The 71,820-nt window shown below is 41.7% G+C and overlaps 4 protein-coding genes across 5 annotated transcripts in view; 3 read left to right on the forward strand and 1 right to left on the reverse strand.

The window, feature by feature from the left end:
• Positions 1-2,372: 2,372 nt before the first annotated feature.
• On the forward strand, positions 2,373-31,381 carry ppl (periplakin). The gene is made up of 22 exons (XM_072693803.1): positions 2,373-2,581; positions 11,574-11,670; positions 13,096-13,250; positions 13,833-13,953; positions 14,544-14,669; positions 14,905-14,946; positions 16,100-16,261; positions 17,129-17,236; positions 18,218-18,313; positions 19,148-19,270; positions 19,532-19,678; positions 20,994-21,145; positions 21,800-21,903; positions 23,739-23,896; positions 24,366-24,544; positions 25,324-25,462; positions 25,584-25,777; positions 26,812-26,962; positions 27,069-27,152; positions 27,267-27,383; positions 28,098-28,190; positions 28,280-31,381. Exons 1-22 carry the CDS (start codon positions 2,541-2,543, stop codon positions 30,947-30,949), a joined length of 5,259 nt encoding a protein of 1,752 aa, XP_072549904.1. The 5' UTR covers positions 2,373-2,540; the 3' UTR covers positions 30,950-31,381.
• A 3,055-nt stretch (positions 31,382-34,436) lies between these two features.
• On the forward strand, positions 34,437-53,351 carry glyr1 (glyoxylate reductase 1 homolog (Arabidopsis)). 2 transcript variants are annotated; one of them, XM_072693804.1, is made up of 16 exons: positions 34,437-34,509; positions 35,097-35,133; positions 35,254-35,333; positions 35,450-35,588; positions 38,263-38,379; positions 38,689-38,772; positions 42,942-42,995; positions 47,012-47,062; positions 47,143-47,216; positions 47,697-47,796; positions 48,810-48,920; positions 49,118-49,219; positions 50,153-50,315; positions 50,540-50,719; positions 51,075-51,199; positions 51,641-53,351. In XM_072693804.1, exons 1-16 carry the CDS (start codon positions 34,472-34,474, stop codon positions 51,713-51,715), a joined length of 1,530 nt encoding a protein of 509 aa, XP_072549905.1. In that variant the 5' UTR covers positions 34,437-34,471; the 3' UTR covers positions 51,716-53,351. The 2 variants fall into 2 exon arrangements, with proteins under 2 accessions (XP_072549905.1, XP_072549906.1); XM_072693805.1 differs by lacking the exons at positions 38,689-38,772; positions 42,942-42,995.
• Positions 53,352-55,249: 1,898 nt separating this feature from the next.
• Positions 55,250-66,660, forward strand: rogdi (rogdi atypical leucine zipper). Its single transcript, XM_072693807.1, has 11 exons — positions 55,250-55,478; positions 57,447-57,518; positions 57,603-57,685; positions 59,078-59,132; positions 59,444-59,524; positions 60,913-61,008; positions 62,196-62,294; positions 62,396-62,509; positions 63,788-63,837; positions 63,936-64,062; positions 64,918-66,660. Exons 1-11 carry the CDS (start codon positions 55,401-55,403, stop codon positions 64,957-64,959), a joined length of 897 nt encoding a protein of 298 aa, XP_072549908.1. The 5' UTR covers positions 55,250-55,400; the 3' UTR covers positions 64,960-66,660.
• A 69-nt stretch (positions 66,661-66,729) lies between these two features.
• smim22 (small integral membrane protein 22) overlaps positions 66,730-71,820 on the reverse strand; it is a 5,473-nt gene continuing 382 nt past the window's right edge. The window contains exons 2-4 of the mRNA XM_072693808.1: positions 69,841-69,981; positions 68,935-69,002; positions 66,730-68,840 (exon numbers count right to left, since the gene is read on the reverse strand). Of these exons, the coding sequence (XP_072549909.1) occupies positions 68,793-68,840; positions 68,935-69,002; positions 69,841-69,973 (249 nt within the window). The 5' untranslated portion in view covers positions 69,974-69,981 and the 3' untranslated portion in view covers positions 66,730-68,792. The remainder of the gene's footprint in view (positions 68,841-68,934; positions 69,003-69,840; positions 69,982-71,820) is intronic.

The following is a 71,820-nucleotide window of genomic DNA, read 5'->3' on the forward strand; positions in this document are numbered from 1 at the left end:
CCATCATCCCAGAGAACACAGTTCCTCCACTGCTCCACAGCTCCTCAATGCTGGGGGGCTTTATACCCCTCTAGCCCACGCCCAGTGCCAAAAGGGTCATGTTTACTATCTGCTCCAGAGAGTCCTATTCTATTGGCAGTACTTCTCTACAGGGACTAGACAAGCATGCATTTATTAGAAGGGCTGTCCACAAACATTTGACACATGAATAAATGAAATCGAGAGCTGTTTAAGCCTGAGGGCTCTCCGTGGCTTGCCTCACAGCTCCAGGGTAAAACTACAGAAATGTCAGATGCTGAACATGTCTTGGCTGATCGTCAGTGTTGGGGGGCGGGGGCGGGGGGGATTTAGATTTTGGGCTGAGCTGATGCTTTAATAGAGTGCAGTCAGGCTGAACAGTACGGGCTGAGGTAAACACCGAGTCCTGAACTTCAGACAGTAATATGTTCCATACGTCCTGCACTGGATCGAGCCGTGTGAGCTCAGGCTTATTCAGGGCTTGGAGGACACGTTGCGTGCTGTCTTGAACACGCTGGTTTGACTGGTTACTGTAATCACCCTGCAAACAGCACTCCCCCTGAAACTGCAGCTTTCAGCAGACAGTGTGATCTTCTGTAGTCTGTAGTCTTCTGTAGGAATTCCGTCAGTAAGCCTCTGCAGAGGAACGTCGACCGACACACACTGAGAATCTACAGCACAGGTACAAGACTGTACATGACTTACAGTCCCAGCTGGCCTCCCTGTTCATTCCCAGTCATTCAAAAAATCGTACATTCACCAATCAGCCATAACATTAAAACCCCCGAAAGCCTTTTATATTACGCTAGCAGCAGAGCCTTAAGTCCTGCAAGCTGTGAGGCGGTTGGGACCTCCATTAGCATCGGGGAGAGCCTCGGGTGCCCATGCTCCTTGGTCGTGCTTCCTTGAAGCACTATTGGTAGGTTCTGACTCAGTCATTATCTAGAACATCACAGTTCGGTTCTTGTCAAAGTGTCTTAGATTCTTACGCTTGTCCCTTTTTCATCACCTTCAAGAACTGACCGTTCACTCACTGCCTGATATGTAGGTCCACCCCCTAACAGGAGCCACTGGACCCAGATCATCAGTCTTATTCACTTTGCCTGGTTTTAATGTTATGGCTGACTGCCAATAGTGACCTATAGTGACCAATAGTGACCTATAGTGACCTGTCACCTGTCATCTCTCTGAAGGTTCTAGCAAACAAGGCCATGAATGCTGTTTCAGAGAACCCTGATTACCCCAGTCTTTAGAAAAGCAGCTCAGTGATGTGATACAAGCCAGAACCCACACATCCCTGTCAGGAGTGCAGATGTGCCTGAAAATATGAACAGCTGGACTGAAGCGATAGACATGAAAACAAGCTAGTCTAAACACTTGCCAGGTGGTTGCCAGGGTGTTGCTAGGTGGTTGCTATGCTGTTCCATTCGCCTAAAATTTGAACAGCTGGACTGAAGAGATGAACCCGGAGATGAGTGTGATCTTCAGTGCTTATGCAATTGTATGCAGCACATTTGCCAGGTGGTTGCTAGGGTGTTGATAGCCGGTTGCCATGCTACGTTACATTTGCATAAAATGTAAAAAGGTTGGATTGAACTGATACATAGAAAAGACAGAAGTGAATTTTCTTCGGTGGTTGTGCAGTATAACCTGGTGGTTGCTAGGGTGTTGCTGTTGGTGCTATTTGCTTGTGCTGTTCATAAGTGGATCAATAGAAATGGTCCAAAACACCTCCATAATATATATATATATATATATATATATATATATATATATATATATATATATATATATATATATATATATATATATATTTAATAAGAAGAATAATGTATAATATATATAAAGAAAATATATACATATAAAGAAAAAAACATGGACACATGCAAATCAGCTCAGCTGTGAGCAGAGGCTCAGTACACTGCCCTAAAGCAGGTCTGATGGATTCGTACCTGCAAACAAACAGTAGTCTAGTTCATATGCATACAATATTCATATTGATATATGATGTAATCATATACATATATAATTACATAATTATGAATATTGTATGCATATGAACTAGAAATATATATAATGTTTTTTTCTTTTATTGCTTCATTGTTTGTTTGTTTTTCTTTCTAAGCAAACAGTAAATCTATAAGTGCAGGTACGAATCCATCAGACCTGCTTTAGGGCAGTGTACTGAGCCTCTGCTCACAGCTGAGCTGATTTGCATGTGTCCATGCACTAATTATGCTGCTGAGCCTTGAACTGATTGGGCTTTACAAGCCCCGCCCACATGGGGGCGCGGTCCGTGCAGCAATGAAACTGGGCTTGTCCGGCAGGCAGAGTGACAGATAGTTGGAGGTGAGAGTGAGAGAGAGAGCGCGCGCGAGAGAGTGAGAGTGTGTGTGTGAGAGAGAGAGAGAGAGAGAGAGAGAGAGACAGAGACCTACCTGTGGAGAACCGCAGCTGAAGGTGAAAACCTCAACCCCTGAAGATTAACCCTCCCCGGATTCTACCGAGCAGAGTCGAGCACCATGTTCAAGAAGAAAACCACGAAGACCATCACGCCCAAGAAGTGAGTCCAGCACAGCCTGACCAGCACAGCCTGACCAGCACAGCCTGACCAGCACAGCCTCCAGCCTTCTCAGCTTCAGCACTGAGATTACACAGGCTAGAGGCTAGAGTGCTGCTGCATGTCTGTTAGGCTGTGTGTGTGTGTGTGTGTGTGTGTGTGTGTGTGTGTGTGTGAAGGGTGACTGGGCTATGGATAGATCTTTCCTCTGTGTGTCAGAGTGTGTTAGCCTTACCCACAGCTCTGTACACTCATACAGTGTTAAATTAACTCTTATGGTCGAATTAACTTTTAAAGTCGTGCAGAATTAGACCTGCAGTCTTAACCTGCTGCTGTTATTCTTACTGAGCTGAATTAACTAATAGAATTTACTCTTTACAACTCTGACAAATCCTCCTGTAGTTATAACACTATTGCTTAACCTCTCACAGTGTGGAGTACTGTCTCAAAGTACTGTGTTTACTCTTGTAGTGTTACATTAACCCCAAAAATATTCAGTTATTGTGGAATTTACTAAAAAAGTAGTGCAGAATGCCACCTTCAGTCTTAACCTGTTGCAGTTATTCTCGCTGAGCAGAATTAACCCTGACTGTGCTGAATTAACTCTTAAAACCTGTAGCTTTTGCTCTGTAGACACTAAAAACTGACACTGATAGTCGTGACCTATTGCATATCCACTAACAGTGTGGAGTACAGCCTGCATTTACTTAGAATAGTGAATTAACTCTTAGAATAGTGAATTAACTCTTAAAGATTGTTGAATTAACTATCAAAATAGTGTAGAATTACACCTACAGTCATAACACTATTGCATAACCTCTCACAGTGTGGAGTACAGTCTCAAAGTACTGTGTTTACTCTTGTAGTGTTACATTAACCCCTAAAATATTGAATTAACTCTTCATTAGAATGTAGATTTAACTCTTAAATATTGTAGAATTACTTCTTAAAGTAGTGCAGAATGCCACCTACAGTCTTAACCTGTTGCATAACCTCTCACAGTGTGGAGTACAGTCATCAAGTACTGTATTTACTCTTATAGTGTTAAATTAAACCTCAGAATAGTGAATTAACTCTTAAAGATTGTAAAATTAACTATCAAAATAGTGTAGAATTACACCTACAGTCATAACACTATTGCATAACCTCTCACAGTGTGGAGTACAGTCTCAAAGTACTGTGTTTACTGTATTTATAGTGTTACATTAACCCTGAAAATATTGAATTAACTCTTAATTAGAATGTAGATTTAACTCTTAAATATTGTAGAATTACCTCTTAAAGTAGTGCAGAATGCCACCTACAGTCTTAACCTGTTGCAGTTATTCTCACTGAGCAGAATTAACCCTGACTGTGCTGAATTAACTCTTAAAAACTGTAGCTTTTGCTCTGTAGACACTAAAAACTGACACCAATGGTCGTGACTAGAGCTGGGTGATATGACGATGTTTTATCGAATCGTGATAAATTTTGTTATGGTGATAACAATTTGCTTTTCTAAGCATATGGAGGATATTATTAGTGCTTCATAAACACTGATAAACTATAAACAGTGTAATTAGACTGGGTTAATTAGATGCATTAATTAGATGTTGAATAAAAATCTCTGTATTCAGTTCAGGAGATGAGTGGTTTATAAGAATCTGTCGGTACTGATGTCTTTGATTACAGGTACTGTGATGAATATCGTGTATTAAACAATTTAAATATTGTGATATAGTATTTTTACCATATCGCCCAGCCCTAGTCTTAACCTATTGCATTTCCACTTACATTTACTCTTATAGTGTTAAATTTACACTTAGAAATTCGACTTTTTTGTGTTTATTTAATTCCTTATCCATTAAAATACTTTGGAATAACTCTTAATATTTTGAATTAACTCTTAAAATTCAGTCACATCCCTGAAATGCTGTAAAATATGGTATTTGTACTCAAGCCGAGTCAGTGCAATCCCTCTAAAGCTGTTTAAATTTGTGTATTTTCAGGTTATATTGGATATAAATGAACATTAGAGTGTTTAAATCATTTGGGCCGGCTGTTTCCTAAAGCCAGGTTGAGGTTAATCCTGTAGACTATACGAGATCCCTGTGGAGATTCACCGCTGCAGTTTAGTCTAAGACTAGGCTTGATCAAAGTCTTTCAGTGTTTATTACACAGCTAAACCCAGTTAACCTGTTGATTCAGTGCTGTAGGTGCTTGGCGAGCCCTTCATGTCAGGCATTTCAGCTCTTCTTCAGCGATGTAGTCAGTGATCCTCGCAGCTCGTGTGTCAGTTTGCAGGGCGTGGAGGGTGGGGCTGGCTCTCTGACAGGTCGGATCACTTCACTGCTCTCTGTACGCAGATTCTAATCTGAGTCTTCCTTCACTTTCTACTCACTTTTCCTGCTCTGTCTCCACCACTGGACCATCAGAAACCCAGATAAACCCAACATGTGTGTTTGTTGTGGGTCAGGATGTGGTCCGTCCTGGGATCAGGACGTTTTCAGTCAATGAAAAATTTGATCTGTCCTGTATCATCTGTAATCAGGACAAACACTCAGGAGCTAATGCTGATAGCCATCTTTATCCTTCAGTGCCTGTCTGTGTACTGTGGTGAAGTTAAACCCGGCAGATTCAGTGTCCTGTAGTAAACTATAGTGGTGTATAATACTGGTGTAGTGTCCTGTAGTAAACTATAGTGGTGTATAATACAGGTGTAGTGTCCTGTTGTAAACTATAGTGGTGTATAATACTGGTGTAGTGTCCTGTAGTAAACTATAGTGATGTATAATACTGGTGTAGTGTCCTGTAGGAAACTATAGTAATCTATAATACTGGTGTAGTGTCCTGTAGTAAACTATAGTGATCTATAATACTGGTGTAGTGTCCTGTAGTAAACTATAGTGGTGTATAATACTGGTGTAGTGTCCTGTAGTAAACTATAGTGGTGTATAATACTGGTGTAGTGTCCTGTAGGAAACTATAGTAATCTATAATACTGGTGTAGTGTCCTGTAGTAAACTATAGTGATCTATAATACTGGTGTAGTGTCCTGTAGTAAACTATAGTGGTGTATAATACTGGTGTAGTGTCCTGTAGTAATCTATAGTGGTGTATAATACAGGTGTAGTGTCCTGTAGTAAACTATAGTGGTGTATAATACTGATGTAGTGTCCTGTAGTAAACTATAGTGGTGTATAATACTGATGTAGTGTCCTGTAGTAATCTATAGTGGTGTATAATACAGGTGTAGTGTCCTGTAGTAAACTATAGTGATGTATAATACTGATGTAGTGTCCTGTAGTAAACTATAGTGATGTATAATACAGGTGTTGTGTCCTGTTGTAAACTATAGTGGTGTATAATACTGATGTAGTGTCCTGTAGTAAACTATAGTGGTGTATAATACTGATGTAGTGTCCTGTAGTAATCTATAGTGGTGTATAATACAGGTGTAGTGTCCTGTAGTAAACTATAGTGATGTATAATACTGGTGTAGTGTCCTGTAGTAAACTATAGTGATGTATAATACAGGTGTAGTGTCCTGTTGTAAACTATAGTGGTGTATAATACTAGTGTAGTGTCCTGTAGTAAACTATAGTGATGTATAATACTGATGTAGTGTCCTGTAGTAAACTATAGTGGTGTATAATACTGGTGTAGTGTCCTGTAGTAATCTATAGTGGTGTATAATACAGGTGTAGTGTCCTGTAGTAAACTATAGTGGTGTATAATACAGGTGTAGTGTCCTGTAGTAAACTATAGTGGTGTATAATACTGGTGTAGTGTCCTGTAGTAATCTATAGTGGTGTATAATACAGGTGTAGTGTCCTGTAGTAAACTATAGTGGTGTATAATACTGGTGTAGTGTCCTGTAGTAATCTATAGTGGTGTATAATACTGGTGTAGTGTCCTGTAGTAATCTATAGTGGTGTATAATACTGATGTAGTGTCCTGTAGTAAACTATAGTGGTGTATAATACTGATGTAGTGTCCTGTAGTAAACTATAGTAATGTATAATACTGGTGTAGTGTCCTGTAGTAAACTATAGTGATGTATAATACTGGACATGAGACTGGACAGTCGGGTCTTCTGCAGAAGCATGTATTATTTATTGATTATTAATTATTGGACAGCGAAGTTGATTATAGTGATGCTTTTTATGCCGCTTGCTGTTTTGTGTTAGCTAGAGGTTCAGAACAGGACAGTTCTGTTGGTTCTGGCTCATGTAGCTGTAATTCATTAATCCATTAATCCATTAGTTCATTGATTACAGTGTCATAAAATGAATGGCATTTGTACAAGTGTGGATGTTTAACTAGGTGGGAAGGGAAATGGAATCTGAACAATGTGTGTGTGTGTGTGTGTGTGTTCCCCGCCCTGGCCATTGTACCTTACCCATGTTGCGTTTCTCGTTTGGGACGGTGAGGTTCCTAAAGAGCCTGATTTTCTGGTCTCACTGAGCTCTCAGAAAGCATTCAAGTTCAGACACGAGCCGGATCGGACGTGCTGGCCTTCGGATCAGTGTCTGGCCTGAAGCACTTGTACAGATATTCACACACAAGAACACACACCTACTGTATACACACACACACACACACACACACACACACACACACACATACACACACTGGATTCAAACATCACAGAGGATTTGAAGAACAGCACCCAAACCGGTGTTCTAACTAGCTCACAATAGACAGACACATATGTGTATATATACATAGACTATATACTGTGTGTATTACCATATATATATGCACATACACACACACACACACACACACCTTTCATTCTGAATAGACCAATAAAAATGACCCACAAATCAGAAGTCAATGTGTCAAAAGTATTGGGACACCTGCTGATTCATTGTTTCTTTGGAAATCAAGGCTATTAAAAAGAGCTGATCCTGCTTTTGTTGGAGTAACTGTCTCTACTGTCCAGAGAAGAATGCTGTGAGCATTGCTGTGAAAATTTGATTGCATTCAGTGACAAAAGTGAGGTCAAGATGTTGGATAATCCCCAAATCCCCAACTCATCCCAAAAGCACTGGATGGAGCTCCACCACCATCATTCCAGAGAACACAGTTCCTCCACTGCTCCACAGCTCCTCAATGCTGGGGGGCTTTATACCCCTCTAGCCCACGCCTGGCATTATTAGGCAGCATGGAGCCAATAGGGTCATGATGTTGATTGGACTCCAGAGAGTCCTATTCTATTGGCAGTACTTCTTCTCTACAGGGACTAGACAAGCTTTGTGTGTGCAATAGTACCTGAATGCTGTCATTAGAAGGGGTGTCCACAAATATTTGGACATTAGGAATCTGCTCTGTAGTGACTCTTAAGGATAGGATGTTAGCAGTACTTTAGAAACAGGCTGCCATGGTTGTGTAACGCGTGTTAGTGAGTCAGTCGGTATGAATTCTGAACGGGAATCGTCTGTACTGTTCCGTGTTGGTTGAGTTTAGTGGGTGTGTTTATCTGTCAGCGCAGGTCCCGCCCCAGTCCCACACGTGAAGGAGCGTAGCTGAACATTGGACCCGCTCCGCTTTACAAAACACACAACAAAGGCCTGGACTGCCATGAGTCATTATTTAGTCCTACGACTAACCATGAGCCCAGACCTCCGGCCGGGCCGCCCTGCTCGGAGTGGGCATGGTTTCACTTTTGTTGAAATGATCTTATTTGAACCAGATGTCAGAGCAACATCGAGCCCTAAATACATAGCTTTGAGTTTAGATCATCAGTGGGATGTTGTTGGGTTGTTTTTTCGGCTGCAGGACTGTGACGATGGTTCGCTCACAGGAAAGCACAGTAAGCCTCTAGAGAACTTCAGAAACACTGATGACCGCTAACACTGATATTACAGCACAGCCTGACCCTGACCTGACCTCTCCTCGGCACAGCTGCTCTCTTACAGATTTGTGTAGAAAGTTGAGGTTTTGCTGGAGGTGACGCCCACCAAACATGGATGTGGGCAACCAGCAGAGAACCAAGGACTCAATTCAGCAGCCAGTACATCTCATTAACCCGTTCACGGTGCTGGAGGGACGGGTTCCAAGTGAAATTTTGCACAGTAGACAGTTCGGCTGTTTATTTTACATGATATTTTCATACTTTTATTGACAATTGAACTTGGATTTTCTGTTAATTTATATGAAACACATTATAAAACAGTCTAAAGCCCTAAAAACTAAATGATACAATATTATATTATATTATATTATATTATATACAATAATAATAAAAAATAATTTAAAAAAATCTGATTATCCAGCTCTATAGTCAGATTTGCTCAAATTACCCCTCACTATAGACTTTATCAATCAGCCTCAAGGCATGCTGGATGTCCTTGCTGTGTTTCTATAGGTTAGCACTGCAGCTACGAAACACAGGAAGCCAATAGGAAGTTATTTCTGTAAATACGAGCCCGTACACTTTTCTCAACCTACTCAAATTACATCCAGCTCATCCCTAGCAGATAGTGCAGACTCTTGATCTTGTGGTTTAGGACACTGTGTGATTTCCTGTGAACTACAAACCAATGAACTACAACACACCAGTGTTTTTGGCTAAACTGGCTGCTCCCAGCCTTCACCTGCATAGTTCAAAGTCATAATGTGAGGTAAACCACACTGACAAGCCTGTGTGATGGTAATTAGGTCCTGAATGCAGTTTGAGTGGGTCGAGAGAGGTGTGGCGGCGCATACTTGCACAAAACATTTGGGTGACTATTGACTTCTAGTGTATGTTAGCTACGTTAGCCTCGTGTGTAAAACCACGGAAGCACAATTCGGACACTGTTCATTTCTCGGCTGATTGACTGCATGTGAGAGACGAGGAGAAACTGCACATTTGATTCTTCACCGAACTTCTCCTTTAAAGCAGCGCCCCTCATTTCTTCATTTCTCTCACAGCAGCTACCCTGCAGGCCTCCTTCTGAGGAAAAGCTGTCGGCAGCCCAGTTCCCACACAGTCCAGCAGCTCCGTGGTGTGTGTGTGTGTGTGTGTGTGTGTGTGTTTATATATAAATGAGTCACGCTGCCATTATTAAATGAGAGTACTAGGAGGCAGCGCTGAGGGAGAGTGAGAGTAGAACCTGCTCGGCCCGTTTGAGCGTCAAATACCTGTGATAACCACCGACACACTGATCTCACACACTTTCCTCTGAACTCCAGAGCTCCAGCATGTTCAGATATTTATAATATGACCTCAGTGTTAGGGAGGCAGTGTGTAGTGTAGTGTAACGGAGGCCGGGCTGTCAGCCGCAGGTGCAGGTGGATGGGAGCAGGTTTTGCCCTGCAGGCTGGATTCTGATCAAGTCCAGTCACGCAGATTGTGCGGAACAGAGCTTCCTCAGAATTGTATTACATCACTCAACACCCTCCTGCACTGCACCATCACATTTAATCAATAATCAATACAATTGATTATTGATTAAAGGGCAGTCATGACAGAAGCAGTCTCAGAGTCAGCCATATCATTAACACCACCTGCCTAAAATTGTGTAGGTCCTCCTCATGCCACCAAAACAGTTCTGACCCGTGAAGGCATGGACTCCACAAGGCCTCTGAAGATGTCCTGTGGTATGTGGCCAGCTTCAGATGAGCCTTGAGTGCCCATGGCCCTGTTGCTCTGTCCTGGAGCACTTTTGCTAGCTTCTGACCACTGCATACCGGACTGAACACCCCAACAAGACCTGATGCCTGATGTTCTGGAGATGTTCTGACCCAGTCATTGTCTAGAACCTTCAAGATTTGCCTATTATGTAGATCCACTGCTTGACAGGAGCCACTGGACCCAGATCATCAGTCTTATTCACTTCAGCTGGCGGTGGTTTTAATGTTATGGCTGATTGATGCAAGCTGTAACGCTGGGATCTGCAGATGAAGGTGTGCCGTCCAGCTGGATCCACGTGCTGGTGGTGCTGTGCTGGGTGTTTGTGTGTGCAGCAGGATTCCCTTTAAACACACTGGAGCTCGGTGTGAGGGAGGCGGGTGTGGGCGTGCAGGGTGTGGTAGCAGTGTGGTGCTTCTGAGAAGACGACTCTGAAGATGTGCTTGGATTTTATTTAAGGGGTTAAAAAGTGGGTCAGTCCCAGTATCTGCAGTTCTGTCCCGACCTCTATTAGAATATGAGCCACCAGCATCATTTCATCTAATATTCAGGTGATTTTGGTTGTAATTGTGTTTACTGTAAATAATCCTGTACAGTATAAACCTGTTGCTTATAGAAATATGATAGTAATACGATACAGCACCACTGTAGGAGCTTTACTTTTCAGCTTCACGATTACTATTTAAATACTTTCAGCTACACAAGTACTTTTAAATACTTTTAAATACTTAAAGTACTTTGAAATTCTGGGGTTTTATAATTCAGCATTTTTAAAAATTACTGCTTCAAGCGAGAGTCGTTTTTCTTATCAACAGGCATTTTTTCAGTCATTTGTCCAAGAAAAAGCATCTTATGCCGCTAACTTGGACTTGTACTGTTCCAAACTTGGCTGGTGCGCCCCCTAGTGGCTGAAGATGAAGTTCTGTTCCAGTTAATATCTCCTACTTGAAACTCTAAGAGATCTGACATCCCAGTTTAAATGAACCACAGCAACTGTCCAGTGCTATGCTCCCAAGCAGAACAGACTCAGATTGGCTGCTTTTTGCCCTGCCCACTCTTCACTAAGCCCTGCCCATTGAATGCTCACATTTTTTTAAATGTGCTGAGAGGGTGATATATCTAATCTTTAAGATAAAAAGAATTTAAATACTGTAACAAGCTGCCGACCAATCAGCTGCTTGTTGCTATGCAGGTTATGCTGCATAGGTTGCTGGATGTTGTTGTTTACAGGCTTGTCTTGGTTATGTTCCATGCGGGTGTTCAGTGTTGTAGCATCACTATACACTGTTTTATCAGGTTACCGATGACATGTCACCCAATCGCTCACCTGCGCTCTGAATTATGTGGACTGTTAATCTGGGAAATCTCATAAATCCATATTTCTGACTCCCGCAGGACCCCCACGGATCTGACCGCTCTGATCGAGAAGCTGCAGAGAAATGCTGACAAAGTGGAAAAGCACATTGTGGAAACGGAGCAGAACCTCAACAAGGCATGTTCACACATCACAGCACTGTTTACTGCAAACTCAGCCACACACACACACACACACAAATACACACACACACACCAATACACACACACACACAAATATACACACAGCCTGTTTACCTTCCTAGTTTTACTATTTGTAGTGTTTAAGAGGCGCTCAGGCTGTCTGGACGTCCAGAAAAGGCCTAGGTAGAACCAGCCAAGCTCTTGTATTGTTATTGGGGATGCACGATACCACTTTTTCCTTTACGATACCAATACCTGATTTTCAAATATCTGCCGATACTGAGTAACGATACTGATACTGAAATTCATATTTCATTACAAGAACACGTCTCTGTGTAAAAAGATACTAAACTTCAGCGTGTGCCCAAAGTTTCAAAGTTAAAAGTCTGTTTAATGATGATAACTCTATAAGACTGTCTGTTTACTGGTTGCTTAAACGTTTGGTTTTATAAAATCTGCAAACCAACATTTAAAATGTAAAAAAAAATCAGTGAGCTTTATGGTATCGGTGCTCTCTATTGCCGATACTGTGTGTAAGTGCCAGTATCGGCGCCGATACCGATCCGGTATCAGTATCAGTGCAACACTAGCTAGTTGTTATTAGTGGCAGCAGCTCCGTCTGTAGTTTTACAGCAGGAGTCCCTGTAAAAGTGCTACACGCAAGCTCACATATGTACTAATGTCTGTTATTAGCTTCAGACACAGCATAAGGAACAACTTTAGAAGCTTCCACAAGCTTTAGGCGTCTTTAGCATTAGCTTTGTGCTAACATATTATAAGAAATTAGTGTTTTCTTCTGTTTTTTTGTTCTTCATGGCTTAAGCTGAAGATTTAGCTCTAAATTGAACTATTCACCTCTGGTACTGATACATAAATAAACTCTTAAATGTATGTTTTTGTGATTAAAAAAAAGCTGTTTTGTTATCCTTAGCGCTGTTATCACACTGTTTTTCTGTGTGCTAGCTTTTAGCTATACCAGAGACTCGCCTTCTGTTGATGTATGTTATAATAATAATAATAATAATAATAATAATACAAAGAACAAAACAAAGAATTTAATCTATTTGAATTAGTTGTATTTGAGATATATAAGCTTTCATATATATATATATATATATATATATATATATATATATATATATGTATATGTATGTATGGTATGTATATGGTACATTAGGTATGGTACAGCAACAGAGTGTTTAACTGTAAGGGATATAGATATTAAATTATAAAATCATTTTAAAAAATAATAATTCTGTAGGAATTATTAATGATGTTTTGGCTTTGTAGAGACACACACGCACTATACCTGAAGCTCAGAGGAGCCCCTTAAACAAGTTCTTTTACAATAAGGGAATATGAGGTTATGATTTATTCCACTCACATGATATATTTAATTTTTCTTTTTTTTTTTAATCAGGATGTCACTAAGATTAATGAGGGAAAGCCCCCGTTGTATCAGGACGCCACCAACAAGTCCATCCTGAGTGCTCTGGAGCTCCTCAACAGCCTGGATGAGGAGGCAGCCGACGCCAGGCGCCTGCAGCACCCGCAGGCCGAGATGATCCAGCAGGAGTGAGTGCACACCTCCACTGACCTGTGTTTAAAGCGAGGGTTCGAAAATGTATCTAATGGGCTCAGAGTGGTCCAGCAGACTGCAGTGCTGCAACTCTGACCTGGCTTGTGTCCCGGGTCCTTCTGCCTGCCATCAGCAGCTGGAGCCAGAGAGAGCACAATTGGCCTTGCTCTCTCCGGGTGGGTGGATGTCTCTGTGTGATGCTGGCCGACACGGACGTCTGCTAGCCAATCAGCGGCAAAGCACTAACAAGTGTGTCAGGGAATTGGCTGTCTAAAATTGGGAAAACAAATGTGCAATAATATGCAAAAAGCTTGTGTCTCCAATACGGCAGCTTTACAGGAGGTAGAATAAGCCTACTTTCAATAGAAGTAATTTTGAAGCATTTCTATTGGCCCATTCATCATAAAATTCTGATACAGAATAAAAAATGTCAGATTTACATTATGTCAAAAATTGAAAAACAGCAAAAATGGATATACATGTTTTTTGCAGGACAGTGATGATGTATAGTTTAAGCTTTTGCGATTGAGGTGAATGAAAGACTGAAACCCACTGATTGGTCGGTTGTTTGTCCTCAGTATGAAGCAGCTACGCGATCGTGTGATGAAACTCCGGGACGAACACAATCACATTTACAACCTGACCCGCTCTGAGGGGCTGCCCAGCGTCAACTGGGGCAGGATGATTGACGAGAAACTTGTAAGTATACACACACAATATGGACAGAAGTATTGGGACACACCAATCCCGCTGCCACAGGTGTATAAATCCAGCCTCTAGTCTGTCTTTCCTCCACACATCAGTGAAAGAACAGGAGGTTCTGAAGAGCTCACTGAACTCCAGCGTGGTTCTGTATGTAATAGGAGACACCGCTGCACCAACAACAACAAGTCAGCTGGTGAAATCTCCTCCCTCCTAGATCTTCCTCCATCAGCTGTGAGTGGTGTTATTATTGAACAGTGGAAGAGTTTAGGAGGAACAGCTCACAGAGAGCAGCTCAGCCACCGAGTGTCTGTCCGTAAAGTTACAGAGCGGGGTCAGGGCCGAGTGCTGAGCTCAGAGCAGAGTGCAGAAAAGCCTCAAACTGACTTAGTAACTGCAGAGCTGCTGGACCTGCTGCTGCTGGTAGAGGTGTCCCAATACTTTTGTCAGTGATTCAGTGGGTTTCTCTGAGCTTAGAACTGAAAACAGTGCATGCTTGTAATGGAAACCAGGCAAGTTTTTTTTTCTGAAACTTATATGTAACTGTGTGTGTGTGTGTGTGTGTGTGTGTGTGTGTGTTTACACAGGCAAATCTGAACAACAAAGGGTTTGGCCAAGACCTGCCCACCATTGAGAATGATGTTGAAGAGCACAATATCTTTCACAGTGAAGTGGAGGCACTAGCTCCCTACATCACTGATGGGGGTGACAAGGTAAGCTGAGGAATGTCACACTTTGGAAACACAGAAGTGTCTCGTATTTTAAAGATGGGTCAAAACAAACTTAGAATGTTGAGATTACTTTTCTAATTTTTGTATTCTTTATTTTTAAGTTAATTCTACTTGTAATTTTGAACAATATATAATATGTAATAATGATGAACATTTCCAGCCTTTCCAGACCTTTGAGCAGTGGTGTGTGTTGATTATTGGGATTTTTGTGTTGCAGGACTATGCGGGCACTCAGCAGCAGAAATACAACAAACTCCTGGTAAAACTCAGCTCTTCTCTCTTTAGCTCTTCTCTCTTTGGCTCTTCTCTCTTTGGCTCTTCTCTCTTTAGCTCTCTGGCTGTGGGTTCCATTAGAGTGTGTTTAGAGAAGGTTTCTGACACATGGCTAACCCGCCCGGTCAGCTGCTCTCAGATAAGAGAAGCGATGAATTTGAATAAGTCGTTAATCTGTGTCTCAGGATCCGTCCCACATGTAAACATTTACTTTTCATATTTACCCATTTAAAACACCCTGACAGCTCTAACTCACCGGAGAACACTGTTTTAATTCTCAGACTGTTGTTTCCTGCTATACGTTAGCTTTAACACTTAGTAATCTAGTGATTATTGTTATTTTGCTATACGTTTATTTATATATATATATATATATATATATATATATATATATATATATATATATATATATATATATTTACATAATTAATTACATAGTAACACTCTATTTACATTGATACTTAATTTACATTCCAATGTTGACTGGTTTGCGTTTGAGCACTGTCATTTATTTCTTTATTTATTTTAATTTAAAAAAGACAAAAAACACCAAAATACAAAATACCAAATTCAGATTGTATTAAAATATCTCTATGATGCATTTATTGAAATATTACAATCTCAACTTTCCACACAGTTTCTCTGCTTGTTATCTTATTAATAAATATGAAATTACCCATTAAACTTAGTTCTTCACTCTCTCAACTACATTACTGCCACAATTCGCATCAATTTCAGAAACCCTAAAACAGAACCCTGTGGGACTCCAGAAACAAAGTGCTAAACCAAATGATTAATTAAATAATTCCTTCTGTTTATTGCATTAGAATTAATATCTGTGTAATAAACCTGAGGTGCAGTGTGTTAAAGCATGATTGTGTAACTTATTGTGTGGCTGAAGTGGCTGTTAACTTTTTAGGAGGTGTACGCAGCAGTGGTTAATGTGACAGAAAAAGAACATTGAAATACTGCTTATTACTTTTAATACATTAATAATAATATTTAATACGTCAGTTGGAACAGACAAAAACATTGTATATCAATTCCATTACAATATCATCACATATTGCTCAACTTAAGATGTAAGATCATCTAACGTTATAGAGGTCAATAATATTAGTGTGTGTGTCTGTGTGAAGGCCAGCTCCACTGCCCGGCAGAAGAATCTGCTCAGTCTGAAGGACTACATGCAGCGCTGCACTAATGAGCTGTACTGGATGGACCAGCAGGCTGAGGAGCGGATCGGTTACGACTGGAGCAACACTAACCTGGACTACCCGGCCCGTAAGAGACAGTACGAGGTATGGACGTATGTTTTTTTGTTGTTGTTTTTTAAACAGTCGAAATGAGGGCAAATATCTTTAATATGTATAAATTAATTAATTAATATGTTTAAATATCATTAATGTACTATCGCTTTAAATTAACATATACGGCTTCATCAGTCAACCCCCGTACACTCCTGTAAAAATCGAAATTACACAGGACCTATGAGGCTACTGAAGCATCCCTAACAATGGCTGTCCCCAATTCTGCGTAGTGTGCATTTCCACCCTAGATGCGTGAGATTACAGTGCTGTTAGCGATGTTAAAATATTAATATTGCAATATTTCCAAACAATAAATATCAAACAATTGCAAACAGCAAAAACAGAGAACGGAAATGTGCACTACGCTGAAGTGCCCGATACTGGGGACGGCCTTCGTTAGAGGACTAACTGCTGGCTAACAAGAAGGCTAATTATGTATGCTCCAATTAGCATGGTGCTAACTGCATCTAAATCAACACACCCATCATATGAGTAATGAACATCTCCACACGCTGAGGATGAGTCAGATATGCAGTTAGCACCATAGTGGATGAAGACCTACATTGTTTGTTAGCAAGCACACTACATCAGCCTCATTAGTGCTAGCCTTAAAGGCAGTGGTGCAGGTTTCATTGGAGATTTGGTGGGGTACACACTGCTCACACCACCCGGCCTAACCCTGTCATGTGATTAGTGTTCATGTTAGGATGGTTATTGTTATTTAATATGCCATTATTATTATTATTATTTTATTATTATTATTATTTTAGGAATAAATGCTAAATTAGCATTTTAAAATAGAACTGTTCAGAGTTGGGTCAGCGCTGACAGTCTCTCTTCCACCATGTCCCATTCCAGAACTTCATCAGTAAGTGTCTGGAGTCCAAAGAGGGGACCATCACTAAGCTGAACAATGATGGAGAGAAGCTCATTGCCCAGCAACACCCCGGGAAGAACGTCATCGAGGTATCAGCCAGAACAGATGTGCCGTAAAGTAGAGCCTCGAGTCACTGCAGGTTTTCGTACGTCAGCAAGAACGAAGAAAAGTGTTTCATTAATAAGTTTCATTAATAAATATGAATATTTCCTTTTTTAGTTTCTTATAACATTTATATACATATATGAGTCCAAAAATGCATCTCCCTGCTGACAGCTCCAGCTCAAGACCAGCTGGGAGCTCAGGCTGTCTGGTTTTTGATGGTTAAGGGGCTTGATAAGCTGGTCCATCACCATTAAACTGGTTGACCAGCTCGGCTTTTGACCAGCATGGGGTATGTTTGAGCTTAATGGTTTAGCTGGTCTACCAGCATGACCAACTTGACCAAGCTGGCCATCAAGCTGGTCATATTGGTCAACTAGCTTGGACAGATTGGTCATACTGGTAGAGCAGTAACTGGTAAATCATCAAACTCAAGTAAAAACATACCCTATGCTGGTGAAGAGTTTAGCTCTGACCAAGCTAGTTAACCAGCATGACTCATACGCTGGTCCACCAGTATGACCAGTGTGGCCAGTTGCTTTCATTAGGGTATAACAAGTTTAATTAAATCAAAAGCTGTGGTTAAAATTATTGACCAAATGTCTTGATCAAACACACCAATGTTAGGCCCATACTAACATGCTAGGCTTCACTAATTAGTGACCCTAGTCCTCTAATTCAGTGGGAAATCATTTACCCAGCTTCCCCCTTATTTCAAATGTAGCTGATCATCCAAGACTTGTTTGGTATCTGAAGGTTAGTTTAACTCTAAAGCTACAGGGCTAACGTAGCCTACAAGCAGTGGAAGTTTAGCTCAGTGTGAGATGAAGCCGGGATCACTGTAATTATTCATTAGCTACATTAGCTACATTAGTAACACTAAAATGAGAGGAGGGAGGTGCAGTGGTGTAGCCGTGTGGTCGGTGTATCAGTAGACCAGGCGTATCTGAACCGTGTGCTGTGTTCAGGCCCATATGGAGGCTGTCCACGCAGACTGGAAGGAATATCTGAACCTGCTGATCTGTGAGGAGAACCACCTCAAGCACATGGACGAGTACCACAAGGTGAGGAGAACACAGGAAAAAGAGAAGTGCACTCAGTTATAGAAACTCAGACTCGTTGCATGAGAGATCTTAGCCCCTCCCACTTCATCCTACAGCACTTTAGCCATGCCCCTTTATTATACAGCAGTTTAGCCCCACCCATTGATCCGACAGCACTTTAGCCATGCCCCTTTATTATACAGCAGTTTAGCCCCACCCACTTCATCCTACAGCACTTTAGCCATGCCCCTTTATTATACAGCAGTTTAGCCCCACCCACTTCATCCTACAGCACTTTAGCCCTGCCCCTTTATTATACAGCAGTTTAGCCCCACCCACTTCATCCTATAGCACTTTAGCCCTGCCCCTTTATTATACAGCAGTTTAGCCCCACCCACTTCATCCTACAGCACTTTAGCCCTGCCCCTTTATTATACAGCAGTTTAGCCCCACCCACTTCATCCTACAGCACTTTAGCCCTGCCCCTTTATTATACAGTAGTTTAGCCCCACCCACTTCATTCTACAGAACTTTTGCCCTGTCCATTTATTATAAAGCAGTTAAGCCCCACCCATTCATCTGACAGCACTTTAGCCCTGCCCCTTTATCATACAGAAGTTTAGCCACGCCTATTTAGCATACAGTTCCCACAGTATGCTGTGTACATGAGCACTAACATAATCAGAGCTTCTTAAATCCAGTAATGACTGTAATACTGGTGTGTGTGTGTGTGTGTGTGTGTGAGAGAGAGAGAGAACACACTCCCTGTGAACAGACGTCGTCCTAGTGGAAACATAAGCACTGCTGTAGAGAACTGTGAGCTGTGCTTTAACTGCCTGACGTTCTCCTGTGCAGTTCCACAAAGAGGCCAGAGACACTCAGGACCTGCTGAAGCGCCTGGAAACAGAAATCCATCAGAAGTACAACCCTGAGTTTAAAGATGTGTACCAACTGGACGGCCTGCTCGCTGACCTGGGGGTGAGTACAGCCTACACACTCAGAGCGACTGTTTTCTCTTCAGTTATGAGTGCGGAGTGAGTGAGTGAGTGAGTGAGGGGGTGAGGGAGGGAGTGAGTAAGGGAGGGAGGGAGGGAGTGAAGGAGGGAGTGAAGGAGGGAGTGAGGGAGGGTGTGAGGGAGGGAGTGAGGGAGTGAGTTAGATAGAGTGTGTGTTCAAAGTAAATAGGTGGAAAACTTTATGCTTGTGCGTGTGTGTGTGTGTGTGTGTGTGTGTGTGTAGGACCAGGCGAAGGCCATGGATCACCTCGATGACCGGGTGAAGGCTCTGCAGAACCGCAGTCTGCAGGTTCTGCCGCTGCAGTACCGCAAAAACCCTCCACAGAAGCTCCTGCCCATCGAAGCGCTGTGTGAATTTGACACAGACGAGGTACCAGCGACCCTCTGCAGTGTGATGACGGCTGTTTAGTAAATATATATGAGTATATTAAAGCAGTGGTTCAACAAAAAATCAATCAATTAATCAGTTAATTAATCAAACTTTATCTCCAGTAGGAAGAACATTGATCCTGACCCTCATTTTCAGTGTAGCCGAGCATTCACAACAAACAGAGATTGAAAGAAAATAAAAATAATATTTAATGAGCTTAAACTGAGATTAACTGAAGTGAATCAACTTAAAAAACCCGAAACAATACGAATAAGAGAAGATTACGAAAAAATGTAATGAAATTAATAAAATTAAAAAATTGTAATTAGTACGAAAAAGAAAAAAATACATTTAAAGCAGAAATTGAAATTAATAAATACCAAAATGATATAAATAAAACCAGAATCAGGAGGAAAAGAGTGAAAACTTAAATAACGGACATAATTACAATAAAATAATATTAATATCAATACTAATTGATATTACTGAATATCAGTTATTTATAATTGATATACAAAAATGAATATACAATTTTATATTAATATAAATATTAATTAAAACTTTTATTACTAAAACTAATAAAAGTAGCTGACATTTTCATCTATAATAAGATTAATAATTAGTATATTATTAATTATATATAATTATATATATAATTATATAGAATAAATACAAATAATACAAATGCTAAATTAAGAAATATATTAATGAATAAATTAATTCATAAAAATTAAAAAAGTAAAATAGGCTACAGGAGCTTTAGTACTTCCTGTAGTGAAATCCTGGGACTACAATCAAACCAGATGTTCGGTGTCTAAAGTCTTTAGGTAAGTTTGGCTAATGTTGCTAACAAGTAATGGAATTTAATGTACACCAATTAGCATGATGCTCAGTGTGTGGAGGTGTTTGATCTCTAATATGGGGTTTCTGGTACTATATCTCTGACTCACTGTCCTCTAGGACTCTGGGCTGGAGTTCAAAGCCGAGCTAAACACCACAACCCAGCATGTCATGTCTGTGTTAACCCATCACTTTAATCCAGGCTGTTTGAACAGGAGGCTCATCACTAATCTCATTCCACCTGGAGAGAATGAGATATGTGGGTGAACGAGCGCCAAACCACGGCCGCCTCTATTCCCGGCTTGTGTTCCGGGCTCTTACGGCTGATGTATGTAAAGCCATAAGCGGGGCGGCTCGAGTGGATTTCGGGGTGGATTTTGGATTTGCAGGGCGGGAATTTAGCAGCAGGTTTGAGGAGACGGATCAGGACGCATGATAAGACGGTTCTGCTTGTTTTTTTCTGGGATGATCACAGGGTCAGATCCTGCGAGGAGAGCGCTACACCCTGCTGAGGATCAACGGCAACAAGTGGGACGTTAAGGACGCGTCCGGCCGCACGCTGTCCGCTCCTGGAGTGTGCTTCATGATCCCACCCACTGATCCCGAATCCGTCTCTGTTGCTGAAAAGTACGTAAAGCTATCTGTGACTGACTGGAGCTGACTTACACTCAAACACTCACCTCACTGAGCCAGGTGGTACACTATATGGACAAAAGTATTGGGACACTTGCTCATTTATTGCTTCTTCTGAAGAAGACTTTCTACTAGATTTTGATTACTGTAAGAATTTGATTGCATTCAGCATCAAGAGCATTCATGAGTCAGGATGTTGGATAATTACCACCCCACCTCATCACCCTAAACTTATCCCAAAAGTACTGGATGGAGCTCCACCACCATCATTCCAGAGAACACAGTTCCTCCACTGCTCCACAGCTCCTCAATGCTGGGGGGCTTTATACCCCTCTAGCCCACGCCTGGCATTATTAGGCAGCATGGAGCCAATAGGTTCATGATGATGATCTGCTCCAGAGAGTCCTATTCTATTGGCAGTACTTCTTCTCTACAGGGACTAAACAAGCTGTGTGTGCATTTGCACATCTGTGTCAGCAATGGGTGCAGCTTAAAGTAGCTGAATACATTCATTAGAAGGGGTGTCCACAAACATTTGGACATATAGTGTGTGTTGTTACAGCCCTACTGTTTATCAGAGTCTCTTCAGGTCACAGTGAAGTAAGTGTGTTCCCTACTTACATGCTTAACCTGTGTCTCGTCCGGCAGTCTGGTGAACCAGCAGAAGAGCACCAAGCAGAAGCTGGCCAGCAGTAAGACAGCGCTGCAGGCTCGACTCGCTGACCTGAGGAAGGACAGCACAGGTGGACAAGGTGTGCACAGACTAGACCAGGGGCTGCCTTTTAGATACTGATGGCTAGTGGATCATCACCATCCATACCAACCCATCCTATAATAAATCAACACTCCTCCTTGTCTGAACACCAGGAGCCGCTTTACTGGACTGGATTAGTCTAGAAACTATTCTGGCAAACTTAAAATATGCAGTGCTGTAAATTCCAGTACCTGCAGCTTCATTTAAATAACTTCATTATGGAAAGAGACAGACACACAGTCAGACCGACAGACAGACAAACAGTCAGACCGACAGACAGTCAGATAGACAAACAGTCAGACCGACAGACACACAGTCAGACCGACAGACAGACAAACAGTCAGACCGACAGACAGTCAGATAGACAAACAGTCAGACCGACAGACAGACAAACAGACAGACCGACAGACACACAGTCAGAACGACAGACATACAGTCAGACCGACAGACAGACACATTGCCAGACCGACAGACAGTCAGATAGACAAACAGTCAGACCGACAGATAGTCAGATAGACAAACAGTCAGACCGACAGATAGACAGACAGACCGACAGATAGACAGACAGACAGACAGATAGACAGACAGACCCACAGATAGACAGACAGGTAGACAGATAGACTGACAGACAGACAGACAGACAGATCGACAAATAGACCGACAGACAGACCGACAGACAGACACACAGTCAGACCGACAGACAGTCAGATAGACAAACAGTGAGACTGACAGATAGACAGACAGACAGACAGACAGACTGACAGATAGACAGACCGACAGATAGACAGACAGACCGACAGATAGACAGACAGACAGACAGATAGACAGACCGGCCGACAGATAGACAGACAGACAGACTGACAGATAGACAGACCGACAGACAGACTGACAGATAGACAGACCGACAGATAGACAGACAGACCGACAGATAGACAGACAGACAGACAGATAGACAGACCGGCCGACAGATAGACAGACAGACAGACTGACAGATAGACAGACCGACAGATAGACAGACAGACCGACAGATAGACAGACAGACAGACAGATAGACAGACCGGCCGACAGATAGACAGACAGACAGACCCACAGATAGACAGACAGATAGACAGACAGATCTCATCGCTGCCCAATGAAAAACATGTATCTCCACTTTACAGGAGAAGGCAAAAATGTGCTTGACTTTGAAAGGACGTTAAGAGCATTTCTATTGGTCCATTCGTCCATCATTTTTATACAGTGTTCAGAGCAGCTACAGGGTTCAAATCATGGAGAAAACTAAAATCAATAGAAATTGGAGATACATCTTTTTCATTGGACAGCAGTGATATATATATTTCCATTTTTGTAGCCTTATTATTCTTATTTCCTGTTTTATCAATACAGAACTTGTTCAAATGAAGAACTTAATTATTTTTTTACAATCCTCCTGTCTGTAAGCCGGCACTGTCCAGAGTTCAGGGAAAACTATCTGTCCAAAACATTCATAAATAGGCCTGTTTTTATTGCCAGCTGTCAATAGCTAATACACTTCTAATAATAAATAATCAAAACTACACACGCTTGTTTTGAGAAAGAATATATCCTACATTTAATAATAAGTAAGAACTTTATTCAGAACATTCTGAAATGATCATGTCCTGAAACTCAGATCTGAACATCAGTAAACATTACTGCCAGACTAATTCAATCAAGTTACAACAAAAAGGCCACCAGCAGAAACACCTGACAGGTAGTATTCAGGACAGGACAGCGTTCACTTCTCAATGACTCACTCCCTGTCTCTCTCTCTTGCTCTCGCTCTCTCTCTCTCTTGCTCTCTCGAAACCACAGATAAGCAGGAGCAGCAGTGCCGTCAGCTGATGGCCGGACTGGATAAAGTGGTGAATGACCTGGATAAACAGGAGAAGGCCATTTACAATGAAGTGCGCCCCCCTATGGAGCAGACCCGCCCGGTGCAGGACAGCTACGACAGGCTGCAGCACATGAAGGTAAGACCCAGACAGTGAGGCGCACTCAAATTTTTCTAACATTTTCCCAACCAGGTAAAGGGCCATTTTAGCATTCAGGGGGTTCTGTGAGTAGTCACGGTTCTATGTAGAATCAGCACCTTTACTAGAGAACCCTTAAGAACCCCTTTTCTATAATAAGATAGTCCTTTATTAGTCCCACAGTGGGGAAATATATATATATATATATATATATATATATATATATATATATATATATATATATATACATTTCTTATCTATAAACATGATCAAAAGTATGGACACAATTCAGGCTTCAAGGTGATGCCTGATGCCTTTATGTACGCTCCACTTCATACTTCAGTCCCTTGCAGATATTTTTTATTGTTATTATTATTTTTATTATTATTTCATAGAGGGAGTAACCTAACCCCACTGTTTGAATGTACAGCGCTGTGTTTGAGAAGCTAATGTTGCTGCTTGCTTGTAGGACATCGCCTCTGCCGTTCGTAGGATAGAGCCAGAGAAGACCTCCAAAGTTCAGGAAGCTGAGGTTTTCCTCAAATCCAGCCCCAAGGCTGCCAGCGCCCCTCAGCTTTACTCCAAGGTGGCCGAGACTAACAGCAAATACAACAAAGTCGACCAGCTGCTGAAGTGTGCAGATGACAAGTACGTACCGTTTCCAAATTATTAACAGGATTAAGTTATCAAATATTAATCAATTAATCCAGTAATCTACCTGTCGTTCTCTGCAAAAAAAACTATATGTAGTGTATTACAGTCTGTCAGAATGAGCGTGTGGATCATATGAACATTATAGAGCATTATAGAGCGCCCCCTACACTTCCTGTAGTGTATTACAGTCTGTCAGAATGAGCGTGTGGATCATATGAACATTATAGAGCATTATAGAGCGCCCCCTACACTTCCTGTAGTGTATTACAGTCTGTCAGAATGAGCGTGTGGATCATATGAACATTATAGAGCATTATAGAGCGCCCCCTACACTTCCTGTAGTGTATTACAGTCTGTCAGAATGAGCGTGTGGATCATATGAACATTATAGAGCATTATAGAGCGCCCCCTACGCTTCCTGTAGTGTATTACAGTCTGTCAGAATGAGCGTGTGGATCATATGAACATTATAGAGCATTATAGAGCGCCCCCTACGCTTCCTGTAGTGTATTACAGTCTGTCAGAATGAGCGTGTGGATCATATGATCATCATAAAGCATTATAGAGTGCCCCCTACGCTTCCTGTAGTGTATTACAGTCTGTCAGAATGAGCGTGTGGATCATATGATCATTATAGAGCGCCCCCTACGCTTCCTGTAGTGTATTACAGTCTGTCAGAATGAGCGTGTGGATCATATGATTATTATAGAGCATTATAGAGCGCCCCCTACGATTGATTTTGATTATTTTCTTTAACCAATTTGTTCCCACAGACTTCAGAACTCCAACCGCCTGGAGAACTCCATACAGAACGCCAAAAACCTGCTGTCCACCTACGAGAACAGACTGGCTAGAGAAGAGGTGGCTCCAGCCGACCTCAGCTCTCTGGAGAGGACTCAGCGGGAACTCGCTGTAAGAAATACTTTAACCATCTAGTCATTATTGTTAACAGAAAATAATATTACTGTAAAAAAAAAACGTAATAATAATATTAATAATAATATTCACAAATGCCTTATTATCTATGTAACAGGACATGGCATCTGATCTGCGGCTGAAGAAGTCTGTAGTTCCGGAGATGGAGCAGAATCTGAGGTCTGCTAAGGTCAGCTGTGATAACATGGTGAACAAGGTCCAGGAGCACTGCCCTGATATCGAGAGGCAGGAGGCCGACGTCCAGAAACTCAGCAAACGCTACGATAACCTCAACAGGCAGATCGACTCCAGGTGAGCTCACATTTCGAACCAATAAAAAAGTGTTACTAAAATATGTATTGACATGTTGTCTTTACAAATTTCTTCATTATTACCCATTATAATCATTTTAAAAGGTTAAATAACGATGATCAGTCACAAGAGGATGCTGTCCATTTATTTTAGACCACAACGTGGAAAGCAAATATCAGCCCCATCAAAGTAGATTTTATTACAATCACATCTACAGTATGCTCCTGACCCACCATCACATCTACAGTATGCTCCTGACCCACCATCACATCTACAGTACGCTCCTGACCCACCATCACATCTACAGTATGCTCCTGACCCACCACCACATCTACAGTACACTCCTGACCCACCATCACATCTACAGTACGCTCCTGACCCACCATTACATCTACAGTATGCTCCTGACCCACCATCACATCTACAGTATGCTCCTGACCCACCATCACATCTACAGTACGCTCCTGACCCACCATCACATCTACAGTATGCTCCTGACCCACCACCACATCTACAGTACACTCCTGATCCACCATCACATCTACAGTACGCTCCTGACCCACCATCACATCTACAGTACGCTCCTGACCCACCATCACATCTACAGTACACTACTGACCCACCATCACATCTACAGTACGCTCCTGACCCACCATCACATCTACAGTACACTCCTGACTGACCCACCATCACATCTACAGTACACTACTGACCCACCATCACATCTACAGTACGCTCCTGACCCACCATCACATCTACAGTACACTCCTGACTGACCCACCATCACATCTACAGTACACTCCTGACTGACCCACCATCACATCTACAGTACACTCTTACCATAAAAACACACACTGTTACGGTACAGAAACAGGGGCGTCTTATTGGAGAATCTGGAGAAATATCTGGCCGGCTGCTGGGAAAACTGGTAGACAACGTTACTATGCGAGACCGAAAGCCTTTCAACTACTGAAAATATCAGTATATCAGCATATTCACTTCATCATCATTCCTCCACTGCTTCTGTCTTGTAGAACTCAGAGTCTGCAGAGAGCTAAAACTGCGTACAACAGTTACCGCAACGATTACGACAACCTGAACAGCTGGCTCTCCCGTGTGCCCAACTATGAACCACATGAGACTGATGACATCAGGCAGGTGGAGGCCAAGCTGAAAAACCAGAGAGTATGTGTTCCTGCCCACTCTGAAGATTTAGTGCAGCTTCTCTGTATCATCACTTAATAAAGCTGGTCATTCATTGATGTACCTCTCGCTTCTTCTTTTCATTCAGAATCTGCTCTCAGACATCGCGAGAAAGGAGTCGGACTTGAACAACGTCTCAAAGAATGCACAGCTTTACCAGCAGGCTGTCAAGGTATGAGGAACCCCCCTCTGCAGGATCATGTAGCAGATGAACTTTGCAGATGTTCAGTGTTCAATAGCCTATGTAATACAACACGCTTGTGTGTGTGTGTGTGTGACCTTTCAGGACTATGAAGGGGATGCTGAGAAGTTCAAGTCCATTCTTGATCTTGAAGATGGCTTGGTCCCACAGACGTACAAGAGGAGCAAACTGGAATCTCCTGCCCTGAGAGTCAAGGGAGAGGTACTGTAAATATATTTAAAACATCTCCAAAACCAGCAGAAACAAGATATACTACATGGACAAATATTGGGACACCTCTTACTCTTTGAGTTCAGATGTCTGATTCAGTTCCCGCTGCCACAGCTGTATAACCTCCAGCCTGTAGCCCTGCAGTCTGTCTTTCTTCCACACATCAGTGAAAGAACGGGTGGTTCTGAAGAGCTCACTGAACTCCAGCGTGGTTCTGTATGTAATAGGAGACACCGCTGCACCAACAACAACAAGTCAGCTGGTGAAATTTCCTCCCTCCTAGATCTTCCTCCATCAGCTGTGAGTGGTGTTATTATTGAACAGTGGAAGAGTTTAGGAGGAACAGCTCACAGAGAGCAGCTCAGTGTCCACCGAGTGTCTGTCAGACCACGTAAAGTTACAGAGCGGGGTCAGGGCCGAGTGCTGAGCTCAGAGCAGAGTGCAGAAAAGCCTCCAACTGACTCAGTAACTGCAGCAGAGCTCCAGACCTGCTGCTGCTGGTAGAGCTTAGAGCAAAGGGGGACCAGCTCCAGATTAATAATGCCTATGGGTTTAGAATGGGATGTCATAAAAAGAGCTCCTGCAGGTGGAATGTGTAGGTGTCCCAATACTTTTGTCCAAACAACGTATAAGAAAACGAATTAAAATGAACGAATAAATATGTTGTTCTTTAAAACAAACTTATCTTTGTGTTCTGTTTTATAGGAAGCAGCCATCGAGGGCAAATTCACAGAGGTCAACGCAGTGAACAAACAACGTCTGCAGAACCTGGAGTTTGCACAAAGTCTGCTCAATCAGGTAGAACACCCAGGCAACCAAAAAAGCCATTAGGTTGCATTACAAATATAGCTTGTGGACTCAGTGTATGGTACTTCATTGTCTTACAGCAACCGGAGGTACACATAGTCCAGCAGAATGTTCAGTCCGTGAAGGCAAGCGCTCCTGGAGAGGAACCCTGGAGAATCAAGAAGCAGCTGGATGAGGAGATTCTGAAGAGGCAACAGCTGGAGAATGAAATCAAAACCCTGCAGACTGACATCTATGTGCTGGAGGGTCAAAAACCACAAGACACAATCGTGAAGAAAGAGCTGATCAAGAAAGTGCCTGACCCTCAGCTGGACGAAGAACTCAACAAAGTCCAGCAGAAGCTCTCGGACGAGCGCAGGACCACCCGTATCCTGGAGAGCGAGCTGGACACGCTGCGGGTGAAGCTGCGAGGTGTTGAGACGGAAATGAAAGAAGGCGCTCAGCTGTACACGGTCAAGGAGGTTCTCCGCATTGAAAGAGACCGAGGACAGGAGGAGGAGGTGAGGAAGCTGAGGGAAGAGCTGGAGGAGCTCAAGAGGCAAAAGATGGTCAAGGACAATGAGGTCATTCAGATCCAGAAGCAAATCAATGTCCTCTCTGTGGAGAAGACCAAGGAGCAGGAGGTCATCAAAGAGGAAGAAGTCATCAAGGTGCAAAACGACCCCCAGCTTGAGAGCGAGTACAGATTGCTCCTTGAGAGGAAGCAGAAAGAAATCGATAACCGAAAACAGCTGGAGGACGAGCTTCGCTTCCTGCTAGAAAAGCTAAGGCGCCTAGAAAAGGAGAAGGCCATGGCCGAGGAGAAAATCTCCATCCGAGAGGTTCTTAAGGTGGAGAAGGATATTGCGCTGGAGAGGGAGGTGGAGAACCTGCGCAGGCAGCTTGAGGACGAAAAGGCGAAGCGCATGTCCGCTCAGAGAGAGAGAACCGACATCCAGCGGAAGATCTCGAGCCTCGAGGAGGAGAAGTCAAAGATCATCATCCAGGAGAAGGTCCGCGAGATTGTTAGACCAGATCCCAAGGCAGAAACCGAGGTTGCCAATCTCAGGCTAGAACTTGTGGAGCAGCAGAGAAGATGCAGAGATGCCGAGCTCCAGCTGAAGTCCTTCCAGGAGGAGCTGATCATGCTGAAGAACAGGGGCCCACAGATTGAATACAAGGAAATCATCAAGGAGGTGATCAGGTACAAGATCGACCCCGAAACCGAAAGAGAGCTGGAGAAGCTCAGGAACGATATTGTGGACAAGACCCATCAGACAGAGAAATGTGAGATCGAGATCATCCAACTGAGGGACGAGATTCAGAGGTGGAAAGACACCAAGCCTCAGGTGCAGACCAAAGAGGTGGTTAATGAGGTCCTCCAATACAGAGAAGACCCTAAAACCAAAGAGGAGATCGAGAGCCTGAAGCGGAAACTTGCCGAGGAACAGAGGAAGCGACTGGACCTGGAGAGAGAGCGGGCTTCCAGCGAGGAGAAGATCAGGCTGAGGAAGCTTGACTTGTCCCAGGTTAGGGAGAAGATTGTGCAGCAGGAGGTGGTGAAGATGGAGCAAGACCCTCTCCTGAGGTCCGAATGTGAGACCTTCACTGAGAAGATCAGCAACGAGGTGAGGCAGAGGGAGATCCTGAAAGAGGAGCTTGCCCGGCTGCAGCGTCAAAAGACTGATCTGGACCTCCAGCTGGAGGAACTCGAGCGTGAGCGCAGAGCCCGCAGAGACGCTGAGCTCGAAATTCAGAGGTTGAGAGTTCGCCTCAATGAGCTAGAGATCCGGGACAAGGAGAACAGAGAGAAGGTCACGGTCAAACAGAAAGTGGTCCTGCAGCAAGACCCTCAGCAGGAGAAGGAGCATTCCATCCTACGGCTCCAGGTGGAGGAGGAGAGGCACAAGCGCGTCCTCCTGGAGAAAGAGTACAACGCCCTGATTCAGCAGCAGGAGACGCTCGAGAGAACGGAGGTCCGCGAGAAAGTCGTCCGCACCGAGAAGGTTCAGGTGGAGACGGATCCCGAAGCCGAGCTTGAAATCGAGAGGCTGAAGAGAAGTCTCGAGGAGGAAACGAGGCGTCGGCAGGAGCTGGACCTGGAGCTTACCACCATCACGTCTAGACTGACCGAAATAGAGTTCACGAACACAAAGTCGTCCAAGGAGCTGGACTACATCCGTGACGAGAGCAACAGACTCCAGCAGGAGAACCAGCGCCTCCAGAACGAAATCAGAAAACTCCAGGCTGAGATCCAGATCACCTCAAAGGAAACCAAACAGATCACAGAGTCTCTTCCGCTGGACAACAGCAGGAACCTGGAAATCCGGGTAGCGTCCCTACAGAAAGAGCTGTCCGACCTGAGACGGATCACCACAGAGAAAGACGAAGAAATCGAAAGGCTACAGAAGAATCTGTCTGTGGTGAGGGTGAAGCGAGAGCAGAGAGAAAGCCATCTCCGTCGCTCTATCGTGGTCATCGACCCAGACACCGGCAAAGAGATGAGGCCCGAAGAGGCCTACAAGCTGGGCTTGATCGACTGGAAGATGTTTGTCAACCTCCAGAGTCAGGAATGCGACTGGGAAGAGATCACCGTCAAGGGTCCAACCGGGGAGTCGTCTGTTCTTCACGACAGAAAGTCAGGCAAGAAGTTCTCCATCGAGGATGCTCTGAGGTCTGGAAACATCACGAACCGTCAGCTACAGCAGTACAAGAACAAAGAAATCACCATCCAAGAGTTTGGCGTCATGGTTTCGGGAAAGAGCAAATAGTTTCCTGAGATGCTTTTGTCTGCTTCTGTTTGATTCTGTCACTTTATTCTTTGAGGAGCTCTGGTTAAAGGTTCTTGATCAAGCGTATGTTTCCTTGGGCTTTCAGATTATGGATGAAATCGTGTCTCTCGACGTATAATAACAAACCTGGCTGTTCTTTGCTTCGGTTTCAAATTTTCGGGGCTAATACAGAGAATATCTAAAGCACCTTTGTGTTCTGATCGAACAGGCTGAGTGTAATCTGGGACTGTCCCTATATTGCTCCTAAAAAAAGGTTAGAAGCAGTCTATGACGTTAACTTTTACACGTATGACACAGATGTTTTTCTATGCTACTGTGTGTTAAGTGTCACTGCCACCTTTATTAACCACTATCAGATGAACCCCTTCCTACTGTTTCTCAAAATAAAACATATGTGGGCAAACTGGAGAACCATGTCTTCATGTCTTCTTCCTCTCAATTCAAATCAATAAACGACTACCTATTAGTTTTTACTTTGCACATTTTAGACATTGTTTATTATCTGAGGTATGTAAAGTTCTGGGCAGTAAGAGGGGTTGTAAAGTTGTAGGCCACAGAAAAGGGGGCGTAAAGTATGTTCTGAGCCACAGGCAGGATGTTATAAAGTAACATTCAGGAACATAGTAAAGAGGTTTTGTAAAGTTTTGGGCCACAGTAAGGGGGTGTAAAGTTTTGTGTGACAGTAAGAACAGTTTCTAAAGTTCCGGGCCACAGTTAGGAGGGTTTGTAAGGTTCAGGAGTTGTAGGGGGTGGTTGTAAAGTTCTAGGCCACATTAAGGGGATTATAAGGTTCTTAGCCACAGTCAGTGAAGTTTGTAAAGTTCTGGGCCACAGCAAGGAGGGGATGTAAAATAAGGGTTTGTAAGGTTCTGGACCACATTTGAGCTGTAGGGGGGTGAATGTAAAGTTCTGGGCCACCGTAAAGGGGTTATGAAGTTCTGGGCCACAGTCAGTGGAGTTTGTAAAGTTCTGGGCCACAGTCAGTGGAGTTTGTAAAGTTCTGGGCCACATTAAGGAGGGGCTGTAAAATTCTAGGCAATAGTAAGGTGATGTATAAAGTTCTGAGCCACAGTAAGAGCGGTATGTGAAATAATGGGCCACAGTAAGGTGTGTAAAGTTTTGTGTTGCAGTAAGAACAGTTTGTAAAGTTCCAGGCCACAGTTAGGAGGGTTTGTAGGATTTTGGACCACATTTGAGCTGTAGTGGGGTGAATGTAAAGTTCTGGGCCACAGTAAAGGGGTTATGAAGTTCTGGGCCACATTAAAGGGGTTATGAAGTTCTGGGCCATAGTCAGTGGAGTTTGTAAAGTTCTGGGCCACAGTCAGTGGAGTTTGTAAAGTTCTGGGCCACAGTCAGAGAAGTTTTAGGAAAAGTTCTGGGCCTCATTAAGGAGGGGATATAAAATTCTAGGCAACAGTAAGGTGATGTATAAAGTTCTGGAGGGTTAGCGGGGTTTGTAAGGTTCTGGACCACATTTGAGTTGTAGGCGGGTGGTTGTAAAGTTCTGGGCACAATAAATGGGCCTTGTACATCCCTAGGCCACAGCAAAGGCGATTGTAAAGTTCTGGGCCACAGTAAGTGGGTTTGTAAAGTTCTTACAATATTAAGGGGAGGTTGTAAAGGTCTAAGCCACAATTGGGGTATGGTAAAGTTCTGGGCCACAGTAAGAGGTGTTGTACATTTCTGGGCCACAGTAAGGGTGCTGTAAAGTTCTGGGCCAGAGTAAGGGGTGTTATGAAGTTCTAGAGCACCAGTAAGGGGGGTTTGTAAATTTATTAGCCACAACCATTTCTATAGTGCTTTAGCATCAGGTGGTTTCTGCTGCACCAACTACCCAACCCCCCTCTCTGACTGGCAGGCTAATCACTGTTGATCATGAGGCCCACCACTGTGGTGTCGTCCACAAATGTATGGACAGAGGGGTCCTTGAAGATTCTGTCATTGGTGTTAGGACTTAAGAGAATGGGTGAAAGCACACAGCCTCAGCTGTACCTGCTGCCTCCTGTTGGTCCATGAAGTCCATGATCCACTAAAGCTGAGCTGCAGGCCACGTTTACAGTGTTATGGACAGACCTGTTTACTCTGTGCATCCAGTAACCAGGACCCCCTGCACTAAATATGCAGAACTAAATGTACAAAACATACAGAACAAAAAAAAATAAACATACAAAATATACAGAACCACACATACTGAATATATGGCAGTAAATATATCAAATGTACTAAATATACAGAACTAAATATACTAAATATACAGACCTAAATATCCTAAATATACAGAACCAAATATACTAAATATACAGAACCAAATATACTAAATATACTGAACCAAATATCCTAAATATACAGAACCAAATATACTAAATATACAGAACCAAATATACTAAATATACAGACCTAAATATCCTAAATATACAGAACCAAATATACTAAATATACAGAACCAAATATACTAAATATACTAAATATACAGAACCAAATATCCTAAATATATCAAATATACTAAAATTATACTACATATACTAAATAGGCAGAACCAAATATACTACATATACTAAATAGGCAGAACCAAATATACTAAATATACAGAACCAAATATACTAAATATACTAAATATACAGAACCAAATATAATAAATATACAGAACCAAATATACTAAATATACAGAACAAAATAAACAAAATATACTAAATATACAGAACTAAATATACTAAATATACAGAACCAAATATACTAAATATACTAAATATACAGAACCAAATATAATAAATATACAGAACCAAATATACTAAATATACAGAACCAAATATCCTAAATATACAGAACCAAATATACCACATATCCTAAATATACAGAACTAAATATACTAAATATACAGAACCAAATATACTAAATATACTAAATATACAGAACCAAATATAATAAATATACAGAACCAAATATACTAAATATACAGAACAAAATAAACAAAATATCCTAAATATACAGAACCAAATATACCAAATATCCTAAATATACAGAACCAAATATACTAAATATACTAAATATACAGAACCAAATATATTAAATATACTAAATATACAGAACCAAATATACTAAATATATAGAACCAAATATCCTAAATATACAGAACTAAATAAAGTAAATATACAGAAATTCAGAAATAAATATTCTAACTAAACAAAACTATTACAGAAATAAACAGCAGAAAATGAACTACATGCAATAAATATACAGAAATAGACATGTGGAAAATCCAATGAGAACTCTTCAAAAAGTGAAATGAAAAAATAATTAAACCTTAAAAATGACTTTAATCAGTAACCTGGAGAAAAACGTAGCGCTGAGGTAAACAGAGCGGTCCGCAGAGATATCGATGGTGCCGGACACCTCCTCCCTCCCCCCCCCCCCCCCCCCTCCCCCTCTGTGGGATATCTACGGTAGTGACGTATGTGGGTGTGCGTCTTCCCTGCGTTCAGTGCGTCTCAGTACGGTTTTAAGATGGCGACGGTGCATCTGCGGATCGGGGATTTGGTTTGGTGAGCTTTTCTGTTCATAAACTCTGCCTGTCCTGCTTTTCAGCTCCTTCACCGCCGAAACAGGTTTAAAACTCTGCGTCTGTTCGCCTGGTAGCTCGACTTTTAGCAGCAGCGGGAAGCAAACCTTCAGCTGGGGCAGCTTTTAGCCAGCAGGCTAATGGGTGCTAACCCTGCAGAGCGGGCGCTGGGGTCGGGATTTGGGCTGGAAGGCGTAAGATAGTCGGCTGCTTTTGGTGTTGAGGGGTTGGGCATGTTTTTCTGGGGGTTGGGTGGGGGTTTGTGTGGCGAATTTGGTGCTGGGGTGAGTGGGAACGCGTTACTTTGCTTGCTAACTGGCTGCGTTGTCGTTCGGTAATGCTGGAGTTAGCTTCGTTGATTTTCAACGTTCCGTTCCACCTTAAATGGGACAGTAGTTACGCTCTGGCGCCTCAGGCGCCAGAGCGTAACTACTGTCCCATTTAAGGTGGAACGGAACGTTGAAAATCCAAAGCTGCCAAATATAAACTAACTTTGCTTTAATTGATTTAAATCTCATTTTAAACCATATTTAAACCTTTTGTCATGTTTTTTGTCATGTTTTTTTTTAGGGGAAAGCTCGGACGGTACCCCCCCTGGCCTGGAAAGGTAAGTCCCCACAGTATACTACAGCTAACTTCTCCCATCACTCCATATCTGGTCTTTGTGGACATGATGTACCATCAAGACCTACAGCTCCTGACCTTAAAACCATCCTTCCCGTTGCAGATCGTCAGCCCTCCAAAGGACCTGAAGAAGCCCAGAGGCAAAAAATGCTTCTTTGTGAAGTTCTTCGGGACTGAGGATCAGTGAGCGTCCACTTATTTTTGTCCAGTCTGTTTTTAGTGGTGTTAATTAAGCAGATGTTTACCTGTTGTTGTTTTTTTTTTTAATTATTATTTATTTATTTTTTCCCCCTCTTCAGTGCCTGGATTAAGGTTGAACAGCTGAAGCCGTACCACCCCCACAAGGAGGAGATGATCAAAATAAACAAAGGCAAGCGCTTCCAGCAGGCTGTGGACGCTGTTGAAGAGTACTTAAAGAAAGCCAAGGGAAAAGAGCAGGTAAGTGTGTGTATGTGAATGGAGTTGTGGACAGGATGTGTGATTTGTGGTATTTATAACGTATAAAGAGACACATTTAGGATTTATACACACCCACACACACACACACACACATGCTATAATGTGTCTAGGTTCTGAGTGTAAATAAACAGACTTAAGGTAGAGGTGTACTGTGAAATGTCCTCTGTATTTGACCCATCTGTGATAGTGAACACACACACACACAGTGGTGGGCAACCAACTCCAGAGCCCGGGGAGCAGAGAGAGGGTAAAGGACCTTGCTCAGGGACCCAACAGTGGAAGCTTGCCGAGCCCGGGTATCGAACCCACGACCTTGTCATCAATAGCCTGGAGCTCTAACCGCTAAGCCTTTGTTTATTTTTGCTATTCTAGATGTTAAGATATTAAGTTAATTATTCAGTTGTGAGGGAGAGACATAATACATGGTGTTAGAAGTAGAGCTGGGCAGTATGATTTTTGTTATAATGCACAATATGCTTTTATGAGTACATTGTGGATATCGGTATTGCTTAAAGAGCACTGATAATCTGCACGTTTCATTACAAAGAGTGTGATCAGTCTTTTGTAATTGAATAAGTGAAGCATATTTTGAGTAAAAATCACGGTACTCAGTATGGGAGAGTATTTGGAAAGCATTTTTTTTAATTACGCTGGTAATTTTAAATGTTGGTGCATTCTGGCAATATTTCAATAAATATTGTATATCATAAATGTCTTTTAAATAGATATAAATTTTTCTGTATCGCCCAGCTGTAGTTCTAAAATATAATGCACCAAATTAAAATAATAGAAACGTGTGTGTGTATATAGATATAGATAGTTGTTCTAAGTGTAAATAAGTATACATCCTTAAGATACATGTTTCTGCACATTTTAACTCAATTATGCAGAAAATATGAGGGGGTCGTGTAAAATGTACGTCTCTTTTTAAATTCAGGACATAAACAGAAACTGTGTCTAATGCTCCGTTCACACCTGGCATTAACATTCGTCCCAGGTGATCTGATCTGAGTGGCCAGCCCAAAGTACAGGTCTGAACCGGGTGCAATGCGTCTTGAGGACTGGTTGTAATCCAGTCACTCAAACCACCTTCACAGGTGGTCAGAGACTATTATGACCGCGTTATTGTTATTTTGTTATTGTAGCGCGAACGGCAAAGCGCCTCCAGCGTCTCTGCCCCAGTCGGACAGTACGTAATAACCGCGGGAACATCCACCGCCTGCACGGTGTGTATGTGTGTGTGTGTGTATGTATGTATGTGTAGTAGTTTGGACTGGCTGAATGTGCTGCTAATCAGCTTAAAAACATTTGACCGTAAAAGAGCACCCTGGGGACACACGGGCATCAGCTGTACTTAGGATGTGATGGCTGTGGGGTTTCAGGTAGGACCAAGTTGTAGGTTGAACTGAATGAAGGTGATTAGGTCATATTTAGGCTGCTAATGTTTATTGAGCTTGCTAAATTAGTACGTGTGTGTTATTGAACATTAATGTGCTGGAAAAATCCACCAGCCACCACATCCTAACTATGGGGTATACCAGTGTTCTGGTCCCTCTAGCATTTAAATCCAGTATTTTAAGATGATGATCAGCACACAATCAACCAGGTGTGTCCAAACTTTTGACTGGTGCTGTATAATGCAATGGAGTCTCACACATGCGACCAGTGATTACAGGACCACCTGGTAAGCCGTGAAGACGTCATCGTTCACACCCACAGACCCTAAAAGGTGTTTAGTGGGATGTTGGCGTTGACTGTTAGTCCAGTTGAACAGAACAGGACGTGACGTCCTCAGTGTAAACGATCGCCACTTCCTCCGTAGTTTTCTCAGAGTCATGTATAAAATCCACTCACCAATTGAAACTCCACTGCAGACAGGTTTACCGCTTCACCAGCTATAGTACAGTAGCTCCGCCCACAAGCAGGGTCGATTTTTCAGCCTCTGTGGAGCGAAATCCTGTCCTGCAGCATTCACATCTAAACACTCCGGTGTTCAACAGGGAGACTTCACACCTGGACTTCTTACTCTGGATAAATCAGACTCAGACCAATCAGACCAAAACAACTGCTCTCAGTCGGGTCCTAGACAAACTCTGGAGCAGTTTGTTTGTGGTGAAACATGATCTGACTTTGATCCTACCCAACTAGAGCTGGTCAATATGGCGATATTTTATCGTATTGTGATAAATTTTATCTTGATAATATTGTATAATATATAACCACTGATCAGCTGCAGGTTTCATTACTAACAGTGTGATCAGACTGGCTAATTTGATGAAGAGCATGTGGCTCTTATCTGATATGCAGGTGCTTTTAAGGGAGAATTTAAGATTTTAGGCAAAAATGAAGAAATGCCCTTCCTCTAGAGGGTTAATTCTGCAAGCTGTAGGTAAACCCACTGTAAAGGGTGAGCTCAGTGGTTTACTCTGGGTTTATTCATCTCATAGTTGGAGAACATCAACTGTTTAGGATGGAACAGAGTCAAGTAATGAAGGGGTTCAGTGTTATTCACCCAGCTTCTTCCTATACAGCTGATGTTCGCTGGTCTTTGTTGACAGGCCATTGTGTCTTTATGATCCGTGCTGGTCTGATCTTGACTGTATCTCAGTTCCTCGTCGACTCCGCTGTAAGCAGAGCTTTGTTCATTTTGCAGGCACACGCCTCAGATGACAAAAATAAAGCGGAGAAGGGACGGAAAACTGCGGCCAAACCGATGAAGATTATAGAGGAGGATGACGAGGATGCGTTTAAGGGCGGATCTTCAGACAAGGTTAGTAAATATTGCTGTTTTTCATCTTTAATCATAGGCCACAAGCTTCGAACCCTGTATGTGTTTAACCTGCTGTGGGTCGCAGTCATGTGTTTACTGGGGCTTGTCTGGGTGGCCGCATTCACACATCATCGCTTGATTTGCTGTTTGTTTGTTTCTTTTGTTTGTTGTTTTTGTTTTTTGCAACGCGGCTTGAGTGCACACAGGGCTGCGTTTTGAATGACCAGCGCTGCTTCTTGCTTGAGGCTTTATTTAGCGAGATATGGTCAAGTCTAAGTATATGGTAAATGTGTCTCTCTTTCCCTTAAGGATCAAACTGACTCTGACCCAGAACCGTCCTCTGTGCAGCGGGTGGTGGCTGGAACAGTTGCAGGATTCAAATGGGAGAGCAGTGTAGGTGATAAATTCACAGTTTGCCCTGATTAACCTGCACTGTGCTGTGGAAGCTGGTTTCCACCAGGTAGGAAAGGGGGAATTGCTTGTGTTTACTTTCCCTTTCTGTTTCTGGCAGCAGGGTCAGATTTTATTTATATAGGGGTTTTTTTCCTCCCAAAACTTGACATTTTTACACGTTAGGGAGAAGAGCTGAAGTCTTTTAAAGCCCCAGGAGAAACAAATCATACGAAATAGTCAAGTATATGAATCTATTGATATTATTTAATGGGGTTGCAAAATATAAATGTATATTAAGATGTAATTACGACGACCACTGCAAACAATGTGACTAGCAGAGGCCAACACATCTGCGATGGAGGAGGTTGAGATAATGTACTTACTTACTACAAAACGACAAGAAGCAGGGAGTTAAACGGCTTAAAATTCCTGGAAGTTTCACAGTTTATCGGCCATAATGCCCCCAGTTTATCGGTACTGCTCCAGTCCAAATATGAACGAATTGAATGCAGAGTACAAACCAGAAGCTCTGTATGCATATTTAACATTGAGCATAAATAAAGTAAAGGTTAACTAGCAAGCTAAAGCTAATCCAACCAGTATACGCCAGCAGATCAGAATGCTGGTCTGTCGTCCTTTTATTTATTTATTTATTTATTTATATTTTTATTGGAATCAGGATCATATTTATTGAAGCACACAGACAAATTTGGCTCCAACAGTTGGTGTCTTTGCACTATAGCAGTATATGGATGATGTGCATATAATTTTTTAGAAAGTATTCAAAATATAGTGTAAAGACCAAGCAGACTATGTAAAGATAATAATATACAGACGAATGTACTTGCAGACAAAATACACAATACACAGCAACATACAGATTATATAGGGATGAGCAATATGCGTAACGTGTGGTGTAGCACAAATAGCAGTGTACATCATTTATATGGAAATAAATGTCATTAATTAATTCATGTTTGTTTATTCAAGTAAAGGGTTGTTTACCTGTCCAGACTGAATTTGAATCCTAATCTTTTAAAAGAGGAAAATGAAAACCGGTCGTCCGCGTGTAATTTTACCACGTTTGAGCTCAAACATGGGCTTTCGGTCTTTCAGCACAGCAGCAGATGCTCTTTCCCCCGCGGGGCGCAGCTGTGTGAAAGCGAAACTGTCGCAGAACCGCCCTGCTGTGTTCACAGCTCCGCTTCCGGGTTGAAACTGCTGTAGTAGAAATGGTGCGCTCACGACCCGGAGGAGGAGTCCGTGCACTAGAGCACTGTGAATGTGTTCATGGCGCTAGATCAGAGATTCTCGGCCCTGGGTCAGTTGTTTTCGTGACTCCCTGCTGTAACACCCCTGCAGATTAGTTGGGTCAGGTGTGTTGGGCAGGGAGCCTCCAGGACCAGGGTTGAGGAGTACTGCATTGTGTAATAGTTATTATTTTGCACACAGCCCTGTGCTTGGACTTTGGAAGATATTTTATATAGTAAAAACTGACTGTTCTGCACACTTTTACAGCACTTTCTATTTATTTAACCAATTTGGAGGGGGGGTGTCATTATATATGGTCTGATAGCATATTATTGTGCCACTACATTTAATGTTTTTTAGGATTAACGTTACATTCAGTCTAAAAGCTGTAGTGGTGTATTAAGATGTGCAGACGTGTATCTCTAATTTATAAGCTGTTTTGTCTAGGGGTGTCCACCATTACCCATTAGTAGTAGTCATAAAACGGTACAGATTTTACTTTATTAGTTGACAAATCAGTTTACTTGATCAAAATGGATAAAGTCCATTATTAATATTATATTATATTCTATAACACACTTTGTGCACACTCTAGAAATAGAGCTGTTTAGCTGCAGTGTTAGTCGGAGGTTACTTTAATATTACCTAAAGTATGCAGATTTATTATATCTTGGAACAGCAAGATTGTGTTAGTTTGTGCGCCCTTGCTTGAATGATGTAACTGTAAATACGTCAGCTTCACATTTTAATACACTTAAACAATTATTTACTGAATTTAATGTAAATGGGGGGGGGGGGTAAATATTGTAAAAATTCATAAATCCAGTTAATTGTGTCTCAACTGTAGGATAAATGTCATTTTCACTCAATTAAAACATCAACACCTTTTGCACATGCCTATATTCTAAAGTCTTATATTTACTATTTCTATGTATTACTTTATTACATACATTTTTGGAGAAAAGGTCATTAATTCTATTGCGCTGCTGCCAGAAACAGGGTGTGGGGTAAACACTAGTGATGTGCGGCGTTTCCTATCTGGCAGAAATGAGCTTCAGTTCTTTACTGTTTACATAAATGAAGCTGATGGGGTGTTTCTGCTCGTGGGACTCAAATGTTATAAGGCCTCACTCCACACTGTCACACTACCCTGATTTAAGACAAATTTGGGCCTCCGCTTATTCAAACTTCAGTTCAGTTCTGTCTATAATTCGGACTTCACCCTCGCATGGGGACTGTCTGTGTCGATCAGTCTCAGTGGAGTGTGTGTAGAATTAGTCTCTGCCATGAAAAACCCTTCCTCTGACTGCGCTCCTGCAGGTGTACAGAGCTTGTCTAGGACTGACCGGTGTGGTTTAGGGTAGGCTGCTATACTTTAGGCTGTTTTATGATGAGGTGGTTGTAGGCGATGATGAGCTTGATGGGGTGATCGTAGATGGCAGTGAGGTGGATGAGGTGGTTGTAGACGACAATGAGGTTTAGGTGGTGGTTGTAGACGGCGGTGAAGTGGTTGTAGATGTCAAGGAAGCAGATGAGGTGGTTGTAGACAACAATGAGGTTCATGGGGTGGTTGTAGACGCTGATGGGGTGGTTGTAGACGACGATAAGGTTCATGGGGTGGTTTTAGACGACAGTGACGCAGAAGGGTGTGTTTGTAGATGTTGAGGAGGTTGTAGACAGCAGTAAGGTGGATGGGGTGGTTGTAGACACTAATGGGGTGGTTGTAGACATCAAGGGTGCCGATGAGGTGGTTGTAGACGACAATGAGCTTCATGGGGTGGTTGTAGACGCTGATGAGGTGGTTGTAGACGACGATGAGGTTCATGGGGTGGTTGTAGACGACAATGACGCTGATGAGGTGGTTGTAGACGCTGATGAGGTGGTTGTAGACGACAATGACGCTGATGAGGTGGTTGTAGACGCTGATGAGGTGGTTGTAGACGCTGATGAGGTGGTTGTAGACGCTGATGAGGTGGTTGTAGACGCTGATGGGGTGGTTGTAGACGACAATGACGCTGATGGGGTGGTTGTAGACGCTGATGAGGTGGTTGTAGACGCTGATGAGGTGGTTGTAGACGCTGATGAGGTGGTTGTAGACGACAATGGCGCATATGGGGTGCTTGTAGATGTTGAGGAGGTTGTAGACAGCAGTAAGGTGGATGGGGTGGTTGTAGACACTAATGGGGTGGTTGTAGACGACAATGAGGTTCATGGGGTGATTGTAGATGGCGGTGAGGTGGTTGTAGACGGCAGTGGCGCAGATGGGGTGTTTGTAGATGTTGAGGAGGTTGTAGACAGCAGTAAGGTGGATGGGGTGGTTGTAGACGTCAAGGGCGCTGATGAGGTGGTTGTAGATGACAAATGACCTCAGTGGGGTGGTTGTAGATGTTGGTGAGGTAGTTGTGGACAGCAGTGAGGTGTTTCTGAACAAAGGTGAGTATGACACTCATCCCATCCACCTCAGTGGTGTCTAGGTGAGGTTGAGGGTAGGTTGTTGATGATGGTGTTACGACGATAAGGATGAGGTGGTTGTAGAGGCTGATGAGGTGGTTGTAGATGAGGATGTTTACAGTGATGAACTGGTTGACCAATACAGTTGTTGAGAAGCTTTCTGAGTGCTTTAGTCTATCAGATAAGCAAAACCCTGGGAAGGTGGAACACTGCAGTGCAGATGCAGCACAGATAATGAAAATAGAACTGGTCAGATTGAGAGAGTGAGCAGGCGGGTGTTTTTCATGGCACTGTAGAATGCAGGGTTTATTTTATTGTACAAATGGAAAAGTTGACAGAACGATTCCTCCCACGGCTCATAGCTTCACCTCCCACCATGCAGCTGTACATAGACACAGCTTAGCCAAGTATCAGGTCAGCACATCTCTTCAGAGAATAGTTTCCAATTTAACTCTCTTCCATTATAGCCGGTAAAGGATGACCCACATTTCCATCACTTTCTGCTCAGCCAGTCTGAGAAGGTAAGAGGAGATGCAGTGTGCTTCATTAGCGTCTCTTACTGTCCTCTGTCTCCTGCACATGGCTTGATGGTGATGTTCTTTGATCTCTCCTAGAATGAATCCCTCCCTTTCTTTCACTGCTAGTTTGGCAGATCTGAAGCACTGGCCGTGCTAATGCTAACCGAGCACAGATGGAGTTTTGCTGCTTGGCAGACGCAATGAACCTCAAATTATACACACTGATACACAGCTTGGCTCTGAGGAAGCCAGCATTTTCTGCTGGTTTTGACCAGAACTGTTCCATCTTTACATCACAGCCTGATCAGAAAATGGGTTGGTTGATAATATCGGCTGATTTGGACAAGTCAGTTTCAGCATTTTCAGACAATGATAAATATTGATAAATATTGGCATTTTCGTGCAAATTTTTGGCCACCACCTGTCCGACCGGGCAAACTGCAAAGCTGTGGCGGTATGGAGCCCAAAGTCACACTTTGTAGTGAAGATCTATCTGGCTCCGCCCCTTGTGCTTTAACATTTAAATTAGCTTGTCTTGTGAATTTCACATCAAGCTAAAATTAAGTGCTTTTATTTTTGTCCCAGAGCTCTGGGTCATGTCATTTAACAAATCCTTGTTTTTGTTTGGGTTTGTGGGGTGTTTGTTTGATTGTTTGTTTTTATTTATTTATTTATTTTAGTGTAAATACTTTTACCCACCACTAAGCAGCCAATAGCCCAGAACAGCTGGCTACAGCACTGTATCAGAGACAGGGGAGGTTTATATTAATAATGAGGTTCCGATCCTGTTCTGATCCACATTACGTTGACCATTCAGATTGGTCAGTCATATCAGTCCTTTGAGAAGGCAACCTGAGCCATTCAGCTCGGGGTTGTGCTAAATGGCTAATGCCTTTGTGTGCTATCAAACGATGATAAACACAATTTTTACTTTTTTACTTTACATGCATTATTTCTGTACCTGGCACTATGCCAAATATGTTTATGTAAAATGTGTTTTATTTATTGTAAATAATTTATTTTTTTAAGGATTGAAATATTGAGCTTGATGGGTTTATTTTTGAAAGATAAAATAATTTAATATTAGAGAAAATTTAAGCTTATCTGGGCTCAATTTGAATGTTGGGTGGGTGAGCGAGCAGGGGTTTGAATGGAACTGAGGGATGCCAGAAAATGCTGCAGTACTTAGAAGGATGTTTTCTTTTTAGAAAAAAAATTGTATGTATTTAAAATATTAAAATTTTTAATATTAATATACACATATATAAACCTGAAAAGTAACTTATATTTAGTATTTTTAATATTTGTGATGATCCCTCAGTCATTACCTAGGTCAGTTATTTCTGTGATTTTCCTAATTGATATTGATTACGTACCTTGGACTTCTGAGAATCGCCCTGGCTGCCATGTTAGCCGATATTATTGGTTATTACCGTTTTCAGCCCCTCTGTGGGGCTGTGGTCTGCCACATTTATTTCAAATGATCAGTTTTACCCCTTTTTTTGAACGCTACACTAAACCGGTCAGCCTGTGTGTTCACTGTTCGCCCACTAACCGCCTCTTCCTCTGAATAGTGGGGCGGGGGAATGGGAATTGGAGAAAGATGTTTTTTGGCCGGCGGAGAATCCTAGCCAAGTTTAAGTGCACAAGCCTCCAGAAGGTGCTGAAGGTGCTTGTGATCTGTAGTGAAACATGTCCTGTTCCTCTGCTCACTGCTTCTTACCTGCTGCTTTAAACACTCCCTGTTTTCAGATGATTCAGTAGGTACAGTGTCTTAAAGGGCCCATATCCTGGATAACTGACTCCTTGACTCCTTGGTGGTGTTGGCATACAGCTCACTCCACAGTCCATGGTCCACATGATGTCCTGCAAAAAAAAACAAAAAAAAAAACAAAAACTTCTTATCTTTCAATGGAAGTCGATGTAATTTGTGATTTTATTCACAAAAAGTCATTTTGGAGCATTTCTACTGGTCCAGTCATCATAAAGTTCTCATACAGTAGAAAGAGCAACTGCCAGATTCCCATTATGAAGAAGATACAAGGTTTTTGCAGGACAGCGGCAATATGAACCATTGGCTGCAAAAATAACATTTTGAATTCTCTAAATTTAGTATCCGTATAAATGGGTCTACTCAGCTCATCAGTTTGGCCCGGGCCTTTCACACTGAGGTTATAAAGGTTATTTCAGCCTGGTCTGATTTTTGAACGGGGGCACAAAGCAGGGCGGTCAATCAGAACAGAGCTCATTTACATATCAAACAGTAACAGAATCTGTTTAATTCTAATGGGTAAAGTGATTACTAGTGTACAATGTTGTTTACAATAGGTTTTAACGATATGGGCCCTTTAATATGACCCCAAATAAAGGCCACTCGGTTGCCTCAGGCTTTTTAGTGTCACTGGTCCGAACTGTTCGCTGGACAGTTTATCAGAGACACTGAAACAGGCTTCATGGCTGTGAAAGATAACTGTAGTCGCTAATGCAGCCTTTTTTTGGGCTCCTGTACCAGACTGGACAGTTTTTTCTGTTGTAGTTTGAATGTGATGGTGTGTGATGAGCTTCAGAGGCAACCTACTGACCAACAGCCAGTACCGTCACTAATTGACCTCCTCAGACACGGCCTACTGCTGGGAGCTTGTACAGAGCGCTGGTAAAAATCCTATTCAACCCTGATGAGAGACTGTAGCTCCGCCTCCTCAGTGTATATCACAATACCTACATTTAGATTGTTATTAATTATTATTCACCCTAATGAGAGACTGTAGCTCCGCCTCCTCAGTGTATATCACAGTACCTACATTTAGAGCGTTATTAATATTCACCCTAATGAAAGACTGTAGCTCCGCCTCCTCAGTGTATATCACAATACCTACATTTAGAGCGTTATTAATATTCACCCTAATGAGAGACTGTAGCTCCGCCTCCTCAGTGTATATCACAATACCTACATTTAGAGTTATTAATATTCACCCTAATGAGAGACTGTAGCTCCGCCTCCTCAGTGTATATCACAATACCTACATTTAGATTGTTATTAATTATTATTCACCCTAATGAGAGACTGTAGCTCTGCCTCCTCAGTGTATATCACAATACCTACATTTAGATTGTTATTAATTATTATTCACCCTAATGAGAGACTGTAGCTCCGCCTCCTCAGTGTATATCACAATACCTACATTTAGATTGTTATTAATTATTATTCACCCTAATGAGAGACTGTAGCTCCGCCTCCTCAGTGTATATCACAGTACCTACATTTAGAGCGTTATTAATATTCACCCTAATGAGAGACTGTAGCTCTGCCTCCTCAGTGTATATCACAATACCTACATTTAGAGCGTTATTAATATTCACCCTAATGAGAGACTGTAGCTCTGCCTCCTCAGTGTATATCACAATACCTACATTTAGAGCACTATTAATATTCACCCTAATGAGAGACTGTAGCTCCTCCTCCTCAGTGTATATCGCAATACCTACATTTAGAGCATTATTAATATTCACCCTAATGAAAGACTGTAGCTCCGCCTCCTCAGTGTATATCACAATACCTACATTTAGAGTGTTATTAATATTCACCCTAATGAGAGACTGTAGCTCTGCCTCCTCAGTGTATATCACAATACCTACATTTAGAGCGTTATTAATATTCACCCTAATGAGAGACTGTAGCTCCTCCTCCTCAGTGTATATCACAGTACTTCTCTGAGGAGACTGTAAATATGGTGTAATGGTCTTCACTATGGTGGAGATGCGGTCTCATCTGGGGTTGAGTGGGGTTTTTATCAGCGTTCATATCAATAGCTATGAAAAAGCATCTTAGTGGGCGGAGCCTGTGCAGGTCAGGTGTCCTGTGGTTTCTTTAACCCTGTAATTCTCAGCACTTTTCCTTCATCTCCCACCAAGGTGTCCCACAAATTCTAGCAAGCGTGCATCTAGCGATTGACTGAGCGCATGCTGCCAGGTCCCATTAGAGTTGAGGTGTTGCCTGATTGGTTATGTTTATTTTACAGCCAGCCTCTTCTATGGAGCCAATCAGCAAGCGCTTGAAGATTATTGAGGAGGTGAGGCTTTTTCTGTATGAGTGTTTGGGATTACTGCATGATGAGACACTGTGACAAGTGCTCGTGTTGTTCCCTCTCAGGATACTGGATCCACATCTATTCAGGCAGCAGACAGCACAGCCGTCAACGGCAGCATCACGCCCACAGACAAAAGGTAGCGTCTTTTTTTAGGAGACAAGAACACCGCCTCCCTCTCTGCTATTTTTATACGTGTGCGTTTTGGAGCTGTTCGCTCTGCAGTTTGGTCAGAACAGTATTTTCAAACTTCAACCAGATTATTTTTGCTATACACTCCAACAACCTGACCTCACTGAGGATCTTGATGCTGCATGCAATCAAATCCTCACAGCAATACTCCTTCTCCAAAATCTAGTAGAAAGTCTCTTGGAGTAACTGTCTCTACAGTCCTGAGAAGGAGAAACTCTTTGAATACTCTCAATATCAGAAGAAACCGGGAATGAGCAGGTGTCCCAATACTTTTGTCCATAACGTGTGTGTATATGCATGTGCATACTCATACTTGGCTCAGAAAGGTTTGGAAAAAGCTTGTGTAGAACTGAATTAGGACTCTATAAGACATGGTGTTGTGGTGATGTGGTGTAAAATCATTGCTGACCTTTCTCCTCTTTAACAGGATAGGGTTCCTCGGGCTTGGGCTGATGGGTAGTGGTATAGTCTCGAACCTGCTGAAGATGGGGCACGTTGTCACAGTGTGGAATCGCACGGCAGAAAAGGTGAGATTATTAGAAGTGTAATTATTTACCTCAGTTTGATTGATTATGATAAACTAGTGAACAGTTCAGTGCTTTGGTTCAGTATAGTTAATGAATCAAGACGTTGCTTAGATCAGCCGCCGGAGCCTGAGAGAGCACAGTTGGCTGTTCTGTCTATGGGTGGGTAGATGGTGCTCTCTCCCCTCATCGCTCATCACTCTCAAAAGATGTTGGCCGATGTCGTGACCCATCCTGTCCCTTCTGACGTCATCTTACAGAAGGACCTTTTAGGACTCAATACATTAGCATGCTACTCATTAGCCAGCCGAGGTAGCTAGCATGCTAGCAGCCGAGCTAGTTCAACCCCTCGACTGTATTAGCCATCACGCCCCTTCGGTGTGTTTTATCTAGTGGTGGTTGTTTATTTATTATTTTTATTTGGATCCCAGTAATCTGCTGATCTTGCACAAAGTTAGCGGATAGCAACTCCGCACTGGATAGCAAGCGCACGATAGCTAGCTTTACCTGTTGGTATCAGCTGTATGTGCCAGCATAGCAACAACAATATTATATGGTTAAACTTGAGCTAATAAGTGATTCATATTTAATAAAGAAAGTGAAATATCGACGCTTTATCCAGATAAAAAGCTTCTCCGTAATTCAGTTAATATCTTCCTATAAATTTTAATCTGGCATAGAAGTACGACATCCATGTGAAAATGGAAAATTACGTTCACGATTTTAACCAATGAAACATGGGGGCGGTGATGGGATGTGTCCGGGGGGATAGTCCTTACTTGTCTAGTGTCGGGAGCATTGCTAGTGCTAGGTGGAGCTTTAAATGAGTGGGTTAATTGGCGGAACCAAACTCGGGTTGACAAACACTTAAAATAATAAGAATAAATAAATAATAATAATAAGTACACTGCAGATTAGTCCGGTGTGTAGTTTATAAGCTGTTGTACTGTTTTTAAGAACTGTCTGCTGTTCTAGATCTGAACTCTGCTGAGTTTTGACCTTGTGCTTCTCTGCAGTGCGACTTGTTCATTCAGGAAGGAGCCAGATTAGGGCGAACGCCGGCGGAGGTCGTCTCCATGTGTGACATCACGTTCTCCTGTGTATCGGACCCAAAAGCAGCCAGAGATGTAGGTAGAAACCTGCGGAGGGACTCGTAACACTTACTTTTCTTTCAAGTTTCATTTATTTAACACTGCATGCATTTAATAATAATAATAATAATAATAAATTTATATTACATTTAAAATAGCTGCTGTAGATTGTACAATTCCCATGTTGATGACTAAATCCTAAGTTTATCTGTTTCTTTACTTATGTTTTCCAGTTGGTTTTGGGTCCCAGTGGTGTTTTACAGGGAATCAGACCGGGGAAGTGTTATGTGGAAATGTCTACAGTAGATCCAGAAACCATTACAGAGCTTTCACAGGTGAGGGCTGGAGCTTGAGCTGCATTTCTAATGCCTTATTTTAATTCAGTTTGCAGACAGATGTGTAGTTTAATGATTATTAGTAATTAGGTCATCAAAATCCGATCTTTTCAGGCTAAGGTAGGCTTCCCGTACTATCCCAGATGACCTCTTGCAAAATTTAGATAGATACTTTATTGATCCAGAAGAAAATTCAGCAGCCAGTAGCAATTGCACAATACAGCACAGTAATACAATAATTAAAAAATAACAATAAAAACAATAAATGTAGAAAAAAAAAAAAAAGCATTTGAAACCATATATAAATTAAGTAGTGTCCAGGAGTGTAGATGTAAAGGATGTACAGTAAAGTGTTGTAGTGCACATTAAACCTATGATGTGGGGCAGTGGCTTCTCAGCGGTCAGAGCTACGCTATTGATGGCAGGGTTATGGGTTTGATACCCAGGCTCGGCAAGCTGCCACTGTTGGGCCCTTGAGCAAGGCCCATCACCCTCTCTGCTCCCGAGGCACCACAGCAATGGCTGCCCACTGCTCCGGGCACGTGTGCTCACTGTCCACTGTGTGTGTTTCACTTCTGTGTGTGTGTGTGTTCTCATCCTTCCTCCTCCCTCTTCTAACTGTTCATGAGCTTATTAATGCTTCATTTTAAAGTTGAAATGGACAGTGTTCAATATTGAAAACAGTGTGGTATCAGTTTAATATCATGTTACTTTCAAAATCAGTCCTAAAATGTTTTCCTAATTTAGTTTAACTCGAGATAAATGCTTTGTTTATTTTAATGTTAGTTTTATAAAAGCTTCGGTTTGTGCTGATTTGGTCCTTTATTTGATGAATGGTGCTCTAGAATTAGTTAATAAGCAGAAGCATTTTCAGGTCATTTTTTAAAACACATTTTTTTTTATTATTATTTATTTATTTATTTTTAAAACAAGGTCATCACGTCTAGAGGCGGTCGTTTCCTGGAAGCTCCAGTGTCCGGCAGCCAGCAATTGTCCAACGACGGCATGTTGGTCATAGTTGCAGCAGGAGACCGGAGTGTTTATGAAGATTGTAGCAGCTGTTTCCAGGCTATGGGCAAAACATCCTTCTTTTTAGGTACGACATTGGTGCCTCATGTCAGTCCAGCCAATCCATCTTGGTTAGGATGTCACTGTGTTGTGGGTTACGGATGCACCAGTATGCGATTGCTGGGCTTTTACATACACCTCATATATCATATTTACCCACGACTGGAGCCTGTTTTCCACTGTAATCTGAACACAGCCCATCATTACAGTGATTTCTAATGTGTTTTAATGGGTTTGTGTTTTGTCAAGCAGGAGAAGCTGGTAACGCTGCGAGGATGATGCTGATCCTCAACATGGTCCAGGGGAGCTTCATGGCCACTATCGCAGAGGGACTCACTCTAGCTCAAGCAATGGGCCAATCACAACAGACCTTCCTGGATATTCTGAGTCAGGGGCAGATGGCGAGCACATTCGTGGACCAGAAATGCCAAAGTAGGTGGACTCTGTTGTTTGATGTCTCAGCATTGATTTGCAGACTGGATTTAAACCTAGCCTGTAGTGATATTCAGGGAGTAGGGGAAAAGCCGCCCTCACCCCAGATTCAGCCGATCAGCCAAGGCGTGTTTGGCATCTGACTTGTGTTTAAGTTTAGGAAATGCTAGGCTAACTTTGCTAACACACACTGGACTAGACATCATCAATCTCATTTCAGTATTTGTAATTGCACATAATGAGTTTTCAAAACATTGTAGGTTAAAATGACTGGATTATTTTAAATTCAGAAGGAATAACATTATTTTTAACTCTTTACTTTTTTTTATTATTATTTATTTTTATTTTTTTTTAGATATCCTGCAAGGCAACTTCAAACCAGATTACTACCTAAAACACATCCAGAAAGATTTAAGGTTAGCCATTTCAATGGGAGACTCAGCTAATCACCCAACGCCAATGGCAGCGGCTGCAAACGAGGTAAGAGCTAATGGGTTTTTTTTTTTTTTTTTATGTAAACACTGTCTGCATTCATGAGCATAATGCACTATATGGACCCAAAATTATTGGGATACCTACAGGAGCTCTTCTGTCGTCCCATTCTAAACCCATAGGCATTATTAATCTGGAGCCGGTCACCCTTTGCTCTAAGCTCTACCAGCAGCAGCAGGTCTGGAGCTCTGCTGCAGTTACTGAGTCATTTGGAGGCTTTTCTGCACTCTGAAATTTCACCAGCTGACTTGTTGTTGTTGGTGCAGCGGTGTCTCCTATTACATACAGAACCACGCTGGAGTTCAGTGAGCTCTTCAGAACCTCCCGTTCTTTCACTGATGTGTGGAGAAAAGGCAGACTGCAGGACTAGAGACACATTTGTCTAATAAACAGCTCTGACTCTAATCTGTGTGTGTTGTGTTTTTTCAGGTCTACAAGAGGGCGAAAGCTTTGGACCAGTCAGACAACGACATGTCCGCAGTCTACAGAGCTTATATTCACTAATCCCTGAAGATGTGCTCGAAATTCTGGACCACAAACCTTTTCTTTCTTTCTTCTTTTCTTTCAGTTTCTGTTTCTCTCTGCTGACAGGTTTTGTTTAGCACCAGTGATACCGTTCCCACATGTGATGGGAAGTCTTTAGCAGCCTCCTCTGAGCATTGCACTGACTGATTTTATTTTTTCTTCTTGTTTTTTTTTCCTTTGCTATGTGTGTGTGTGTGTGTGTGTGTGTGTGTGTGTGTATCCTCTGTGTGAGGTGGTGATGATTTTACGATTAGGACAGGTGTTCCAGTCCGCTGCATACGATGCAGTCTCGCTTGAAGGGGGTTTGGTTTTATTTATCGCTCAAATCTTCACACAGTTGTTTATTTAATTCTCTATTTGTCGTCGTCCAGAATTCTGTAAAACTGCCTACCGAGAAAAGGCTAAAGGAGCATGAAGAAGCCACTGCATTGCCTTAATATCATAACCCACATAGATGTATTTATTTATTTTATCTCTGAAGAGCTCCAGACTACAAGGCCAATCACATTATTTCTCGCTTTTTTGGGGTCGGATCACCTGTTAAAGACTCGGCGATGTTCTGATGCCTTAAAAAAAATGCAGTAATGTGATTTTTATTATTATTTTTTTTTAATTGGACATATATTAATCATATGTCTGATTCCAAAATGGGTTCTCAGTCTACTGAAATGCGATTCCGGACTTTATGCGAGGAATTTGACGTTCCTGGTCATTTTGGGTGATGTCCGCGGGTATTGGTCACTGCTTTAGGGTCAGAGAGGAGTGGGCTAAACTGTGGATAGATGTGAAGAAAATGGAGTTCAGTGTAATTGAGTTTGATTTTGTTTTATGTTCTGTTTGGTTGTTGTTGTTATGGACCTCCACAAAGTAACACCATTTGATGTTTTTAGAGGCAGTCGGATCGTTTGATTGATTTTTGCCTCATTGTGATTGATTGATTGATTTTGTCAGACACTGGTATTAGAAATTGGCAATCTATCATTTTAACAAGCTGTATAATCGTGGAGTATAAGCATCCTCACGTCAAGGCAGATTTTGCAATATTTTATCCATAACTTATGATTCATTTTCATGCTTTTTTTGATTTTAAAGTACACATTGTACGCATATCCAGAATTCAGCTGTGGAGGTGCAGTATTTCTGTTTTTGAACCCAGCTCCAGTACAGGGTTACCCGTTTTCTAAAAACCGAATGTCACAGGACATTAAAGGGTGAGGAGAGGATTTTTTCCTTTCTGTGCTAAATCTGAGACTATAGTAAGCTGTATATAGCCCCATCAGTGTGGTCGGGTTATTCAAGGAATACAAGAATTAACATGCTTTCAGTTTGACTCTACTGAAATGATTAATCATCTGGTGTCTTAAGAATTATTAATAGGCTGTTCTTTTGTTTGTGTTAGCTAATGATTTATTTACTGTAAATGGTTTATTGATTTATGTGGCTTATATAGTCCTTCTAATGACAATGGAAAAACAGTGACAGGCTGATTTCAGTTTGTGGAAGGAGGGGGATGGAAAATTGGAAATATTTATAATTTCTTGTAAATGTGAAAATGTCAAGCTTTTTGTGCAGTCATCTGAATCCTTCTTCCAATAAACAAACCCAATGTCCAGTTGATCCGTTTGGTCTAATTTCTTGTATTATAGTCGTTGTTTAAGGTAGCAGTGGTTTTAATAATAAATCATTCATATTTACTATTTTACCTACGTTTTGGGGACTTTGGATCAGATGGGCTAGCCTAGTTAGCTTAGCTTAGCCTGTATTGATTGATCTAACCCTTTCTGTTCTGGCTAATGGACTCATTCTATAATGCAGATGTTAGGTGAAGAAAATGAGAGCTGCCTCTTACAAATAGTCTTCCCCAAGTCTCCACATATTCAACCTCCATACAACAATGAATGACTGCGCAGAAGCAGGGGTGGTCAAACTGGTGTTTGGTGGTGGGTCAGTTCTGACTGCAGGTTCGAAGGGGGCTGAGGTGCGGCTCTAACAGCTGAAACGGAAAGCTTAATTTTTTTTCCGTCTGTAAAGGTACATAAGGCTAGCCACCACTACCACCACCTGCCCAATGGCAAACTAGGGTTTTATGACTGTAAAAGCTCTTGCTCGTCTGAGTACCAGCTTGCATGTTGACATGGCCTAATTCAGGTCTGCCTCCAGCAACCACAGAGCACTGAATGACTATACAAGCCAAATATGTGCCAGAACCCATATTTTACATATATATATATCTTTTTATTTCTTTTTATTTGTAAATACCCATGTGTTTTTTTAAAAAACAATTTTTTCTTTTTTAACATTTTTATATGTATTTGGTTTATACATATGAATATAAAATATGGCTATATAAAACTATATTTTAAAAAAATGGATATATGAATGTACAAAAAATATAAAATATGGGTTCTGGCGCACACATCTGGTTTAGTCATTCAGTGCTCTGTGGTTGCTGGAAGCAGACCCGAGTCAACATGCAAGGTGGTGCTCACAAGAAAAACAAGAGTTTCTATTAGTAAATGAGCAGGTGAAGCAGAACACTGAATCACTGTAAGACCCCCAGAACACACACTGTATAAAAACACCCCCTACATAATGAATAACCACTGACTGAAGAAACTGAATATAACAGATTGTTTATTAAAATCTTAAACCTGACTGCACATGTAAACGCACCTCAGCAGACTGACAAATATAGGACTATCAGCAGGACAATTTGACAATTTGATTAGAAAATGAAGGCAGTGATGATCAAGTATGAAACATTTTTTAAATTATTTTATTAAACAATTCAAGTACAATGAACAGTGCTTTGAAAGGAAGTAAAAACAGAAAAATATACTTGATAATAATATACATACAACAGTGTGAGGGAAATACAGAAAATGGAGCAAATAATGGCTTCGAACAAAAGGAAATTGGGAACATCTGAGGTTATTATTATTTTTTGGCACATATAGATTTAAGACGTCCCAGTGAGGAGGAATAAAGTTTATATTCAATCAAGAAATAGTGTGGAACAGAAAGTGCTGTGTGGACCCTGACAAGGGGACAAACCCTGAGGCAGTTCTCTACATGGGGTCACAGGTTAAATCCCTTTATTCCAACATCAAATAGAAATCATAATATTATCAGACATTAAAAAAACAGCTGGATGCATAACGGATTTTATTTTGGGGTTTATTAATGTTTCAACTCATTTCTCCCAGGAAAATAAGTTAGTAGTCAAGTCACATTTATTTGTGTAGCTTTTTACAACTGTTGTCGTCACACAGCAGCTTTACATAATTAGTGATTAATGAAAGACAGAGACAAAGAAGAAAGAAGAAATAACGTAATAAGTATAATAAAAACCATTAGTAGCAAAGTCATTTTTTTCCTAATAAATAAATCATTTAATGATGCACTTACATCACATGATCACGAATACGCAGTTCTGTGGAGAAATAAATAAATAAATAAATAAATAAATAAATAAATAAATACGTCTTGCTGTAAGAATTTCGCACTCGCGCACAGCGGAAGTTGCGTCTTCGGAGGGGCGTGGTTTAGCTGTGAGCCTCTATTGCGGGTAAATAAATAAATCCTCCCGTTGAGGAGATTCTTTGTATTATTATTAGTATTGTTATTATTATTATTATAGGGATTAATACCGTAGTGATCGGGGATGCTCGGAGTTGATCGATCTGCTATAGCTGAAATTTCGAAGATGTCCGCGGCGAGTCAGGCAGAGAGAGCCGTACTGGTGAGATTACAGCTCCTGTCGTGTATCAGTGTGTGTGTGTGTGTGTGTGTGTGTGTGTGTGTGTGTGTGTGTGTGTGTGTGTGTGTGTGTGTGTGTGTGTGGTGTATAAGTGACTGTGTTGTTTAGCCTGATTCTGTAACGATGCCATAATCAGCGTCACGTCCCATCACATGCTGTAAAATGTGATAAAGTGGGGGTTTGTGATTCGGACTGATTCGGACTGATTCAGGGCACTTTGCTCTCAGCTTGCAATAAATAATATATAATAATAAATAACCACAATATAATGTGGACGTTTTCCTGCTCGCATTCAGGGTGGTGGGATAGGGCAGAGAGACCCCCCAGCACCTCACACAAGGGCTGTTCGATTGATGGGATTTGATAGAGTCGATTCTTTGAGTCGATTCCACATAGTTTTCTCAGCTGATTAAAAAATCGACTTCAGGCAGATGTTTAGATCTGTGTGATCTGTGGAGCTGGTCTGTGCTGATGTGTTTGTGTAAAGGCAGAGTGTTTAGATGACACTGCAGTAAAATATCTGCATTTGATTCATTGATTCAACTCTCTAATGCTGATCCAGGAGGCTGTTTGCTGGCTTCAAGTCGTGAATGCATGAATGCCTCCATAAGCAAAGGTGTCAAAGTATTCTCATTCATTCCTCAGGTAGAAGTGAGTGGAGATGCGAGGGTTTAAAAGACTTCTATAGAAGCTGAAGTATCAACTGAAGCTTTTTACTCCAGTAAAAGTGTAAAAGTACTGGTTTCAGAACCACTTCAAGTAGAAAAGTAAAAGTAATGGAAGGAAAACGAAGACCGAAAGCTTAGGCCGCGCCACAGGGGTCTATAGTGCACTACCCCCCCCCCAAAAAAAACCCAATTTCTCTAAAAGTCATAATGAGGAGAATGATCTATTAAAATGTTGATGTTAAAAATGTTGGGCTGCACTAGGCTCCTGTTTCAGCTGCAGATCTGCCCATTGAAAATGAAGCATTTCAGTAATATCAGCTCTATTAAAGGAGCGTCTCTGTGCTCTACTGAGCATCAACATGAGCTTCATGGAGGAAAATATGAGGAGTCGTTGTCTAGAAGTTCTGTAAAGCTGCAGAAAGTCAGACTTCAGAGGCGTGTGATCAATAAGCTTTATTGGAGTGTAAATGTGGGGCTCAGTCGGGACGTTTCACTGCAGCTCTCTTGAGTCTCTGCCACGGACACAGTCTTCATACTAGACTACAGACGTCTGCTGTGAGCTCGCTGGAGAGTGACGGGACGTGTGCAGGTGTGATGGATCTCTTATAAACCAATAGGGAGTCAGAATGGTGTCTGTTTATACTTCTCATCCAATCACGATCAGACTCACAGGATTTATCTGGAGAGGGTTTTTTATTGATGACGAGCCGGAATGAAAACTAAGGGAAATGAAATAGGAGGAACGAGGCTGTTTTTAAAATGTACGGAGGAGAAAGTTCAGATAATTGGGGGAAAATGGAAGAAGTAGAAGTAAAGAATAATTACTCCAGTAAAGTTTAGATAACCTACATTTCTACTTAAGTAAAGTAATGAAATATTTGTACTGAATTACTCGACACCTCTGTTCACAAGGTCATATTTACTAATGGGGAAACTGATTTATTGAACCCTGACTTTCTCAATTTGGAGCACATCAAATCATGGGGATTAAAAAGAGCTGATCCTGAGATCAAGATGTTGGATGATGATCACCACTCCACCTCATAATCCCCAACCCCCCAAAGTACTGGATGGAGCTCCACCACCATCATTCCAGAGAACACAGTTCCTCCACTGCTCCACAGCTCCTCAATGCTGGGGGGCTTTATACCCCTCTAGCCCACGCCTGGCAATAGGCAGCATTTGCACATCAGTGTGAGCAATGCAGAAAAGGGGTGTCCACAAACATTTGGACATGTAGTGTGCACAGTTCTAAGTTCTAAGTTCTCTTTCTGTCGGTCAGGAGGAAGAGTTCAACTGGCTGCTGAAGGAGGAGGTGCATGCAGTGCTGAAGCAGCTGCAGGACATCCTGAAGGTAGTACTGTATTGTTATTAAACACATTGAATTTCTCATAACCTGAGTGACATCCAGGCTACATCTCCTGCTTTTCCATCATAGGAAGCATCGAGGCGGTTTGCAGTTCCTTCTCCAGGCATGGAGGGTCAACTCAAGCAAGAGAACTTCATCCTGGGCAGCTCCACGTAAGCTCCGTCTCTCTCTGTTTGCTCTGGGTGCACAGCGTTGGGTTTGGATTGCAATGTAAACTAAGGGCAGGACTGGGCCGAGACATGCAACCGCAGCCCTTACTGAACGAGGTCTCAGCTACTCTTACAGTGCTGCTTTATAGAAGTCTACCCCAATCAGCCATATCATTAAAACCACGGCTGGGAGAGGTGAAGAACACTGATGATCTGGGTCCAGTGTCTCCTGTCTGTCGAGGGGTGAGTCTACATATTGGTCAGCGAGTGAAGAACAGTCAGTTCTTGAAGATGATGAAGGTGCTGAAGCAGGAAAAATGGACAAGCGTAAGAATCTGAGACACTTTGCTAAGAACCAAACTGTGATGTTCTAGATAATGACTGGGTCAGAACATCTCCAGAGCATCAGGCTGCAGGTCTTGTGGGGTGTTCAGTCCGGTATGCAGTGATCAGCACCTACCAGAAGTGCTCCAATGTAGGACGACTGGTGAACCGGTGAACCGGTGACAGGGTCATGAGCTCCCAAGACTCTTACTAATGCTCATGGAGGCTCCGCCCACCTCACACCTTACAGGACTTGTTAAAGGATCTGCTGCTAGCGTTAGTTTTGGTGCCAGATCCCACAGCAGGACACCTTCTGAGGTCTTGTGAGGTCCATACCTTTACAGGTCAGCGCTGTTCAAAGCCCAAAAATAGGCGTTCAGCGTTCTTGTGATGTCTGAAAAACACAGCCCAGTTTAGCCCCGCCCACTCACACTGAAGTTATAAGGAGTGTTTCAGCTCAGAATGGTTTATGAGTGAGGCATAATACAGGACAGCCAATCAGAGCATATCTCATTTACACACATGCACTATATGGACAAAAGTATTGGGACATCTGCTCATTCATTGTTTCTTCTATAATCAAGGATATTAAAAAGAGTTTCTACTAGATTTTGGAGGAGGAGCATTGCTGTGAGGATTTGATTGCATTCAGCAACAAGAGCGTTAGTGAGGTCAGGATGTTGGATGATGATGATCAACACCCCACCTCATCATCCCCAACTCCCCAACTCATCCCTAAAGTACTGGATGGAGCTCCACCACCATCATTCCAGAGAACACAGTTCCTCAATGCTGGGGGGCTTTATACCCCTCTAGCCCACGCCTGGCATTAGGCAGCATGGAGCCAATCGGGTCATGATGTTGATCTGCTGCAGAGAGTCCTATTCTATTGGCAGTACTTCTCTACAGGGTCTGCATTTGCACATCTGTGTCAGCAATGGGTGTGACTTAAATATAGGGTGTCCACAATTATTTGGACATAAAGTGTGTATTAGTCTTACTAAACACACAATAACAGGCCCTTTAATCCTGTATGAGCTGTGTAATAGTCATGTGTTGTGTTTTGTCTAGGATGGACCAGGTGAAGGGTGTCCTGACTCTGCAGGGGGAGGCCCTGACTCAGGCCGTAAGTGTTGCACAACCTCCTGAAGTGTGTTTCTCAATGATGCTGACCGTTTGCAGTGTTAGCTATTAACTTCCTCCTGCTGGAGGAGGACAGGGCGGTGTTTTCCTGTTGGTGCTGACAGAGCAGAAAAGCACAGTTATGCAACAGATTAAACTGAATGTCTTACTCACCATCTCCACCGAACCCTCAGCTCACACTGTGACTGTGACCGTCTTACACAACACCCTGCTTTCAGATCTCCTGCACCTGTGTTTGTGTGCTGGACAGTGGGGTTTGGGGCATGTGGTAATGAGATTGTCGTCTGTTTGCAGGACATCAACATTAAAGTTGCTAAGAGCAGTCAAGTCATGCATTTCGCATTCCGGGATGATAAACAGTGGAAGTTACAACAGGTAAGCTCGTCACTGAACTTCGGATAAATCGGACGTTTTAAACACACGTTAAATGATTGTACTCTGAGTGTGAATGTGGCTCAGAGTGGCTCAGCGGTCTTGAATCATGAGCCATGCCGCTTTGCATGCGGCCATCAGCAGCCAGAGTCTGAGAGAGCACAGTCGGTCAGGCTCTGTCTGGGTGAATAGATGGCGCTCTCTCCCCTCATCACTCTTGAGTGATGTTGTCCAACACAGGCATCTATTGCCCACCGCTTTCCTTAGAGTGTGTTGGCTTCATTGGCAGCAGTTTCAAAGGAGGTGGTGGCTGGATTCATATATGTGTGTATATATACAATTAGTGCTGTCAAACGATTAAAAAAAATATAATTAACTACAAGCTCTGTGATTAATTCATCACATTCATCACTTTTTGCTATGAAATTATTTTTTAAAAATGTACAAGTTAAATAAATTCTGCAGAAGAGGAAATTAATAAATGAATAACTGGGATAGACTGCTGGTTTTGGGCTCCCGCTACTACGTCTGTGTTGTAAAGTTGATGAAAGATGATGAGACACAGCTGTGCTCCTTGACGGTGGCTTATAAGCTGCCTCAGAAGATCCTATCTGTAAAACCTCGACTAGCCCTCGGCCCTCTACCATCGAAACTGGTCTACGTGCCATATTCACAATCCATTTTGCAATTTGTTTGTTAATCACTGGTAGTTTTACTGAGTCAGCGTGTGAAGGCCTGGTCCAGCTGTAGCTGTAGCATCGTGCGCTGTGCTGGCTTGGACCAGCAGTTTCATGGAGAAGTGCTTTGGGTTGAGGTGATATTCTCCAATGATGGGAAAATTCCTTGCTGCAGAACCTGCAGAGCACAGTGCTTCTATTTAAAGGGTATGTTTTTTTTTTTTTGTTTTTTTAAAGGTAAATGTGCCATTAAAGGGGCCAAACAGGAAGGCGATTACTTAGCATAAATTATTTTAATTAATCCAAATTAACGCCTTCATTTGACAGCCCTATATATATATATAGCTGGATTTCAGTCTAACCTGAGACTCATTTGACTGTCCAGTGCAAACACATGTGGCTAATATCTAATCAGAATACAGTCCAGATAAACATGGTCTTAAAGGCACGGTAACAAAAACCGCCTGTTTAAATTACAGTTGTGTTCTTGGTCCAAAACCCACATTATTTTATCATATGTGGGTGTAAATACCAGACAAAGTAAGGTATGTATCGGCCCTTTAGGCCTTAAACTCAGAGACAGCGCAGGAATTGATCACTCGAGACTACACGGCTACATGTCCTCTTTGATCTTGAGCTTTAGACTTGCTTAATGGGTTGTTCCTCCTTCTTCATGGTGCATTTAACAGTACAGGCTCTCCTGTTTGTTCTCAGATCCAGGACGCGAGGAACCACGTGAACCAGGCCCTGCAGCTGCTCAGCAGCCGTGACGAGAGCTACCACTTTAAAACCGGTGCTGAAGTCAATAAGGTTGGTCTCCAGTGGGGATGCAGTTATGCGTGGCTGCTGAGTAACCGGCAGCGTGTTTAAAAGAAGCCAAGAAAGCAAGAATGAGTGTTTTTGAAAGCCGGCGTTGTGCGAGACGTGGTGCAGACCTTCTCCAGATTAAAGGTGGTAAGGGCAGCCGGTCAGCAGAGACCTGTTTGGTGTCTGGAGTTCACTTCTTCAGCTTTACACCAAAGCTACATGGCTAATGTAGCTAAGAAGTACTAGAATTATTCACAAACCAGTTAGCATGGTGCTAACGGCATGGGTTCTGTCTCTGTATGACTGTTATCTAGAACACTGCATAGATAGCACTAGATAAAACAGTAGCAGTATCTTAAGGCCTGAGTTCAGCCCATGTTCTAGATAACAGAGAGTCCTACATAATCAAGCCTAGAGAGTGTGTGAGGATTTAGGTCTGCAGTTAGCATCATGGCAAATGCTAACTGTAAGCGTCCAGTACTTGTTGGCTACATTAGCCTCGTAGCTCCAGTGTAAAAATAAATAAGCAAAACTTTAGACACCAAATATAGAGTGACCAATAAAAAGAGGACACTGGGGGCACGCTGGGGTCTGCCGTGGTCAGGATGTTGTGGGTGGGGGGTCGTGGCAATGTGTGTATGAGGGTGGGAGGAGTTAAATGGCTGTAAAGTCATACTGCTAATAATAAAAAAGAAATAAACTAATAAAAATAAATAAATAAAGCAATAAAGCGTTTTACCACCTTTATTTTCAGGAATAAAAACAATAATAACTACATTATTTAAAATAAAGTCTGTTGACTGTTTGACTGGACACTGTTCAGTCTGCCTGGCGGGTCCGATAGGCTTTAACTGTGTGTGGGATTGATCTGATTATTGAATTGAAACTCTGAGCTTTCGGACCTTTCAGAATCTTTGGTTCCACCAGGACAAAATCACAGCATTTAAATCTAGAACTGCTTATTGTAGATTATTCTAGATGTGCTTATTATGATTTGTCCAGCCTCCTTGTCCAGCCCTTTTTAAATAGCCTCTCTCTCACTCTGGGAAGCAGTTTGACCAATAGATGCAGGTACATGTTGACCAATAGTGGCAGGGAGAAGGTGGGGGGGGGGGGGGGGGGGGAGAGAGGAGAGAGAGAGAGAGAGAGAGAGAGAGAGAGAGAGTTATGGTCTTTGTGCTGTGTTGTAGCTGATGGATGCGGTGATGCTGCAGCTGACACGAGCGCGGAACCGCTTGACCACGCCAGCCACTCTGACCCTGCCTGAGCTCGCCTCCAGCGGCCTGATGGTAAATCTGATCACCCTAATTGGCCAGCAGCTCCTTTATACAGTGTGTATCACTCCCTCCCTCACTCCCTCCCTCCCTCACTCTCTCCTGTCACTCCTCAGAAAATGTTCACTCCTCCGATGCCCGGCGACGTGATGGTCAACTTCTACATTAATCTCAGCAAACTCTGCCTGACCGTCTACCAGCTGCACGTCCTGCAGCCCAACACCACCAAGGTACAGCAGCGCACCACCAGCAGGGTGTGCTAAAGTTTGTGCACCCCTGTTTCAACTATGTGGTGGTGTAGTTCTAAATATGAATACGTGAACAAGCAGAACCGTAAATCTGACGTTTTTCAGCAGGTTTAGACTCAGTTTCCATTTATTTACCCCAAACCATGTTTCTGGAAGCAGCACATCAGGAATAAGTGGCTATAATAACATTTTCACTTATCATTTTGACAAGATTTTGGACATGTGCAAAAGTTTGTGCAACCTGTCTGTCATGATGTTCTGAATGTAAATGTGGCATTTTCACATTTTTAGGGCACAATTTCTGTTTATTATAATATTCTATGTTTATTTTCTGAATAAAACAGATTGGAAAACAGTCAAACATGACATATATAAGTAAAGTCTCTGTTCACACCATTTTTTATATTGTACTGATTTCTAATCAAAACATTTCTAAAAGGTAGTTTGTTAAAATGTGCAGTATTATTAAAGTACATTAGAATCGACACTCCCAATATCCACTATACATAGAATTAGACCAGACTTGTGGAAATGAGGACACAGCTGTTCACTAGAGCAGAAGGTTTTTAATGTAATGCTCATTGTCCATCAGTGCTGCTAAGGCTAGGATCAATATTACTGTCTGAACCACAACACACCCAGATTCACCATCCGCCTTTATCCCATATGTGGATTGAACACACACACTCGCACACAGTGAGCACACGTGCCTGGACTGGTGGGCAGCCATCGCTGTGGCGCCCGGGGAGCAGAGAAAGTTCAGGCTTTGCTCAAGGGCCCAACCCTGTTATCAGTATCTCAGTACTGTACTGTATCAATTCTGAATCAAAACACTGTATTGATTATAATGAATAGTTTAGATGTAAAGATTGGTGTCACAGTGGTTCATTTAGTGTTGTGTTTAAACCCAGACCACTAGAGGGCAGTGTTGTACTCTGTCTGTACTCTTCAGATCCCACTGTGTCAGATTTTGGTGTATGATGATATTTTTTTATACTATGAAACTTTTCCTAAATAAAATGGTGATCTTACCTTGTTTACAGTATCGCAATATATATCACAGTACAGTGAATCGTAACTCCTGTATCGTGATTCATATCATATCGCCAGGTTCTTACCAATACACAGCCCTATATGCCACTCAGCACTATATTAGTTTCTCTATAATTCACAATCTGTAATATTATAATAGAATTATAGCTACACAATAATCTGTGTTAGGACTCATTTAATTGATTCTTTAATTATTTTCTTCTCTAGAACTTCAAACCAGCTGGGAGTTCAGTTCTGCACAACCCCGGAGCGATGTTGTAAGTGCTCTGTGTTTGTTTGTTTGTTTGCTTGTTGACATCCATTTGATTCAGGATTTGATTTAATTTGATTCGTCTCATTTGACTCTTTCCCGCAGTGAAATCAACAACACTAAGTTTGAGGTCAGCCACGTGCACAAGGTGGAGTGTGTGGTGCCGTGGCTGAACGACACACTGGTGTTTTTCACTATCTCACTGCAGCTGTGCCAGCAGCTCAAAGATAAGGTGGGTGTGTTTGGCTTAAACACTCGCAGATACGCCCCTGTGTACTCTGACTCGCTTTCAGACAGTTGATTAATGGAGCTCATGGTTGATGTGTGTTAGTACAGGTTTTGTAGAGTTGGAGAACGTTAGAGTTGGTAAATCTGATGCAGCTGACAGTTCCTCATTACTGCTGGTGATGTGTGTGTGTGTGTGTGTGTGTGTGTGTGTGTGTGTAATATATATATATATATATATATATATATATATATATATATATATATATATATATATATATATATATAATGTGTGTGTATGTGTATATATAATATAAAATCTCATTGTCACTCTAGCTGAGAGGTCAGTTAGTGAGGTCAGGACCTTAACTCCCTAACTCATCCCAAAAGTACTAGATGGAGCTCCTCCACCATCATTCCACAGAACACAGTTCTTCCACTGCTCCACAGCTCCTCAATGCTGGGGGGCTTTATATCCCTCTAGCCCACGCCTGGCATTATTAGGCAGTATGGAGCCAATAGGGTCATGATGATGATCTGCTCCAGAGAGTCCTATTCTATTGGCGGTACTTCTTCTCTACAGGGACTAGACAAGCTGTGTGTGTGCATTTGCACATCTGTGTCAGAAATGGGTGCAGCTTAAAGTAGCTGAATGCATTCATTAGAAGGGGTGTCCATAAACATTTGGACAGATAGTGTAACAGAATGTGTTATACATATTGAACATAGAGTGTGTGTGTGTGTGTGATTTTATAATATAACCCTAAGTTATTGTACTAATACTAATTATAATATTATTAGTATTATTAGTATTAAGACACTTTGTGGTTTGTGATGACGTGTTTGTTCTCTTTGTTTGCAGATTTCTGTTTTCTCCAGCTTTTGGAACTACAGGCCGTTCTAAACCAAAGATCTACAGTTTAAACGTCTAGAAGAGAAGATCTCTACATAATCACTACACGCAAACAACACAATGCAGCTGTGTGGATTTCTTTTATGCAGCGTGCGCTGGGACCAGTCACTCATGGTGTGTGTATGTATGTATGTATGTATGTATGTGTGTGTGTGTGTGTGTGTGTGTGTGTGTGTGTGTGTGTGTGTGTGTGTGTGTGTGTGTGTGTGTGTGTGTGTGCATGTGTGTGTGCTGCAGATGTAGCTTATCTTTATTTTGACTGAATCAGAAAGTGAGGTGAGCTGTTAACACACCCAAGGCTGAGGATTAACACTTCAGCTGAAAGGTCACGGTGGTTCGAGTGACTCTGATGTTTGGGGTCGTTGTTGAGAAGTTTGCCAATATGAGCCACATTCTGCAGCCTGGGAGCTTCTCCAGGCATTTCCTGTGACTGTGCATTAAAAGGGAACATCAGCTATTCCTTAAATTATCTGCAGAATTAAACAGTTATGTTGTAAACAGAATCATTCAGGAGGGTTTGGTGTGAAACTGGTTCTAGATAACTTCACCCAGTCAGAGCTGTGGTTCTACAGTGGAGGTGAAGGGAAGCAGACGTCTGAAGCTCTAATAAAAGCTCCTCACAGAAAGTTCTTCACCTAATGGTGATGAAGACGCTGCCTGATGCCTGAGACACTGTTCTACCAGAGTTCTGAGAAGAGTTCGGCTCTAGAACCTGCTTTTAGAACCAGATCATTAAAATGGTGGAGGGATACATGCTGCAGGGTGTAGTGCGGCTACAGAAAGTAGTCCCTAAAGAAAACTGCATTAGTTGAGATTCTCCACTATTTTACCACCATCATCATCATCATCATCATCATTCCATATAAAACTCAGAAGACTCGAGTAGCTGCACTGGTGGGTTTGGAAAGGAGATAAATTATGGGCTGTATCTGTGTTGTAGTCATGGAGACCGATGCCTGCTTCCATTCACCAGAGTGGGTCAGTTTCTCTACAGTGAAGCTCAGATTCACACCGAACCCCCGACTCTGACTGAGCTCCTCTCACACACCGAGGTATGCAGAGAATTTTGGAAAGTTAGTGGAGTTCCCCTTTAAATATTCAGGACAGATTTCTCACATTCCATTAATTGATTAATTTTGAATAGAAGCTGTGAAATGTCTGAATTGTTTGAGATTTCTGATCAAAATCAGGTTAACAGTGTTTTCAGTGTTTGACACCAGTCAACGACTGTGATGCACATTAGAACATGTTGAAAGTGTTTCGTTCGCATTATCTATATGAATTATGATAATGATGATCGTAAGAACGCAGCTCACCCCCTAATGAACAACACTAAACAATTTGAACCTTTTTGTTTGTTTGTTTGTTTGTTTGTTTGTTTTTCTACGTCACTCCAAAAAAGGAAAACAAATTAGGGACTCTCTCCATCAAACTACATTCCAGAAGTGTGAAAGGAAATGATTACAGTAATGATTGATTAAGTTTATTTATCGTCATACCGTATCATTCACATCACTGTCAGCCATGTGTTTGTCTGTTAATTTATACATATGCTTTATTTATTGTGACGCTGAATGCACTCGCTGTCGGCCGGACTGAGCCTCTGTTAATTAATATAGAACAAATATGTAAATTCGAGCTGAGCTGTGTGTTGACTGTATATCTGTGCAATAAATGTATTGAAAGCTATAATTTCATGTTGCATGAATGAAATATTTCAATGCTCATTTGAATAGATAAAAAATGAGGGACAATTTGGAAGAAAATAATGATTTTTTTATAGTGCAGATCAACTTCAGGAGTAAAGTGCTGTGTTGCTCATCTTCATCTAATAATTCACAAACGAAACAGTCAATAAATCAACAGTATCTAAACATGACCTTTTCAACATGAGCTCATTTAACCCTCAGAAACCCAACATCTTCCTTCTGTTCCTTATTAGTCTGTTTTAGGAAGCGGCCGATAATAAAGAGACATGTCCATCGTCACGGCTGTGCAGAAAATCCTGCATCACCAGTTTTACCATTTTTCACTTTTCTCCATAAAGTGAATCTTTATTATATTAGAATTTGATGATAAATGGACCAATAGAAATGTCCAGAATGACTCGGAATAAAATCTTTTACACTGACTTTTACAGTGGTCTGATACAGAATACAGCTCTGGGGTTTACTTGAAATACTTTAGGGAGTATAAAACTACGTTTAGGCCTGTGTACATTTTCATTTTCTGAATTATGAGTTCATAAAAGAGCTGAAATCCAAATAATGCTACGAGCTAAGCTAACACCGCTGCACACTGAACTGAGGCCATGAAAATTACCCATCTTTTATTCTCTATAACCGTATAAACGCCTCCACCCGCTCCGCCTAACCTCTACTGCTGCCAATCACACTAAACTAGCCTCCTCTCTCAGCCTGCTGGTCAGTTTGGGGTGTTCTGGTGAGGGTCAGTCTAATCAGGACAGTTCAGTGTGCTTAGCAGGGTTAGCTTAGCATGTAGCAACGTTAGCATTTCTCGGCCTTGGTGAGCTCGTTGTTCAGGGGATTCAGAGCCATTCAGGGGGCAAATGGGCACAGAGCTGGACATACGGGGTGTAGAACGTGTGTGAGGGTGAGACAGAGGAGAGGTTATAAACCCGTTCTTCTCTGTTAGAGACAAATCAGAGAAGTCGAGGATTACTAGAAGAATGAAAACGCCACACACTAGATTTAAACGCTAGATTTAGGGTAAAATGGCTCATATAATGTTCAGTTAATCAAACATGAGCTGGTCTGCTGGGATATGTAGGCTAACTTAAAGTCCCCTAACAATGTCCGCCCCTGATATTGGACACTTCTGCATAGTGCGCATTTCTGCCCTAGATGTGCGAGATTACAGCGTTATTAGCGATGTTTAAATATTAGAATTTTATTTTGTGTATTTATTTATTTTATTTTTTGCAGGAATAAAGTTTAAAGGCTTCTCTAAGGCAGGAGTAGGGCTGGGCGATATGGTAAAAATACTACATCACAATATTTCAAGACATTTTTCATGATACACAATATTTATAATTACATTACCAAATGTAATCACAGACTAAATACATCAGTATCATCAGATTCTTATAAACTACTGTTCAGATCCTCTCCTGTACTGAATACAGTGATTTATACTCAACATACTAACCCAGTCTAATTACACTGTTAGTAATGAAACCTGCAGCTGATCAGTGTTTATTAAGTATTAATAATATCCTCCATATGATTAAAAAAAGCTTACTGTGTATCATGATAACAATTTATCACGATACAATAAAATATCGCCATATCGCCCAGCTCTAGGCGGGAGCTTTTTTTTTATTTCATCCAAGCGAAAGAGCGGATGTGGCCGATACTGGGGACTAACTGCTAAGCTTTAACCACAGTACATCAGACCTAAGCATGAGCCTAAATCCAGCGGTTTAAACAAAGAGGGTCTCTCAGGGTTAAGTTAAATAAATCATTAATAATTCTGTGACGGTGAGTTTGTGTACATAATAAAAGTCACAGAACAAAATGAATTGATGTACATTAAATATTGACCCGTCACATCGTACAATGTAGAGAACGCTGACTGACTGAACTCATAAAAATGATGAAGAGGATTTGGGAAATGTGTTTGCACTTAAAATATTTACCTTTAACCTGACCTCTTTCACCCGCCAGTCCGTCTCCTCCTCAGAAACTCACTCAACAACATTCCCCATTAATGATCTGGCACAATTTCAACAGTGAAAACAGACGCGTGATTGAAATACAGTGTTCAGGCTGATCACAGTCGAGTTCTTCAGGGTTCCTCGTTCTTCAGGGTTCCAGCCCCATGTTGTCGATGCCCACCTTGCGATGCTTGGGCTGTACGAATGTAAATTCATTTTTAGCCGAAGTCTGGATTTCATATTAGCCTTTATTATAGTGTTATTATTATGTAATAACTGCCCGTAAATACCTTCTCATCACAGCAGCAGCAGCAGCAGCAGCGTATGATGACCAGGATAACCAGCAGGAGGACCATCCCTGAGGAAACGGGGATAAACAAATTGAGTCACAGAGCTCACCTGCTCAGGTGCGTGTCTGTTTGCACACCTGAGGCAGAGACTGAGACAGAGCTCAAAAGATGGAAAACTAAACCTTCTGAATCAGGTCCGGTTTGTTCAGGAACATTAAAGGGCCAATCAGCACTTAGAATGCCAGCCAATCAGCACTCAGTAGCCACAATGCCAGCCAGTCGGCACTCAGTAGCCACAATGCCAGCCAATCAGCACTCAGTAGCCACAATGCCAGCCAATCGGTACTCAGTAGCCACAATGCCAGCCAATCAGCACTCAGTAGCCACAATGCCAGCCAATCGGTACTCAGTAGCCACAATGCCAGCCAATCAGCACTCAGTAGCCACAATGCCAGCCAATCGGCACTCAGTAGCCACAATGCCAGCCAATCGGCACTCAGTAGTTAGAATGCTAATCAATCAGCACCCACTAGTCACAATGCCAGCCAATCCGAATTTTTTAAGCACCTGAATAACCAGAAGCCATTTAGCTTCATTAACCACCATTCAATGGAGCGCCCTCTAGTGGCTGTAACTCATTTTTGGTATGGAGGAGTGAACAGGAAAAGAACAGGCGCCTCCTAAACTGGGTCTACTTTTCTAACTGAGTTTTTGGCTCTTATGGCTCAAACTGCAAAACCACCTGTTTAAAATTCAATCAGGCCCTAAACAGAGTAAACTGTGGGATATGAGCTCCTACAGCAGCAGCTCTCACAGACGGTCTGTTGGTTTAACTGGCAGTGTCTGTAAATGAAATGTGGTTATCTGTAATAAAGTACAGTAATATTGATGTTTTCTGTGACTTGCCTATGAAAATGAAGAAGATGGCGAAGGAGGCGATGTCCCAGTCCGACTGAAAGAGCTCCTTGGACTGCAGTCTGCTCACCACATCGTTAAACTGGTTCTGAAGGTCCTGCTGGACGTCTGACCTCTGAGCCATCGCTGCGTCTGAAACACATTCACTCAGTTCCCTTTATCTCATTACTATCCTCAGAGAGTCCGACTGATCATGTTTCCATTTCAGTCATTAGCATCTATCTCCTGACTCTTTTCTGGGTTTAGGCTGATGGTGTTGTGATGGTTCAGATTCGGTACTGATTTACTGTAGATCACACTTCAGTTCACTCAGGCTGGGTTTTGGTATCTTACACCACAGTTCATAAATAATTATAACAAACATTATTATTATTATTATTATTATTATTATTATTATTGTGTATATATAATCATATAACAATATAATTGTTCTATAAACTATTATATATTGTAATATATATTATATGATGATTAACAGATTCAGAATCATAAATATTTATTGATCCCAGGAGGGAAACTGCAGTTGTTACAGTTGCAACGGTTCGTGTAATAATAATCACTGTATAAAATAAAATATAAAACAATCAGAAAGGGAAAAAAAAAAATAATAATAAATAAATAAAAAAAAAAAAAAATATATATATATATATATATATATATATATATATATATATATATAAAAATATATATAAAAATAAAAATATAAAACAATCAGGTACATAAATTTATATAAATAAAATATAAAATAATCAGAAAGGGAAAAATATTTATATATATTTTTTTTTCCTTTCTGTTTGTTTTATATTTTATTTTATAAAAATAAAAATATAAAACAATCAGATATATAGATTTATACAAATAAAATATAAATAAAATATAAAACAATCAGAAAGGGAAAATATATATATATATTTTTTTCCTTTCTGTTTGTTTTATATTTTATTTTATAGAGTGATTATTCTTATACAACAGTTGCAATATATATATATATATATACACACACACACACACACACACACATATATATATATAAATTATGTGAACATAATGAAGTGGCAAAGTGGTAGTAATTGAGTGATCATCGTTATAATAATCATTATTATTATTGCTCTTTTGTAATGATATTGTTACTGTTATTTCTATAACACATTTTTTTGTTTAGGGTTTTTACAAGAAAATGATAACACATGAAAAACGTGTGTCATTTTCAGCAGCCTGAGTGAGGAAGGTCAAATAAAGTTAGTGTCTTATGTATTATTACAAAATGTAACATAATAATCCATCTGTGATGAAACAGATCTCTTCTTCTAATGCTGGAGTACTTATTGTTATATTGTTATTGTAATATCAATAATACACTCCAGAGAGAATAATACAGTTCCAGAGAGTTTGAGTGGATAAATACTGAATATGATATATTAAACAAACTAATGAATTAATAACCAGTGAATATGTTAGAAAAGGTTAAAGGTGATTTATTTATTTGTGTATCTGATATCTTCCCTACAGCAACGACACAGCAGCGCTCAGGCCACAAGCGAAAACCCAAAGACTCAACAGACACGTTAGGGACCGGGGCTCATAAGCTTCACAGTGAAAATGAGAAAATAGATATCTTTAACAAAAGCACATCCTGAAGACTGGTTGAAGGTTGTGGTGACTGAAAGTAAAATGTATTTCGTTTACTATAGAGTACTCTCAGTACTGCCGCGCTGTTTTTATTAACGATAAACTATAATATCTCGACACGTCGCTGTGCGCACTTTGTAGACGCTCCCTTACTGAAGCGCCGCTGGTCTGTGATTCAGAAGCGAAAATCTTTAAAGAAAGTTTCACAAACATCAGCCTGAGTGAAATCCCCGTCCTGATCTCTCCTCGTCTGAGAGAAAACACGTGCCTGGGTGTTTATTTTGCGAGAAAGGGGAGAAAAAAGCCTGAATTTAAGGATAATGTCAGAAATAAGCACCGCTA

The sequence above is a fragment of the Salminus brasiliensis genome, chromosome 12 (assembly GCF_030463535.1).
Source record: "Salminus brasiliensis chromosome 12, fSalBra1.hap2, whole genome shotgun sequence".
NCBI classification, from domain to species: domain Eukaryota; kingdom Metazoa; phylum Chordata; class Actinopteri; order Characiformes; family Bryconidae; genus Salminus; species Salminus brasiliensis.

Excerpts from the sequence above, each read along its gene's own strand:
- ppl (XM_072693803.1), top strand. The coding sequence starts at position 2,541 with ATGTTCAAGAAGAAAACCACGAAGACCATCACGCCCAAGAA. Across the intron at positions 14,947-16,099 it reads AGAAATACAACAAACTCCTG|GCCAGCTCCACTGCCCGGCA; the intron begins GTAAAACTCAGC and ends GTCTGTGTGAAG. Across the intron at positions 28,191-28,279 it reads CACAAAGTCTGCTCAATCAG|CAACCGGAGGTACACATAGT; the intron begins GTAGAACACCCA and ends ATTGTCTTACAG.
- glyr1 (XM_072693804.1), top strand. The coding sequence starts at position 34,472 with ATGGCGACGGTGCATCTGCGGATCGGGGATTTGGTTTG. Across the intron at positions 50,316-50,539 it reads CAAAACATCCTTCTTTTTAG|GAGAAGCTGGTAACGCTGCG; the intron begins GTACGACATTGG and ends TTTGTCAAGCAG. Across the intron at positions 50,720-51,074 it reads CGTGGACCAGAAATGCCAAA|ATATCCTGCAAGGCAACTTC; the intron begins GTAGGTGGACTC and ends ATTTTTTTTTAG.
- rogdi (XM_072693807.1), top strand. The coding sequence starts at position 55,401 with ATGCTCGGAGTTGATCGATCTGCTATAGCTGAAATTTCGAAGATGTCC. Across the intron at positions 57,519-57,602 it reads AGCTGCAGGACATCCTGAAG|GAAGCATCGAGGCGGTTTGC; the intron begins GTAGTACTGTAT and ends TTTCCATCATAG. Across the intron at positions 63,838-63,935 it reads CACAACCCCGGAGCGATGTT|TGAAATCAACAACACTAAGT; the intron begins GTAAGTGCTCTG and ends TCTTTCCCGCAG.